The sequence below is a fragment of the Mytilus galloprovincialis genome, chromosome 8, assembly GCF_965363235.1.
Source record: "Mytilus galloprovincialis chromosome 8, xbMytGall1.hap1.1, whole genome shotgun sequence".
NCBI classification, from domain to species: Eukaryota; Metazoa; Mollusca; class Bivalvia; order Mytilida; family Mytilidae; genus Mytilus; species Mytilus galloprovincialis.
Window position 1 is genome coordinate 85787562 of NC_134845.1, and position 72089 is coordinate 85859650.

At 32.0% G+C, this 72089-nt stretch overlaps 1 protein-coding gene and 2 long non-coding RNA genes across 3 annotated transcripts; all 3 read left to right on the forward strand.

The window, feature by feature from the left end:
* Window positions 1–5163: 5163 nt before the first annotated feature.
* LOC143043621 (uncharacterized) lies at window positions 5164–10941 on the forward strand. The gene is made up of 5 exons (XM_076215843.1): window positions 5164–5271; window positions 7064–7204; window positions 8728–8856; window positions 10376–10504; window positions 10829–10941. The coding sequence occupies exons 1-5, from the start codon at window positions 5223–5225 to the stop codon at window positions 10843–10845; spliced, it is 465 nt and encodes a 154-aa protein (XP_076071958.1). The 5' UTR covers window positions 5164–5222; the 3' UTR covers window positions 10846–10941.
* A 19224-nt stretch (window positions 10942–30165) lies between these two features.
* On the forward strand, window positions 30166–33792 carry LOC143043622 (uncharacterized). Its single transcript, XR_012968508.1, has 3 exons — window positions 30166–30262; window positions 32056–32196; window positions 33670–33792. It is a non-coding gene; the product is annotated as an uncharacterized LOC143043622 (long non-coding RNA).
* Window positions 33793–56168: 22376 nt separating this feature from the next.
* On the forward strand, window positions 56169–59886 carry LOC143043623 (uncharacterized). The gene is made up of 3 exons (XR_012968509.1): window positions 56169–56306; window positions 58100–58240; window positions 59764–59886. It is a non-coding gene; the product is annotated as an uncharacterized LOC143043623 (long non-coding RNA).
* The last annotated feature ends 12203 nt before the right edge of the window (window positions 59887–72089 follow it).

Sequence of the window (72089 nt, forward strand, 5' to 3'; positions counted from 1 at the left end):
AGGTACTGACTGCACAAAAAATTACTTGTAACGATCAAACACATTTTTTTTAAAGTGACTGGGACAAGAAATCACGTTTTTATAAAAAAAACGCCCATAAATAGTGGAGTTTGAATTCTATACTCAACAGTTAAATAGTTAACACTAGATCTGCTTTTGGTTACCATGGGATACAAACCATTATGTACCTTATAATATCTGTTTTGCAGCAGTTTAAATGGACTTCTTTCGACCATATTCAAGAAGCAATTATATTTCTCTATATTTACAACTCATATCCCTTGATTTCATGAAAGGATCATTTGGTTATTGTAATAACAATGTATGGCATAGGAATTTGAGATGGAGAGACAAGGTTATTTAATAATGAAAGACTGCTGAATTTGGTGGTTCCTAAAAAATTTGTATTCCTGGATTTTTCTTGATATCTCAAAATTCAAATTGCATTTTGGTCTAGAAACGTAAAAGTAAATGCATGTGATATGCTCACCGTGTACAAAAACTACAATTCAGGCTACGGTATCGATGTTCAGATCTCGGAAGCGACTAGGGAGAGAAAGATCAATGTTACAAATTAAAAAGAGGGGATCATACGAACTCTAAAAGGAGTTAGACATGTTACGTCGACAGAGTAACTGTTATCTGTGTTTAATGCATCGCAGCAATGCCAATTAACGCTCTTAAAAAATATCACCATTGGAAAAAGAAAACAATCGGTAAGATTACAGATCCCACGTATATTCTAACATCTTAAAAATCGAATACTTCGAAAACATTCGATAGTGAGATAAATCAGAAAGATATGATTTTAATGTTATATCTAGCATTGCCATAAAAGCGGAAGGTTTGTCATGCAACAAAACCCACCTTTTGTTTTTATTTAAATGCCCTGTTCCAAGTCAGGAAAATGGCCATCGTTATATTATAGTTCGTTTATTTGTGTGTTACATTTAAATATTGTGTTAATGTTGTGACGTAGTGCTCCTCTTATATTTGATGTGTTTTCCTCAGTTTCAGTTTGTAATCGATTTATGAATTTCAAACAGCGGTATACTACTGTTGCCTTTATTTTTGTTGATCATTGATCAAGGAATTCTAGATAAAGACCGTAAAACCAATGTACTGTCGATTTCAGTTGTTCTTCCTCAAAATCCAGTTTTTTATGTCAGGTGCATACAAATGTAAATTAAGTCCGTATACTCCAAACATGTATAAGCGTAACGTATTAATTAAGGTAGATAAACTATATAGAAAGCTGAAATATTCACGATTGTTATATATTCTACTACTCTTATGTACTAATAGTTTAATTTTGGATGTAACGCGTCTTCTGATTGGCTGACGTCGTTTTACTTATCATATCATAGACACAATTTTGTCATATGACCATGACGTCATCAACGTTTTTTCATGATTTACGCCGGTTTAAAATAGAATTTAGAATTAAATTATAAGAAATAATTATGCGTGTTGTTCAGTGTGCTTTACAACGAAGTTATTTCTTCATAGACAGAAAAAATATTACAGTCATTCCTTAAATATATGCCTTTTTGTCTTGTTTTTTTTCTTTTTTTTTCAGCCATGACGTGTTTGTTTCTTTTTTCGTTATGTGAATTATGTGTCTGTTTTACAACAGAAATATTCATTTCAATCGTCGACTTTACATAGCTTATTCGTTTGACAAGATTTCCTCCCAAACTGTCCTGATTTTAACATCTGTTGCTTTCTATATGTAAGTCCTCCTCACCATCCAAACAATTTAATCTAATATTTTCCTTAAAGTTGATACTATCATTATACCAGTGTATAAATCAGACATCTAAATATAAGACATCCATTTAGAGTGTGCAATTTGATACATACACAAAAAAAAAACCCAACAAAGTTCTATGAAAGAGCACACTCATTATTAAACTACTAAAGTTCTAATAATAAAATGTGTGTTTAATTATTCAAAAGTTAAACTACGAACTAGATGAAAGTTACTAGATGAAAGAGAACGGTGTTTTAAGTTATGACGACATTAGTTTACCGATATTCGAATATCATAAACCGATATGGAAAAGCACGGTTAGCCCGGACGTTATACTATTACCCTTCTAGAGCACCTGATATCACCCCTTGTTTTTGGTGGGGTTAGAGTTGTTTATTCTTAAGTGTTCTATGTTGTGTCATGTGTTCTATTATTTGTCTGTTTGTCTTCTTTAATTTTTGGCTAGACGTTGTAAGTTTATTTTCGATATATGAGTTTGACCTCCCTCTGGTATCTTTCGTCCCTCTTTTACTAACATAAGGTTTGTAGTGTTTCTGATGGATTGCAGGTCTATGGATAAACTCTTTTACTTGAAAGACACGAATGGAACTTTCTTTCATTTCTTTAAAATTGATCAAGTTTAACAAGTAATTGTTAAAAAAACTGAAACTGTTAGCTAAGTCATGATAGTTTGACCACAACTAGATGGTTTTGAGTGTTTTATTGTGGACCTTTCTTGATATTAATTCAAATGGTGTTTTTCTATTTTCGTAAAAATATTTGATGCCGGTTATTCTCAGTGGCGGAACAGGGTTTTTGATAGAGGGTTAATCGCATAATGATGTATCTATCCTACAGAGAGGATCAATTCGTAATAAATTTTAAACGATTTAATGTTAAAATATCTTATAAAACGTGCAAAAAACCAGATTGTCGTACAGCAAAAGACAATGACAATCTAAACCAAGGAGTAAACAAAGACTCACAAAACCAAAGGAAATTTACATCAAAACTTATAAATAATAAATAAGAAACTACACTAAAATCCCGGAGTTAAATCAGGTTCTCCGGAAGGGTAAGCATTTTCTGCACCGTATACGGCCCCCGTTGTGTTATCTCTTTGTTCAGTTTGGTAATGATGGAAAGTTATTATGACTGAGGAGGAATATCAGACATGATTTCTGACACACTTTTGTCATAATGGCCAATCAGCTCATGATAACGTAAAAGTTCTTGAGTGATGACCTTAATTTGATTGATTCATAGCCCTGTCTTAGCAACTTTTGAGAAAGCAATATTCCTCGTTCAACAAAATCAACGTACTTTAAGCTAGCTCATGAGTAACGTAAAATGACAAAGAAACGATAGAAAGGAGGTAACGGGTTGTTAAAAGTATTGAGAAATATATTTGTATCAATGTCTATGCATCCGAAATGCTTAGTAAATTCATCTTTATTCATAACGAACACTTAAAGACAAGTTATATTCGTTTTATTGTAACTTATATAGAATATCAATTTTCGAGTGAAAAATAATAAAATTGTATGTGACTGTCATACAAATGAGAGAGTTAGCCAGCTGTAAAACCATGATTTCTACATCATTTTCTACATAAGAATTTTCCTCGCAGTTCGGTATTTTTGTTGGTTTACTTTTTTATATTAATATTAGTAAAACTAATTACAGAACAAAGTTGTCCTGAATTTGATGGATGGGATGGCTGGAATGGTTGGAAGAAATGTCGGGACGGAAAACAATGTTTCAACGCAAATGGCTTATGTGATGGGGACCCTGTGTATTGTAAGGATGAAAGTGACGAGGACCCAGATTTTTGTAAAAGTATGTATCATTTAATCTATCATGATTTCCTTAATAAAGGATTTCTGCTCACAAGGAAGCTATTAAACCAGGAGTTCCAAAAAGTGAAGTTGAAATCATCGCTTTCTAAATTTTACGCCATCAATAGTTGGTTGACCGTTATGGAATAACCGTTTCACAGATGATATCGGATATGTTCTGTACTACCGAATTAGACTATTAACCGGATTTGTAATAACATAAGCAAATTGACGGGTGCCCCATGTTGAGCAGAATCACCTTACCCGTTTGAAGCACCTGAGATCCCCTAGATTTTGGTGGGGTTCGTGTTACTTAGTCTTTAGTTTTTTATGCTTTGTCTTCTGGACTATTATTTGTCTGTTTGTCTTTTTAGTTTTAGCAATGGCGCTGTCAGTTTATTTTCAATCGTTGAGTTTGACTGTCCTAATGGTATCTTTCGTCCCTCTTTTTTTAAATATAAATGCCATTAAGAATTCCACTTTCCTTTACTGCAAAGTGCATGAATATAAAAACAGATGAGAAATGATATCCAATGAAACAAATCTTCACAAGAGATCAAATGACACACACGTTAATATCTATAGGTCATCGTACGGCCTTCAACAATGAGAAATGACAATGTAAACCAATTTATTAATTTATTCAATATATTACTTTGATAACACACCAGCCATGCAGTGAAAGCTATATTAAAAGTCGTGATGGTAATGAATGCTTTCCTTAATATTTCTCTTATATTACTTTGATAACAGACCAGTCATGCGGTGAAGGCTATATTAAATGTCGTGATGGTAATGAATGCTTTCCTTAATCTGTCTCTTCTATTACTTTGATAACAGACCAGTCATGCAGTGAAGGCTATATCAAATGTCGTGATGGTGATACGTGCTTCACTTAATCTATCTCTTTTATTACTTTGATAACAGACCAGCCATGCGGTGAAGGCTGTATTAAATGTTGTGATGGTAATGGATGCTTTCCTCAATCTGTCTCTTCTATTACTTTGATAACAGACCAGTCATGCAGTGAAGGCTATATCAAATGTCGTGATGGTGATAAGTGCTTCATTTAATCTGTCTTTTTTATTACTTTGATAACAGACCAGTCATGCTGTGAAGGCTATATTAAATGTCGTGATGGTAATGAATGCTTTCCTGAATCTGTCTCTTCTATTACTTTGATAACAGACCAGTCATGCAGTGAAGGCTATATCAAATGTCGTGATGGTGATAAGTGCTTCACTTAATCTGTCTTTTTTATTACTTTGATAACAGACCAGTCATGCTGTAAAGGGTATATTAAATGTCGTGATGGTAATGAATGCTTTCCTGAATCTTTCTCTTCTATTACTTTGATAACAGACCAGTCATGCAGTGAAGGCTATATCAAATGTCGTGATGGTGATAAGTGCTTCACTTAATCTATCTCTTTTATTACTTTGATAACAGACCAGCCATGCGGTGAAGGCTATATCAAATGTCGTGATGGTAATGAATGCTTTCCTTAATCTGTCTCTTTTATTACTTTGATAACAGACCAGTCATGCGGTGAAGGCTATATCAAATGTCGCGATGGTAATGAATGCTTTCCTTTGTGGGGATTATGCGATGGTGGAAGTAGAAGGGGTACCATGTTCAACTGTAACGATTGGAGTGATGAAGATCCGGCATTCTGTAGGGGTATGTGTTTTCTGTCTTTTTTATTTTCTTAATTATCTGATTAAAGTAACAAATAACGGAAACATTAGAATACCGCTGTTCAAATGTCATAAATTGATTAAGAAAAAATTAATCCGGGTTACAAACTGAAAACGTTGGAAACACATCAACTATAAGAGAAAACAACGGAAAACAGTTACACTGATTTGCAACAAAATTAAACGCCATTACAACATGCATAGCAACGAAATATTTGATAAGAACTGTCATGTTCTGACTTGGTACAGGATGTTTAGAAAAAAATGGTTCGTTGAACCCTATATACTGCAATGTAACATTTACCGCTGAAATGGCATTATATGACAGCAATTCAGTACAACTAACTGTTAGAATACTCAGGAAAGAGAAATACATGAACAATTAATTCATTAGTACATTTCGACAAGTTGACTACAGAATAAAAACAAACACAAAAAATTATTTTCGACAGTTGAAAAAAAAGACAGTAGAATAAGATTACGAGCTATGCGTCACACGGATGTATCAACGCCCCAAAAAGTGACGTCACATGTACCTTTCTTTTACAAAAAAAATATAAATCGGAATTAAGTTTGTGAGTGTTGTTTGGTGTATGTTATAACAATTACGAGAAATCGATTGTTTCTTCTAAATCAAATCATGCAAACTGTTTAAAACAAATAAATCCTGTGCATATAGTAGCTTTATACTGAAATCATACAAATGAACTAGGTGATCAAATATCTTTAATTTTACATACGAATAGTAAATAAAAAATAGGATTAAAACGACAAACGATAAGATTGCATCATAACTAAATACATGAATGTTGGATGTAAACATACCGAGACACGTCTTTTTTTCAGCAGCCATTTTGATGAAATGTCTGAATAAAAGTTAATTTGTATACGACTCAGACGTTCCGACATTCTCGAAATCTAGGTTAAAGATAAAAATTAAACTCATCATAGATACCAGGATTAAAATTATATATATATGCCAGACGCGCGTTTCGTCTACAAAAGATTCATCAGTGACGCTCGAATCAAAAAATAAAAGCACATCCTTTTAAAGCGCTATTCGTCTTGTCGTGGTAATGAAAATATGACAACTTTTTTACTTTTTAAGTGATGCTAGCTGCCAGATTATTATTTTTTTAACACAAGAATTGTACAAATCTGTTATTTTCCTCGTTTTTGTATTCTTCAAGATTGGGAGGTACATACACAATGAAAGAACAAAGTATGGTAATGTAAATACAACTACCATTGACTACTACTGAATAAGAAAGATGCAATGGACGACAACAAAACTACAAACAAGCTTTCGATACACTTGGAATCAATTATTTGATTTATAATTTGATAAATATTTAGATATACATGAAAACATTTCGGAATACTTGTTATGTGAATTAGTTTTTTTTCCTATATTGTGAACAAATGCTTTTGATTAATCCCGCGTGGTCTTTTTTGTACGGCATGCGACATTATCAATTAATTAAACTAGACTTGAAAGTTTCTTTGCCTAATAAGCAAGTACACATAATTGACATAAAACTAGAACTGTGGTCTTCAAACGAATCTGGATCTCAAGGAAATTTTCAATCGGCGAAAAGCCTCGATCGACACCTTCGACATGAGCTAGTTATGGTTCAGAACTTTACCATACGGATTTGCTGAGGAGTACCAAATATATATATGGTTTATATATAAAAAATAAAGCGAGGTGCAAGTTAAGTTTAGTTGCAGTTAGGGTCTTCCTAAATTTTGTTTGCTGTATTTATCTTTTTTAGTACACGAGTGTGCCAACGACTATGTGAAATGTCGAGACGGTATCCAGTGTATTAATCGCAAGCATCTGTGTGACGGAACCAAGTGGTATTCTAAAATTGATTGTGCTGATAACAGTGATGAGGATCCTGAGTTTTGTAAATGTAAATAAATTTCTATATTACTTCATAAATTAAAATTCGCTTTCCGAAAGTAAAAAAGAGTAAACTGCAGACATATGAAGAGTATTAAAATCTTTGTTTATATTAGGCATTGTTCAAAGTACCAATGAATAAATTTCATTAAAGAAATAACGCGTTGTATTTTAAATTACTATAAAAGCATATACATGTCTGATTATGAAATAATTCATGGAAGCCATACACTTGTTGTAAATTTACACATTGCCAGGGCCGTCATATTCGTTAATTGTATCCCTCGCTAACAATGCTAACTCTCAGGATAAAATTCGAATATCACGGCCCAGGTCATGTGTTAATTTTCAACAATTGTATGCCTTCCATGAATTATTTCAATTTTTATAGGAAAAATACGGTCATTTAAAAACTGAAGCGAAGGTGGGAATACCTATGTGCTGCTGTTCTTTTTTACTCCCTGTTAGACAAAGCTTAAACTTTCTAATAAATCTAGCTGTAGCTTGCAGGAATTACTTCGTAAATAACCGCTAGAAAAAAATCAACTTTATTCTTTTAATTCTTAAACCGAACATTTGTTATTTTTAATCTTAATGTTTTTCTCGTAATTTATGATCAAATCCTAAGATGGCATTTCGTATCTAAGGAGCAGCCATGTTGACTTGCTGAAATTTGTAAACATGCGAATAATGCATTAGAATAAATAATAAAACAACACCTACTTCAAAGAATCATTTTAATGTAATAGTATACGAATTTCAATGGTAACAGAAAAATCTCCAGCTTCAGCATTTTCATATGTATGACGTCATAATTTGAAATGACTTAAATGCAACAAAAGCAATCTTTAACTTTAGCTGAATTTTATTCTATTTTGATTGGTAGATTTCTAATTTTTTTCTTTTATGCATTCAAATAAGAATTAAATTTTTGTAGTCTAATTTCAATTTATCGGTAAAGCGTTGGTAAATAGTCTCGGACACATGTGGATTTACATGGGAGGTATATTGTAACATCCATTATTATGTCTCTCTGAGTCTGCGCTCAGTATAGATAGATCGAGAATTTTGTCACGATGTTGTTTACAAAAGCGAAAGAAGCACGTCATATCAGATGTTTACATTTTAATAAAATTTTGATGAGGTTAATCAAAATATTAAAAATAATGATGCAACTTTAAGAAAAACTTAAATCAGCAACGTTGCACTTAGACTCAGTAGTTCAGGACAAATATTGTCATAAGTGAAATCAAGTAAATAAAAATTTTAAAAATGATAATGGATATAGGAAGATGTGGTGTGAGTGCCAATGAGACAACTCTCCATCCAAATAACAATTTATTAAAGTAAACCATTATAGGTCAATGTACGGCCTTCCACACGGAGCATTGGTTCACACCAAACAACTAGCTATGAAGGGCCCCAAAATTACAAGTAAAAAACCATTCCAACGAAAACTTTAAATTAGCAACGTCGCACTTGGCCTCAGTAATTCAGGAAACTGTTGCTACAAATACAAACGTTTCATTACAGTACATGCATGTGCTTCGGGGCACTCTAAATGTAGGGATGGTATTCATTGTTTCCCCGATGTGTCCCTTTGTGATGGACGGAGGCACTTTTGTCCAGATGGTAGCGATAAAAATGAAGATTTCTGCAAAGGTATGAGTTTTGTACATTAGTCTTACAAGTTTGATTTTAAAGCACAATTGCCGAAAACAAAACATAAAAGATTGGAGAGACAAAACAGATGTTTAAAATAGCAAAAACAAACATCTTTCGGAAATATTAAAGAGACCACAGAAACCTATGTTCAACATGAAAATAAACGAAAAAACAAATAATAAAAGTCGTCTATACTTCACTGTTAATGGCCTTTGTATGTTTCTTATGACAAAAATACATTGCATTCTGTACGAAAAGAAGGGAAGATAATCTTTAGCAATGCTCGATACCAGGTATTTAGAAGGGTAAAACATAATACAAACGTAAAAGAGTGGATATAACAAAAAAAAAAAGACAAAACGTTATGCCAAATACCAGCACGGAATTCAAGACAAAACGTTATGCCAAATACCAGCAGGGAATACAAGCTTTGCAAGAAGGAGAATAATTTCTGTTTTACAATATTACCAAGTCAGGAATATAACAGTTCTGTCCATTCGTTTTATGATGTGTTTTGTCATTTGATTTTGCCATGTGATTATGTGATTATGGACTTTCCGATTGGATTTTCCTTTGAGTTCAGTATTTTTGTGATCTTACTTTTTCATATTTTATAACAACTTATTTATTAAACAAATATACGTATGTCATGCTAACTAACTAACAATTCACAAAGTTATAATGAATAGTTGCATTTTATTGTTCGATCTAACGACAACGATTGTATTCTTTTATGCCGATCATTTGCACTCATTTATTTAGTAAAGGATCTAACTCAAGATTACAATTTTTTGTCGATACACATCGATCATGTTGTTGTTTCATTTAGTAAAAACTCTCTTACACAAGTTACAGCACTATGATTGTACTTATCGTTATTTCATTTAGTTAAACCTCTCTTTCACAGGTTACAGCACTATGATTGTACTTATCGTTATTTCATTTATTTAAACCCCTCTTACACAGGTTACACCACTATGATTGTACTTATCTTATTTCATTTAGGTTAACCCTATTACACAGGTTACAGCACTATGATTCTACTTATCGTTATTTCATTTAGTTAAACCCTCTTACACATGTTACACCACTATGATTGTACTTATCGTTATTTCATTTAGTTAAACCCCTCTTTCACAGGTTACACCACTATGATTGTATTTATCGTTATTAAATATCGTTAAAACCCTCTTACACAGGTTACACCACTATGATTGTACTTATCGTTATTTCATTTAGTTAAACCCTCTTTCACAGGTTACACCACTATGATTGTACTTATCGTTATATCATTTAGTTAAAAACCCTCTTACACAGATTACAGCACTATGATTGTACTTATCGTTATATCATTTAGTTAAACCCTCTTACACAGGTTACACCACTATGATTGTATTTATCGTTATTAAATATCGTTAAAATAATCGATTTTCCTACACATCATTTCCATACTATGTTTAATTTTAAAAAAGAAATCTAATCATTTTCTTTAATCAGAATAGTTCTTTCATTGTAGAGAGAAATTGTGCATCTGGCTTCACTAAATGTAGAGATGGTATCCATTGTTTTCCTTTCTCATCTTTGTGTGATGGAAAGGAAGTTTATTGTGCGGATGGCAGTGATGAGGATGATGAATTTTGCAAAGGTAAATAGAAAGTATATGTAAATATCACCACAACAATGTTAAATCTGCAAATTTTCTATTTTTTTTTTTTGTTCTTCCCTCGCTAGGATTCAACAGTAAAATCACCAAAAAAACTGAGCTCCAAGGAAAATACAAAAAAGGAAAGTCCCTTATCAAATGTCAAAATCAAAAGCTGAAACACATCAAACGAATGGATAACAACTGTCATATTCCTGGTATTGATTTAACATTACACGATCTGATCCGGGGATAAAATTAAACGTTTTTGAGGTGACATGAAACAAATTACAATTTTGTTAATCTCTATTATATCATTTATTTCAGCTGCTTGGTTCAAATAGTAAGAACGACACGAGGACGGCTGTAAAGTAAAAGCCTAAGGAAGGATATTTTCGTCAAATAAAGATATACACATGTGAATTATGATTGCAATTTAATCGTTGTTGTGGTTCTATGTTTTCCACATAGTGGTTTGATGTCAAAATCAAAAGCTCAAACAAATTAAACGAATGGTCATAAATTTCCATCATATTGAAAACGATACTAATCATCTTATATCTATGTAACAAGTGAAAATGTCACAAATGGGGATACAGCAATTCAAATTGTGTTTATGTAGCATAGGAACACAAAGAGCGCATTCTTAGATGTCCGTTCAATATTAGGAGACCATCATCATTTCCTTTGACTTTTTCGTTCTATAGTTACAATTACCTTACAATCAACAGCATGTTCACAAAAAGTAAACATCCAACAACTTTACCAGTAATTTTCCTGAAAAAAAGATTGAATAAAAACATAAAGCAATGCAGCATACATTTCGGGGATAATTGATATTATTTTCAAAAAGAGTAGGATTAATATGCCTTTATTTGCACCAAAAGATAGTGCAAATTGATAGGTCACCGTATATATATATATATTCTTATATTTTTCGGGGATATTATAAACTTATTCATGGAAATTTGGATAATTTAGCACTGTATATATTTAATTGTGGGGTGAATTTGTTGTTGATTTCATGTGTATATGCAAACCATGATATGACTTAAGATGTTAACAATTAAAGTTTAGACACACAATTTTGTCTTTGAAGTTGCTGTGTTACTGTTAATTGTTGTCCCATTATGTATACATACTTTATGAAGGTTTTTATTGGTGGTTTATTATAATCTGTAAAAGAGGGACGAAAGATACCAAAGGGACAGTCGAACTCATAAATCTAAAACAAACTGACAACGCCATGACTAAAAATGAAAAAGTCAAACAAACCACACACAAGACACAACATAGAAAACTAAAGAATAAACAACACGAACCCCACCAAAAAACTAGGGGTGATGTAATTGTCTCCTGGTATGTAAAGATATTCGCGCGACACATGGCGCTAACGGGAGTTGTAAGTATGTAAAGATATTCCCGCCCTACGTGACACATAGCTTGGTATTTACTGTTTTCGATACTGCTAGTCACTGAGAGCATAATGAGTAACGTGGTCAGTGTTTGATAATAACGTCATTTATTGCATACACTTTGTTTTAAGAAAACGAAAATATCACTTTTATACCCATAATTCTGTGTTCGGCAGACCCTTGAGAAATTAATGATATAAATCATCTTAGATACTTTACATAAATAGGCAAAATTTATCATAATTAACTTTGGATATTATAAAAATAAAAAGATGTGGTATGATGGCCAACGAGACAACTCTCCACCAGAGACCAAATTACCATACTTCATCGTAGCTTATTTAATGATCAAAATTATGTACTTAATATTTAAATGATAATGGTATATCATACAACCAGGATAAATACCGTGATATTTAATTTTAAGTAATGTCATATCTCCTATTATTTTCTGAAGTTTCAGCTGAAGGTATGTTAAAATTTTACAAATATAACAAATAAGTGTTTGAGATATAAATAAACAAACTCTGTCTTTCCTGTTCATTAAGATTACAGTTATCATCTCAACCAATTCAAATTTAAATTTTTTTTTGTGTATATTTAAAAGGGCTTAATGCTATAGATTAGAACTAAAACATTTTCTGTTGCAATTCGTTTTTAAGGTTAAATACTGGACTACAATGTTAGAATTTTTAGCTCGAGGTACATTTTAATACAATGTACTCTAATTTTCATGTGTGAAATTCCGACTATAACGTTTATTGTTATAATTTTTAGGTTCGTGACCAAGATAGGTGTGAAAACATACTGTTATAAATCTGTCCCAGCTAGTTCATTTATCTTTTGTATAATAGTTCGTCTTTTGTGTATGGTGACAAATTTTAGCTCAAATATTTTCATACTTCAAGCTGTTTTCTCAAGGTTGATCTATTTTGTTTAAAAATTTACATGTATTATTTTCTAAAGGGTCAGCTGAAGGTATGTTAACATTTTACAAATATAAGAAAAATACACAAATAAACTTTTGAGCTACAAAATATGTTTTTCCTGTTGATGAAGATTACAGTCATCATCTTAACCAAGTCTTATTTTAAATCTGTGTTTTTAACTATTTTTATATTTTCTTTATAAACATATGAGTTTTTAACATTAATAAGATTCTGTTGTATCGACATGAAAACTATAAAGACAAATAAAACATCTTTCGGGCAATGTCTACTTTCTTGGTGGTTTGAGGTTTATATTAAGTTTACAAAAGATTTTTTTCGACAGAAAAACGGTTAGTTATTTTCATTGATTATCATCAAAAAGATCACAAAAATAAAGTATAATAATCTGAATTATTCATGTTTATACCGTGTTGAAGGCCGTACTTTAACCTATAATAGTTTACTTTTTAAATTGTTATTTGGATGGAGAGTTGTCTCATTGGCACTCACACCACATCTTCCTTTATCTATTATGTAATTTAATGCGAAAAAACAAAATGTCAGTACAGACTCAAAAACGTAACCTTTATCAAGACGTAATCAAATACATGGATATAGATTTGGCTTCATTACCACATTATAAACTTTTGTCGACAAATACAACTGCAATATTCGCTCAATTTTCATTTCATAATCCTTGTTAAATATAGATCCTGTGTCCAAGTATAATTGCTTTCAAGGAAATAAAAAGGCTCAGATCTTCTTTCTGTTTTAAATAGAATTAAGAATTGAAACGCGAAATGTGTGAATAGACAACAATCCGACAAAAGAGTCAAGGTAACGATTGGTTTTTTGATTCAGTCTGAAATTCACAAACTCGTAGGCGGCTTTAACGAAGCAAAAAGGTGTCCTTATTTTGTTGGATTAATGTTCACCATTAAGATATGAAGGTTTGAAATTTCGTTGAGTAAAATTTATAAACAACTAAAAGTTAGAGTTGTGGATTACAATCTTTAACTCAAAATGCAAATGAAATATATGTAACAATACTACGATGCACCAAAAGCTCACATAAAAACACATTGCATAACACTACAAACCATTAAAGTCGGAAATGGCCTATATCTGTGCTCGACTGCACAGATTTTTACTCGACCAGTCTGAATTGGTCTGACTTTTACTTGACATTACTCGACCCAAGTTTGAACCATACTTGACTGTACTGAATCGTACTTGACCCTTATCTTTGCCGTTGAAAATAGTCTGAACTATTACTCGACCAGTCTGAAACAGTCTTCTTATCGGGGCCTTTTATAGCTCACTGTGCGGTATGGGCTTTGCTCATTGTTGAAGGCCGTACGGTGACCTATAATTGTTAATGTCTGTGTTATTTTGGTCTTTTGTGGATAGTTGTCTCATTGGTAATCATACCACATCTTCTTTTTTATATTAACTCATTCTCAACATGTACTCTACCTATTTTTCCAGTCTAAACCATACTTAACCAAAGGTCTGAACAATACTCGACCAGTCTGAACCATACTAGACCAAAAAACCTCTACTTTTTTAACTGTTGAAATAAATTTCTTTTTAACTGATATATATAACAACAGCCAACAAAATTTATAAAAAAAATTAACCTTATAAAAGAAATATATCTCTGATTATATTTAGGATAAAACAAATTATATTATATATAGCTTATATCAAAAAGGCATAAAATTAAATAAATAAATGAAATTGTTTTTCTAATTAGTGGTGAAATATAAAGTATAACCTCTGCTTGGGGTCAAATTCATAAACAAGATCACACCTGGCCAGAGGTTTTAAATTCTAAATAACATTGATTCAAAATTGCAACATCCTGTTTAAATTAAATAACAAGGCCTGTCGAATATACATGTATGTACTAGATAAGTAATACACGAATTTAAGAAAATAGGGCTTTCTTTTAAAACACACCTGTACTGAGGTAATAAGAACATATTAAAGTGCTTTATGATTGATTGATTGTTGGTTCCTTTAAGTGTAATACCACCATTGATTTTCCCCTATTAGTCTTTGTTAAATTCGCACTTTTAAAAAAATTGTACAGTATTTACCTTTATTTCAACCAAAGAAATACTTTGCATGAATAAAGTTTAATCCTTTCCAGTGCTACAGTGAAAATTTCACACCACATTCCATTGCATATAAGAAAGAAACCAGCACCGGAAGTAAACAACCCAAATTTTTACACTGTTATTTACTGGTTACCTGCTTTGGTAACTATGTAACCTTAACTTTCCAAAATATTTTATAAGACCATCAAATAAAAAAAGAATGATGCTTTCAGACACCCAACATACATGTTTATGACTCAGAAAAATTAAGGTGCATTGAAATGCAGGGTTAATTTTCTACAACTTTCAAATTCAAGGGAATATTTTTTTTAGACCTACTTTCGTATACAACCGGATGTGACGTACCATGATTTGGTGGTATTACACCTTTACGCCGCATGAGCACAAAAAGGCTATATCACGGCAAAAGTGCTTTATGTATGCCATGTTAATTTGACAAAAAAATACTTAAATTAATTGAAATATTTTTTTACTGTTACTTTGGAATACATTTCCTTTTTTAAAAAGGTTATCAAGGATTGCTATGAAAATTCTATTATCATGATTAAATTAAATTCTTGGTTTAATAAGACAAAACAATTAAGCTCTCATTTTTTTTAAAACTCATTAAGTTGTTTTATATACTATTTTATATATATCTTAATAAAAAACATTCACTGCCTTATTACCTGAACTCAACTGACACCATAAATCTATACTAGGCTTAAGTTAATGGTGAAAATAGTCCAGCTACCATAAACTACTTCCGAAATATTCATAAAATTTTGCATAATATTGAAAAATTTAGTCACAACTCATTTTTTTAAGATTATTTGATCAGCTTGTTTTATTTATATTTTAAAAGTTGATATACATTATTATGTAAGTGTTGATTAATATTGAGTTGAAGTTATGTTATGGCTGATTATTGTGCAATTCTAATTTCAATACTGTATTGAATACATTTTTAATTTCAAGTTGTTGTTCAAATTTCATTTTTATTAAAAGAATTCCTAAATTGATAAAATTCAGTTGATAGATACAAAGAATATGTCTAGATTGGTTAAGACTTGGTCGAGTATGGTTCAGACTAGGTCGAGTATGGTTCAGACTAGGTCGAGTACGGTTCAGACTAGGTCGAGTACGGTTCACACTCGTATAAAATGGTTAAGTACTGGTCAAGTGCACATTCAGACTGTTAAGTATGGTTCAGACAGTCGAGTATTATCAAGTAAATCTCAGACGAATTCAGACTGGTCGAGTAAAAATCAGTACAGTCGAGTACAGATATAGGCCATTTCAGACTTTTAATGGTTTGTAGTGTAAGAAATTGCCTAAACCAATTCGGAAATATGATAGTTGTTATTCGTTTCATGTGTTTGAGCGTTTGAACTTCCACCCGATTACGGATTTTGAAAATTTCCATGGAATTTGCTATTTGGTTATCATGTTTTTACTTTGAACTTACTTTTTTACTTACCGACATTTCATGATCTTCTAGGTTGCAAACATGACGCTGAAATTCGTATACTACGCTTTTCTTGTATTTGTGAACTGCAGCATTTTGAAAAGCAGAGTGGACGCTGCAGGTTTGTATATGTTATAACAATGTAAACTTTGTTGACAGTTAATCAGTTTTAAATGCGGCCAAATTGATTTTATTGATGTATAGGAATAAAATTCATGCACGCCAAAATAGAAATTAAGTATAGATAAAACATGGGCGAAGATACAAGAGAAACAGCCAAAGTAATATATCGATAATAACTGACTACGCCATGACTAAAAATAAAAAAAAGACAAACAGACAAAGAATACTAGCAGTACAAAAGAAACAGAATAGAAAACAAAAGACTGCGCAACACCAATCCCACCAAAAACTTGGGGTGATCTCAGGTGCTCTGAAAGGGTAAGCGATCCAGCTCCGTATGTGGCACCCGTCGTGTTGCTCATGTTACTGCATGAATATACGCTCAGAATTGTAATTCTTTAATCGAAAAAACCCATCTCGTTTCTAAAGTATTGTAGACTTTTAAGTTAACAGATGATGAAAAAAAAGTAGTCCGATTAACAGTAATTGTTTAATACTTCGACGTATCTTTTTGTACTTTGTGCGAATAATACTTTTATTATATAAAGTTGTACCAATTTCTGTTCAAAGGACGTTTAATCCCAAAACTGTATAATAAATTATGAAGACTTATATTTAAGGCAGTGAGATTTTCTTTTCTGCCTATCAAACCAGCAGTTTACATGTAAAGAACTGAAAATATTAAACAAGTAAAACGGTCAGTTAAAAAAGAGAAAATGAGTAATTGTCACACTGACATATCACAATGATAATGTAACATACATATCATTTTTAAACAGGCTTTCGCAAATTCTTAGTATATGTTTTTTTGAATAGACAAACGTTGTCCGGATAATTATATCCGTTGTAGAGACGGGATTCGATGCTTTCCTCTTACATCATTATGTGATGGTACGACAGCGATATGTAAAGATAGTAGTGACAAGGATCCCGAGTTTTGCAGAGGTAGGTATAAAGAAAATGGGGCAATAAAGGTCAATTAAACTCTTCATCTATATGAAATCATTATTTAAAGTCATACGAAACAAGTGAGTGGGGAAAAATAATGTTTATCCAATTCTTGAACCAATGCATGTATGTATCATAAACTTAGAACTCTGTGCACGATTTTTTCATTTTTTACGCAAATATATCGTATAATCGTCAATTTTTTTTCTCTCTGTCTGTTATGATTTAACAAATATGGCTGCTCGTTAAATGCCGTGTATTAAAGCCGAAGTTTACCGATTGTCACCTTATAGTAAATAAATAACAAAAAGCATGGGTATTGAGCACGTGTTTAACATGTACAATCTGATAATTGTTTATTTTAATGACAGATCCATGCGTATTTCGATCGCCGGATTTTTACGAGGAGGGTTACGCTGAGGTCACTAGGCATACGGAAAATATGTCGGCGAGTTGCTTCCTGGAAGCAAGCAATTAAAAACAAATAAACTTCTTCAAAATGTGGACAAATTAAAGAATTTTCCGAAAAAAATATATGTACAAAAGTTGTATAATGAAAACTATCCATTTAGTTATAGAAAACATGTGCATGATTTTGTTTAATTTGAGGTGTCTTATGACTTTAATGTCTACCTAAATCAAGTGGATAGTATTTTTTTCGTATATATTATCGGTTCTGCTAATCATGCTAAGGATTCTAGTACTGGATGATGCAATAGTCATTAACGATTCTTTGATCATAATAGATAAGACAGCCAGAATCGACGAGTGTTATTAGATTTTTCAAAATGATCATATTGAAGGGAAAACATAAACATCAAGTTTGTATATATTTTTTACTTATAAGTCATTTCCAGTTTAGAAAAAGCTCACTGTAATAATAAAATATTACACTATAAATTATAAATACAGAATAAAATCTGACAACAAATACCATAATTAGTATTTTGTGAATACGTTCTGAAAAAAATCAGCTTTTTGTGGTTTGGAAAATGTGAGAGAGGCTTAATGAAAAGTATGACAAAACAAAAACGTAAGTATTTGAAAACATCTAGCAAATGGAGTACGGATTACGATTATACGACGAATATTTCTACAGTTATACCGCTTGGGTTCCTGTAATGCCATGTAATCAAATTTTACGATGCTGTTGTCAGTAAGGTACAAAGATTCGGTGGTATTACATATTGACTTTGATTCTACAATGCAGCACAGACTTGTCCTTCCACTCATGCTAAATGTAGAGATAGAATTTAATGTTTCCCATATGGTATCATTAAATATTTACTTTAATTAAACACTAGACTCTACAGCACAGACTTTTCTTCCACTCATGCTAAATGTAGAGATAGAATTTAATGTTTCCCATATGGTATCATTACATATTTACTTTAATTAAACACTAAACTCTACAGCATAGACTTTTCCTTCCACTCATGCTAAATGTAGAGATAGAATTTAATGTTTCCCATATGGTATCATTACATATTTACTTTAATTAAACACTGCAATCTACAGCACAGACTTGTCCTTCCACTCATGCTAAATGTAGAGATAGAATTTAATGTTTCTCAAATGATATCATTACATATTTACCTTAATTAAACACTACATCCTACAGCACAGACTTGTCCTACCACTCATGCTAAATGTAGAGATAGAATTCAATGTTTCCCATATGGTATCATTACATATTTACTTTAATTAAACACTACACACTACAGCACAGACTTGTCCTTCCACTCATGCTAAATGTACAGATAGAATTCCATGTTTCCCATATGGTATCATTATATATTTACTTTAATTTAACACTAGACTCTACAGCACAGACTTGTCCTTCCACTCATGCTAAATGTAGAGTTAGAATTCAATGTTTCCCATATGGTATCATTACATATTTACTTAAATATAACACTAGACTCTACAGCACAGACTTGTCCTTCTATTCATGCTAAATGTAGAGATAGAATTCAATGTTTCCCATATGATATCATTACATATTTCATTTCATTAAACACTACAATCTACAGCACAGACTTGTCGTCCTTCCACTCATGCTAAATGTAGAGTTAGAATTCAATGTTTCCCATATGGTATCATTAAATATTTACTTTAATTAAACACTAGACTCTACAGCACAGACTTTTCCTTCCACTCATGCTAAATGTTGAGATAGAATTCAATGTTTCCCATATGATATCATTACATATTTACTTTAATTAAACACTAGACTCTACAGCACAGACCTGTCCTTCCATTCATGCTTAATGTAGAGATAGAATTCAATGTTTCCCATATGGTATCATTACATATTTACTTTAATCTAACACTATAATCTACAGCACAGACTTGTCCTTCCACTCATGCTAAATGTAGAGATGGAATCCAATGTTTCCCATTACGAGATCTGTGTGATGGCAAGACGACTTACTGCCGTGATCAAAGTGACGAAGATCCCGACTTTTGTAGAGGTAGAGGCTAAACTTTTATATATCATCATATGATTTGTTTGCATGTAAGATGGGAAATATTACGAATAAGATCGATATTCAAATGTTGCCATTTGAATCTTGATTACTGATATTAAAAGTTATCAATATTTCGTGAATGTTTACTGATGAATAGAATATCAATTTTATATGGCTATTAACTCTTTACCGTTCCTATGACCCGAATTCGGGTCATAAGCACTTTTTTGCGTAAAATTTGGATTCAAACCTTAAATTATTTGCCATTTGACTATCAACAGATTTCAAAAAGGGCTTAAATGAAACCTGTGAGTTTCCGCTACACGTATAAATTGCTGTTGTGTGTTTTGGGGTTGATCTTTGTGGTTGAATAAAGCAATTAAGATATTATCGTTTGAAAAAAAAAAACAGCTAAAATTTAATAGAAAAAACTTTAGAATTGTGCTAATCTCAAATTATGAAAATATTGTGTTTGGTTGCTATAAACCGCAAACATCGGTCCGTTGTGGATCTTTTTCTTTCAGGTTTGTGTTGAGCTTTATAAAATGAAGGTTCATTGAGTTATTTTTTTTTTTGGATTAATTTCTACAAAAAACTAATACAAACAGTGAACATTGTCCATATGTCAGTAATATTCAGCAACTATTTCTTAGAACTTCTGCCCCTACCAGTAAAAACGTGCATATTGTGGTTCTAGAGGCCAAATAGTATAAATAAATTGCATTTCTTACTACTTGTGTTACTTGTGTTACTTGTGTTTGAATTAAAATCATAATTACCCCCCCTTTTTTCCTCTCTCCCCTCCCCCCTGGTTTACAGACCATCCCACAGTGTGTGTTCTTTTAAAGACATAAATATAAATATTACAAATAACATTGAAAATAAGTATGAATTTAATCAATTTTAACCGTATGGTTCCGTAGTTGAGGGGATGCATCTGAGGATAGTAATCAAGCGATCCGGGTTCGAATCCCGCAAGGATGAATGTGCGGTTTAAAAAAAAAAACCAATACCAATATTAAATAACTTGACTTGACTTTAATTTATTTCAAATTGAAAATGCTTTTTTCCTTGTAAAAAAGTTAATTGTCTGTCTTTTGTTTATAGTCATTTACAGAATAATAGAGACATACATGTTAATATAATCTATTACAAATCGATAACTATGGGATTATGAAGCGGCAAGACTTTTGTTTTTCTGTCTTTTAAATGATTATAGGGATTAGAGTGTGGATGCACTTCAGTTGCACAGTTTAGCTACGTTTTTTACCCAGAAAGCTCGAAAATAGCCTTTTTGACCCAAATCACCCAAATAGCATGTTTGGCTATAAAAATTGCTGTTTCTCACATAAATAGACCATGCAGGGTTCTTTTTTTAGAGATGTTATTTCTAACATTGTATTTGGATGCTCTATTGATACTATTTCCATAAATAAGCTTCAAAAAAGTACATTTTATATCGAAATTTTACAATTTTCTGAGTTTTTTGTTGTTGTCACGTGACATTGGACTGATTATCACGTGATCAAAGATTATATATTTTTTACAAACCTGTCATTAATATTACTGAAAAACTATTTTCTATAAAAAGTCTTAGTTGATAAGCCTACTAACAGTAATAAGAAAGTTATGATTGATTGAAATTTGATCGTTCCTCAGCGGCAAAAATAGTGCAATTTTTGCCGAATGGTAAAGAGTTAATGTAGGTGTCAGAAAGTTGATTCCTATGTAGAATATTTGCTTTTAAAAATGAATAGCACTCTTTATATAATTATAATGTTCTATTTGTTTTATGAATTGTTGTCTGTATTTGACCTCGTGTATAAGTTGATAAATTATTATGTTATCCTTTTTTTACCTGCGGCCATTCAGTTTGGAGAATTCAAGTATCTAGATAGCTGTGGATTCATTTATTTTTGTGGGTTCCAATTTTCGTGGAAAGAGATAAACCTGCATATTCGTGGATATTAAATTCGTGGTTTTTGACAAAGTTAACATGCATTTTTTTAAGAAAATTTGCATTGTGTTGAACATTTAAATTCGTGTTGTCCCTGTACCCACGAAATCCACGAAAATTGGTATCCGACGAATATTACTGAATCAACAGTATAAGAAGATGAGGTGTGAATACCAAAAAGACCACTCTCCATTCAGGTTACAACCTAAGAATAACCCCTTATAGATCAAAATATCGTCTTCAATACGGAGCCTAAGCTCACATTGAACAGCAAGCTATAAAATCAATTGAGTATCTGTTTTTGTTATAGATCAAAATTGTGAGCCTGGTTACATTAAGTGTAGGGATGGTGTTCACTGTTTCATGTCTCAATGGCTCTGTGATCGTGCAGGATCATATGATTGTCCGGACCACAGTGATGAAGACCCAGAGTTCTGTGAACGTAAGTAAATTATAGTTACAAGTTACACTTCCATTGGAATTTGTTTTTAGCCATTGCGTTGTCAGTTTATTTTCTATCTCTGAGTTTGACTGTCCCTCTGGTATCTTTTGTCTCTCTCTTAGAACTTCCATTCAATCTTTCAATAGAATATATATCAAACGAACGCATTGATATTGATATTGAAGTTATTCGGTATTTTAATATTCTAGATAAGAACAAAAAAGTATGCTGTAGAGCTACAAGCTTTCATTATGGTGATTTCACTATCAGAAGTACATGCTCAAAACAGTATAAGGATTTCAAAAAAGTATCTACGGTCGCCGTTTGGAATCATGATTGAATTTAGTGGTCGTGCGACCTCGTGCAATTCTATATATAATAATCCTTATGTTTGTCTGTAAAGCCGATAAACGATAGCTTACGTATATATTCAAATTCAAAATATACATTCAAGACAAACATATGAATGTAAATGTTTACCCTTGAGGAATTCACATGAAATACTGCTTTCCGAGTCAGCAGACATAATTTAGGAGTAGTAAGAGTATAGATTGATCGGGTAGAAATCATAATTATATGTCTTAGTATTTCATTGTAAACAAAGCAAAGTACAGCTATTTGTAAGATCCAGGCAGTGGGTGATTCATGTATGTCTCAGAACTGCTTTATTCCTTTATATAATAGGCAGCTAAGAATGAAATAAAGTTTGCAAGCTATTTTTTATTTTTATTTTTTTGAACGGTTGGTATGGAAACATGCAGCCATTTTTTTCAGGAATTTATGATGAAATTAGACATGAAAATTGGAAAACGTAAACTTTTTGGTTGCAGCAATTTTATGATAATGACAATTTCAAAATTTTTTTTTAAAAAAAAATCAACATATCATTTAGCATTTTTTGAAGTTTATATTTTGATGTTGAGGTTGTGAAATATTTTTTTTATTAAGGCTAAAATGGTATTTAAAAAAGTGCAAAAATCTGTATTTTGACATTTTCTGAAAATTGCTTAAATATCATATTTTAAATGAAGAAAAAATTTACATTGGGCAGACAAGTTAATTATCAACTATAATTGCATCTTAAGTTCATATATTGAATTGTTAAAAACAGAAAAAAAAGTCTAGGTATTTTTGTATTTTTTTTGTTACCATAGCAACCGAAAAGGTTAAAATTAATAAAAATGACAAAAACAATATTTGTTCATTATCAAGATTTTTGCTATTTTTTTAATATTAATGTAATTTAACAGTCAATATCATTTTTTTGAAAATGATAAAAAAATATAATAGCTTTAATTTGAATGCCTGAAGGACAATAGCAACATAAAGAAAAGCCCTAGTAACCGATCTGAAATTGCTGAATTAATTCAGAATCAGCATCAAATACATGGTTTTTCTAGGTATTGGATGCATATAAGGGCGTTTTTCAATAAACGCGTGATTTTGACACCTAAAAAAAGGAAGGAAAATCAACTTGTCTAAAATTTTAATTCAAGAATTATTTTGAATACCTCTATTATGGACCTGTTTGTAAACTAAAAGTGCAAATTTAGATACTCTTCAAAATGATATTATATTCATAATGTGTGTACTGAAACCATTTGTCCACTACGAACTGCTTCTAAAAACATATCTTATTGCAATTTTAAATGTCTCCTATAGACATTCCAGATTGTTTACTTTATATACTAGAAAGATCTCATTTTTTTCTAAATTGGAGAACCATTTGTTATCGATAAAGATCAGACAGTACTTCACGTATGAAGGTTCAACTTATGTTACGTAGTGGACGTTTTGATGCGTTTCGTAGTTGACAAAAAGTTGCGTAGTTAACATCAACCCTATTCTATGTTAATAAAAGCATACTAAAAATTACATGAAACTAATCCTTGTTATTTGTTTTGCACGAATATAATTGAAAAAAAAGAGTAAAAAAGATTACATGGTAGTGGTAGTGTCCACTACGAAACGTTTTTCTCCCACACTTGTTTCGTAGGTGACCGTTTCGTAAGGGACACATTGACATGTTTTATTTCTTCCCCACAATCCCTGTATTACAGTAGTATCAAGACTGATTTTATTCACCAAAGCATGTATTAAGCTGTACACTGATATTTTTTTCATAATTTTAAAACCAGACACAGGAGTAGATTTGACCCGTTTCGTAGTGGACATTGACAAAAATACGGTATCACTCTGGTCCATTTCATGTGTTCATTTTTCTTACCAACAATTTAACTGCCGTTATAAAAGGATCACTTCTTTTGTAAGACCCTAATGTTTATATCTCTTGCAAACAAAATAACATTGATTTTATTAAACTGTTTATTAGCAAATTTTAATGACTTCGTTTCGTAGTGGACATTTTTTTTGTCAGGGACACACCATTTGAAATTAAAAATCCCATGTTCAAAACTGTTCATTAAAATATGTTGGCTCTAAACATACTTTTGAATTATTAAAGAACTTATATTAAGTAATAATAACACTTATTTCTACATTTTTAACGATATTTTAGAGTATATGTTGAAGAGGCGGTCTAGGGACATCCCATTTTGGTTGTTTTGGACCGTTCAGGAATCAATACCTTATAAATCTCTCTAAAATTGCTTAAAAATGTTAAATTTAATTCAAGGTACTGACTGCACAAAAAATTACTTGTAAAGATCAAACACATTTTTTTTAAAGTGACTGGGACAAGAAAACACGTTTTTATCAAAAAAACGCCCATAAATAGTGGAGTTTGAATTCTATACTCAACAGTTAAATAGTTAACACTAGATCTGCTTTTGGTTTCCATGAGATACAAACCATTATGTACCTTATAATATCTGTTTTGCAGCACTTTAAATGGACTTCTTTCGACCATATTCAAGAAGCAATTATATTTCTCTATATTTACAACTCATATCCCTTGATTTCATGAAAAGATCATTTGGTTATTGTAATAACAATGTATGGCATAGGAATTTTAGATGGAGAGACAAGGTTATTTAATAATGAAAGACTGCTGAATTTGGTGGTTCCTAAAAAATTTGTATTCCTGGATTTTTCTCAATATCTCAAAATTCAAATTGCATTTTGGTCTAGAAACGTAAAAGTAAATGCATGTGATATGCTCACCGTGTACAAAAACTACAATTCAGGCTACGGTATCGATGTTCAGATCTCGGAAGCGACTAGGGAGAGAAAGATCAATGTTACAAATTAAAAAGAGGGGATCATACGAACTCTAAAAGGAGTTAGACATGTTACGTCGACAGAGTAACTGTTATCTGTGTTTAATGCATCGCAGCAATGCCAATTAACGCTCTTAAAAAATATCACCATTGGAAAAAGAAAACAATCGGTAAGATTACAGATCCCACGTATATTCTAACATCTTAAAAATCGAATACTTCGAAAACATTCGATAGTGAGATAAATCAGAAAGATATGATTTTAATGTTATATCTAGCATTGCCATAAAAGCGGAAGGTTTGTCATGCAACAAAACCCACCTTTTGTTTTTATTTAAATGCCCTGTTCCAAGTCAGGAAAATGGCCATCATTATATTATAGTTCGTTTATTTGTGTGTTACATTTAAATATTGTGTTAATGATGTGACGTAGTGCTCCTCTTATATTTGATGTGTTTTCCTCAGTTTCAGTTTGTAATCGATTTATGAATTTCAAACAGCGGTATACTACTGTTGCCTTTATTTTTGTTGATCATTGATCAAGGAATTCTAGATAAAGACCGTAAAACCAATGTACTGTCGATTTCAGTTGTTCTTCCTCAAAATCCAGTTTTTTATGTCAGGTGCATACAAATGTAAATTAAGTCCGTATACTCCAAACATGTATAAGCGTAACGTATTAATTAAGGTAGATAAACTATATAGAAAGCTGAAATATTCACGATTGTTATATATTCTACTACTCTTATGTACTAATAGTTTAATTTTGGATGTAACGCGTCTTCTGATTGGCTGACGTCGTTTTGCTTATCATATCATAGACACAATTTTGTCATATGACCATGACGTCATCAACGTTTTTTCATGATTTACGCCGGTTTAAAATAGAATTTAGAATTAAATTATAAGAAATAATTATGCGTGTTGTTCAGTGTGCACCACATTTGATAAGTTATTTCTTCATAGACAGAAAAAATATTACAGTCATTCCTTAAATATATGCCTTTTTGTCTTGTTTTTTTTCTTTTTTTTTTCAGCCATGACGTGTTTGTTTCTTTTTTCGATATGTGAATTATGTGTCTGTTTTACAACAGAAATATTCATTTCAATCGTCGACTTTACATAGCTTATTCGTTTGACAAGATTTCCTCCCAAACTGTCCTGATTTTAACATCTGTTGCTTTCTATATGTAAGTCCTCCTCACCATCCAAACAATTTAATCTAATATTTTCCTTAAAGTTGATACTATCATTATACCAGTGTATAAATCAGACATCTAAATATAAGACATCCATTTAGAGTGTGCAATTTGATACATACACAAAAAAACCCAACAAAGTTCTATGAAAGAGCACACTCATTATTAAACTACTAAAGTTCTAATAATAAAATGTGTGTTTAATTATTCAAAAGTTAAACTACGAACTAGATGAAAGTTACTAGATGAAAGAGAACGGTGTTTTAAGTTATGACGACATTAGTTTACCGATATTCGAATATCATAAACCGATATGGAAAAGCACGGTTAGCCCGGACGTTATACTATTACCCTTCTAGAGCACCTGATATCACCCCTTGTTTTTGGTGGGGTTAGAGTTGCTTATTCTTAAGTGTTCTATGTTGTGTCATGTGTTCTATTATTTGTCTGTTTGTCTTCTTTAATTTTTGGCTAGGCGTTGTAAGTTTATTTTCGATATATGAGTTTGACCTCCCTCTGGTATCTTTCGTCCCTCTTTTACTAACATAAGGTTTGTAGTGTTTCTGATGGATTGCAGGTCTATGGATAAAACTCTTTTACTTGAAAGACACGAATGGAACTTTCTTTCATTTCTTTAAAATTGATCAAGTTTAACAAGTAATTGTTAAAAAAACTGAAACTGTTAGCTAAGTCATGATAGTTTGACCACAACTAGATGGTTTTGAGTGTTTTATTGTGGACCTTTCTTGATTTTAATTCAAATGGTGTTTTTCTATTTTCGTAAAAATATTTGATGCCGGTTATTCTCAGTGGCGGAACTGGGTTTTTGATAGAGGGTTAATGCCATAATGATGTATCTATCCTACAGAGAGGATCAATTCGTAATAAATTTTAAACGATTTAATGTTAAAATATCTTATAAAACGTGCAAAAAAACAGATTGTCGTACAGCAAAAGACAATGACAATCAAAACCAAGGAGTAAACAAAGACTCACAAAACCAAAGGAAATTTACATCAAAACTTATAAATAATAAATAAGAAACTCCACTAAAATCCCGGAGTTAAATCAGGTTCTCCGGAAGGGTAAGCATTTTCTGCACCGTATACGGCACCCGTCGTGTTATCTCTTTGTTCAGTTTGGTAATGATGGAAAGTTATTATGACTGAGGAGGAATATCAGACATGATTTCTGACACACTTTTGTCATAATGGCCAATCAGCTAATGATAACGTAAAAGTTCTTGAGTGATGACCTTAATTTGATTGATTCATAGCCCTGTCTTAGCAACTTTTGAGAAAGCAATATTCCTCGTTCAACAAAATCAACGTACTTTAAGCTAGCTCATGAGTAACGTAAAATGACAAAGAAACGATAGAAAGGAGGTAACGGGTTGTTAAAAGTATTGAGAAATATATTTGTATCAATGTCTATGCATCCGAAATGCTTAGTAAATTCATCTTTATTCATAACGAACACTTAAAGACAAGTTATATTCGTTTTATTGTAACTTATATAGAATATCAATTTTCGAGTGAAAAATAATAAAATTGTATGTGACTGTCATACAAATGAGAGAGTTAGCCAGCTGTAAAACCATGATTTCTCCATCATTTTCTACATAAGAATTTTCCTCGCAGTTCGGTATTTTTGTTGGTTTACTTTTTTATATTAATATAAGTAAAACTAATTACAGAACAAAGTTGTCCTGAATTTGATGGGTGGGATGGCTGGAATGGTTGGAAGAAATGTCGGGACGGAAAACAATGTTTCAACGCAAATGGCTTATGTGATGGGGACCCTGTGTATTGTAAGGATGAAAGTGACGAGGACCCAGATTTTTGTAAAAGTATGTATCATTTAATCTATCATGATTTCCTTAATAAAGGATTTCTGCTCACAAGGAAGCTATTAAACCAGGAGTTCTAAAAAGTGAAGTTGAAATCATCGCTTTCTAAATTTTACGCCATCAATAGTTGGTTGACCGTTATGGAATAACCGTTTCACAGATGATATCGGATATGTTCTGTACTACCGAATTAGACTATTAACCGGATTTGTAATAACATAAGCAAATTGACGGGTGCCCCATGTTGAGCAGAATCACCTTACCCGTTTGAAGCACCTGAGATCCCCTAGATTTTGGTGGGGTTCGTGTTACTTAGTCTTTAGTTTTTTATGCTGTGTCTTCTGGACTATTATTTGTCTGTTTGTCTTTTTAGTTTTAGCAATGGCGCTGTCAGTTTATTTTCAATCGTTGAGTTTGACTGTCCTAATGGTATCTTTCGTCCCTCTTCTTTTAAATATAAATGCCATTAAGAATTCCACTTTCCTTTACTGCAAAGTGCATGAATATAAAAACAGATGAGAAATGATATCCAATGAAACAAATCTTCACAAGAGATCAAATGACACACACGTTAATATCTATAGGTCATCGTACGGCCTTCAACAATGAGAAATGACAATGTAAACCAATTTATTAATTTATTCAATATATTACTTTGATAACACACCAGCCATGCAGTGAAAGCTATATTAAAAGTCGTGATGGTAATGAATGCTTTCCTTAATATTTCTCTTATATTACTTTGATAACAGACTAGTCATGCGGTGAAGGCTATATTAAATGTCGTGATGGTAATGAATGCTTTCCTTAATCTGTCTCTTCTATTACTTTGATAACAGACCAGTCATGCAGTGAAGGTTATATCAAATGTCGTGATGGTGATACGTGCTTCACTTAATCTATCTCTTTTATTACTTTGATAACAGACCAGCCATGCGGTGAAGGCTGTATTAAATGTTGTGATTGTAATGGATGCTTTCCTCAATCTGTCTCTTCTATTACTTTGATAACAGACCAGTCATGCAGTGAAGGCTATATCAAATGTCGTGATGGTGATAAGTGCTTCATTTAATCTGTCTTTTTTATTACTTTGATAACAGACCAGTCATGCTGTGAAGGCTATATTAAATGTCGTGATGGTAATGAATGCTTTCCTGAATCTGTCTCTTCTATTACTTTGATAACAGACCAGTCATGCAGTGAAGGCTATATCAAATGTCGTGATGGTGATAAGTGCTTCACTTAATCTGTCTTTTTTATTACTTTGATAACAGACCAGTCATGCTGTAAAGGGTATATTAAATGTCGTGATGGTAATGAATGCTTTCCTGAATCTGTCTCTTCTATTACTTTGATAACAGACCAGTCATGCAGTGAAGGCTATATCAAATGTCGTGATGGTGATAAGTGCTTCACTTAATCTATCTCTTTTATTACTTTGATAACAGACCAGCCATGCGGTGAAGGCTATATCAAATGTCGTGATGGTAATGAATGCTTTCCTTAATCTGTCTCTTTTATTACTTTGATAACAGACCAGTCATGCGGTGAAGGCTATATCAAATGTCGCGATGGTAATGAATGCTTTCCTTTGTGGGGATTATGCGATGGTGGAAGTAGAAGGGGTACCATGTTTAACTGTAACGATTGGAGTGATGAAGATCCGGCATTCTGTAGGGGTATGTGTTTTCTGTCTTTTTTATTTTCTTAATTATCTGATTAAAGTAACAAATAACGGAAACATTAGAATACCGCTGTTAAAATGTCATAAATCGATTAAGAAAAAATTAATCCGGGTTACAAACTGAAAACGTTGGAAACACATCAACTATAAGAGAAAACAACGGAAAACAGTTACACTGATTTGCAACAAAATTAAACGCCATTACAACATGCATAGCAACGAAATATTTGATAAGAACTGTCATGTTCTGACTTGGTACAGGATGTTTAGAAAAAAATTGTTCGTTGAACCCTATATACTGCAATGTAACATTTACCGCTGAAATGGCATTATATGACAGCAATTCAGTACAACTAACTGTTAGAATACTCAGGAAAGAGAAATACATGAACAATTAATTCATTAGTACATTTCGACAAGTTGACTACAGAATAAAAACAAACACAAAAAATTATTTTCGACAGTTGAAAAAAAAGACAATAGAATAAAATTACGAGCTATGCGTCACACGGATGTATCAACGCCCCAAAAAGTGACGTCACATGTACCTTTCTTTTACAAAAAAAATATAAATCGGAATTAAGTTTGTGAGTGTTGTTTGGTGTATGTTATAACAATTACGAGAAATCGATTGTTTCTTCTAAATCAAATCATGCAAACTGTTTAAAACAAATAAATCCTGTGCATATAGTAGCTTTATACTGAAATCATACAAATGAACTAGGTGATCAAATATCTTTAATTTTACATACGAATAGTAAATAAAAAATAGGATTAAAACGACAAACGATAAGATTGCATCATAACTAAATACATGAATGTTGGATGTAAACATACCGAGACACGTCTTTTTTTCAGCAGCCATTTTGATGAAATGTCTGAATAAAAGTTAATTTGTATACGACTCAGACGTTCCGACATTCTCGAAATCTAGGTTAAAGATAAAAATTAAACTCATCATAGATACCAGGATTAAAATTATATATATATGCCAGACGCGCGTTTCGTCTACAAAAGATTCATCAGTGACGCTCGAATCAAAAAATAAAAGCACATCCTTTTAAAGCGCTATTCGTCTTGTCGTGGCAATGAAAATATGACAACTTTTTTACTTTTTAAGTGATGCTAGCTGCCAGATTATTATTTTTTTAACACAAGAATTGTACAAATCTGTTATTTTCCTCGTTTTTGTATTCTTCAAGATTGGGAGGTACATACACAATGAAAGAACAAAGTATGGTAATGTAAATACAACTACCATTGACTACTACTGAATAAGAAAGATGCAATGGACGACAACAAAACTACAAACAAGCTTTCGATACACTTGGAATCAATTATTTGATTTATAATTTGATAAATATTTAGATATACATGAAAACATTTCGGAATACTTGTTATGTGAATTAGTTTTTTTTTCCTATATTGTGAACAAATGCTTTTGATTAATCCCGCGTGGTCTTTTTTGTACGGCATGCGACATTATCAATTAATTAAACTAGACTTGAAAGTTTCTTTGCCTAATAAGCAAGTACACATAATTGACATAAAACTAGAACTGTGGTGTTCAAACGAATCTGGATCTCAAGGAAATTTTCAATTGGCGAAAAGCCTCGATCGACACCTTCGACATGAGCTAGTTATGGTTCAGAACTTTACCATACGGATTTGCTGAGGAGTACCAAATATATATATGGTTTATATATAAAAAATAAAATGAGGTGCAAGTTAAGTTTAGTTGCAGTTAGGGTCTTCCTAAATTTTGTTTGCTGTATTTATCTTTTTTAGTACACGAGTGTGCCAACGACTATGTGAAATGTCGAGACGGTATCCAGTGTATTAATCGCAAGCATCTGTGTGACGGAACCAAGTGGTATTCTAAAATTGATTGTGCTGATAACAGTGATGAGGATCCTGAGTTTTGTAAATGTAAATAAATTTCTATATTACTTCATAAATTAAAATTCGCTTTCCGAAAGTAAAAAAGAGTAAACTGCAGACATATGAAGAGTATTAAAATCTTTGTTTATATTAGGCATTGTTCAAAGTACCAATGAATAAATTTCATTAAAGAAATAACGCGTTGTATTTTAAATTACTATAAAAGCATATACATGTCTGATTATGAAATAATTCATGGAAGCCATACACTTGTTGTAAATTTACACATTGCCAGGGCCGTCATATTCGTTAATTGTATCCCTCGCTAACTATGCTAACTCTCAGGATAAAATTCGAATATCACGGCCCAGGTCATGTGTTAATTTTCAACAATTGTATGCCTTCCATGAATTATTTCAATTTTTATAGGAAAAATACGGTCATTTAAAAACTGAAGCGAAGGTGGGAATACCTATGTGCTGCTGTTCTTTTTTACTCCCTGTTAGACAAAGCTTAAACTTTCTAATAAATCTAGCTGTAGCTTGCAGGAATTACTTCGTAAATAACCGCTAGAAAAAAATCAACTTTATTCTTTTAATTCTTAAACCGAACATTTGTTATTTTTAATCTTAATGTTTTTCTCGTAATTTATGATCAAATCCTAAGATGGCATTTCGTATCTAAGGAGCAGCCATGTTGACTTACACCTACTTCAAAGAATCATTTTAATGTAATAGTATACGAATTTCAATGGTAACAGAAAAATCTCCAGCTTCAGCATTTTCATATGTATGACGTCATAATTTGAAATGACTTAAATGCAACAAAAGCAATCTTTAACTTCAGCTGAATTTTATTCTATTTTGATTGGTAGATTTCTAATTTTTTTCTTTTATGCATTCAAATAAGAATTAAATTTTTGTAGTCTAATTTCAATTTATCGGTAAAGCGTTGGTAAATAGTCTCGGACACATGTGGATTTACATGGGAGGTATATTGTAACATCCATTATTATGTCTCTCTGAGTCTGCGCTAAGTATAGATAGATCGAGAATTTTGTCACGATGTTGTTTACAAAAGCGAAAGAAGCACGTCATATCAGATGTTTACATTTTAATAAAATTTTGATGAGGTTAATCAAAATATTAAAAATAATGATGCAACTTTAAGAAAAACTTAAATCAGCAACGTTGCACTTAGACTCAGTAGTTCAGGACAAATATTAATATAATTGAAATCGAGTAAATGAAAATTTTAAAAATGATAATGGATATAGGAAGATGTGGTGTGAGTGCCAATGAGACAACTCTCCATCCAAATAACAATTTATTAAAGTAAACCATTATAGGTCAATGTACGGCCTTCCACACGGAGCATTGGTTCACACCAAACAACTAGCTATGAAGGGCCCCAAAATTACAAGTGGAAAACCATTCCAACGAAAACTTTAAATTAGCAACGTCGCACTTGGCCTCAGTAATTCAGGAAACTGTTGCTACAAATACAAACGTTTCATTACAGTACATGCATGTGCTTCGGGGCACTCTAAATGTAGGGATGGTATTCATTGTTTCCCCGATGTGTCCCTTTGTGATGGACGGAGGCACTTTTGTCCAGATGGTAGCGATAAAAATGAAGATTTCTGCAAAGGTATGAGTTTTGTACATTAGTCTTACAAGTTTGATTTTAAAGCACAACAATTGCCGAAAACAAAACATAAAAGATTGGAGAGACAAAACAGATGTTTAAAATAGCAAAAACAAACATCTTTCGGAAATATTAAAGAGACCACAGAAACCTATGTTCAACATGAAAATAAACGAAAAAACAAATAATAAAAGTCGTCTATACTTCACTGTTAATGGCCTTTGTATGTTTCTTATGACAAAAATACATTGCATTCTGTAAGAAAAGAAGGGAAGATAATCTTTAGCAATGCTCGATACCAGGTATTTAGAAGGGTAAAACATAATACAAACGTAAAAGATTGGATATAACAAAAAAAAAGACAAAACGTTATGGCAAATACCAGCACGGAATTCAAAACAAAACGTTAAGCCAAATACTAGCACGGTATACAAGACAAAACGTTATGCCAAATACCAGTAGGGAATTCAAGACAAAACGTTATGCCAAATACCAGCACGGAATACAAGACAAAACGTTATGCCAAATACCAGCACGGAATTCAAGCTTTGCAAGAAGGAGAATAATTGCTGTTTTACAATATTACCAAGTCAGGAATATGACAGTTCTGTCCATTCGTTTTATGATGTGTTTTGTTATTTGATTTTGCCATGTGATTATGTGATTATGGACTTTCCGATTGGATTTTCCTTTGAGTTCAATATTTTTGTGATCTTACTTTTTCATATTTTATAAAAACTTATTTATTAACCCAATATACGTATGTCATGCTAACTAACTAACAATTTAGAAAGTAATAATGAATAGTTGCATTTTATTGTTCGAACTAACGACAACGATTGTATTCTTTTATGCCGATCATTTGCACTCATTCAATTAGTAAAGGATCTAACTCAAGATTACGATTCTTTGTCGATACACATCGATCATGTTGTTATTTCATTTAGTTAAAACCCTATTACACAGGCTACAGCACTATGATTGTACTTATCATTATTTCATTTAGTTAAACCCCTCTTTCACAGGTTACAGCACTATGATTGTTCTTATTGTTATTTCATTTAGTTAAAACCCTCTTACACAGGTTACACCACTATGAATGTACTTATCGTTATATCATTTAGTTAAACCCCTCTTTCACAGGTTACACCACTATGATTGTATTTATCGTTATTAAATATCATTAAAACCCTCATACACAGGTTACACCACTATGATTGTATTTATCGTTATTAAATATCGTTAAAATAATCAATTTTCCTACACATCATTTCCATACTATGTTTTTTTTTAAAGAAAGCTTATCATTTTCTTTAATCAGAATAGTTTTTTCATTGTAGAGAGAAGTTGTGCATCTGGCTTCACTAAATGTAGAGATGGTATCCATTGTTTTCCTTACGCATCTTTGTGTGATGGACAGGAAGTTTATTGTGCGGATGGCAGTGATGAGGATGATGAATTTTGCAAAGGTAAATAAAAAGTAAATGTAAATATCACCACAACAATGTTAAATCTGCAAATTTTCTTTTTTGTTCTTCCCTCGCCAGGATTCAACAGTAAAATCACCAAAAAAACTGAGCTCCGAGGAAAATACAAAAAAGGAAAGTCCCTTTTCAAATGTCAAAATCAAAAGCTGAAACACATCAAACGAATGGATAACAACTGTCATATTCCTGGTACTGATTTAACATTACACGATCTGATCAGGGGATAAAATTAAACGTTTTTGAGGTGACATGAAACAAATTACAATTTTGTTAATCTCTATTATATCATTTATTTCAGCTGCTTGGTTCAAATAGTAAGAACGACACGAGGACTGTTGTAAAGTAAAAGCCTAAGGAATGATCTTTTCGTCAAATAAAGATATACACATGTGAATTGTGATTGCAATTTAATCGTTGTTGTGGTTCTATGTTTTCCACATTGTGGTTTGATGTCACAATCAAAAGCTCAAACAAATTAAACGAATGGTCATAGTCCTGAATTGGTACAGTATTTTTTTATGAAGAAAATGGTAGATTGAGCATAATTGTATAGCAAGCTAAACTTCTCACTTGAATGACAGTCACATAAATTTCCATCATATTGAAAACGATACTAATAATCTTAAACCTATATAACAAGTAAAAATGTCACAAATGGGGATACAGCAATTCAAATTGTGTTTATGTAGCATAGGAACACAAAGAGCGCATTCTTAGATGTCCGTTCAATATTAGGAGACCATCATCATTTCCTTTGACTTTTTCGTTCTATAGTTACAATTACCTTAAAATCAACAGCATGTTCACAAAAAGTAAACATCCAACAACTTTACCAGTAATTTTCCTGAAAAAAGATTGATGAAAAACATAAAGCAATGCAGCATACATTTCGGGGATAATTGATATTATTTTCAAAAAGAGTAGGATTAATATGCCTTTATTTGCACCAATAGATAGTGCAAATTGATAGGTCACCGTATATATATATATTTTTATATTTTTCGGGGATATTATAAACTTATCCATGGAAATTTGAATAATTTAGCGCTGTAGATCTATATTTATTTGTGGGGTGAATTTGTTGTTGATTTCATGTGTATATGCAAACCATGATATGACTTAAGATGTTAACAAAGTTTAGACACACAATTTTGTCTTTGAAGTTGTGTAAATTTAGTGCTGTGTTACTGTTAATTGTTGTCCCATTATGTATACATACTTTTTCAAGGTTTTTATTGGTGGTTTATTATAATCTGTGAAAGAAGGACGAAAGATACAAAAGGGACAGTCAAACTCATAAATATAAAACAAACTGACAACGCCATGGCTAAAAATGAAAAAGTCAAACAAACAACACACAAGACACAACATAGAAAACTAAAGAATAAACAACACGAACCCCACCAAAAAACTAGGGGTGATGTAATTGTCTCCTGGTATGTAAAGATATTCGCGTGACACATGGCGCTAACGGGAGTTGTTAGTATGTAAAGATATTCCCGCCCTAGGCGACACATGGCGCTAACGGAAATTGTAAGAATGTAAAGATATTCCCACCCTAGGCGACACGAGTACGTTGGGTCGTATGAGTATACGCGTATGGTCCAGTACGAGCTAAATATACACATTGATCACAATATTTTTTTTTAAGTTTTACAAATTGTTATTATTACAATATAATGGACAAACGAACAATTGAAATTAAATAGATTTTTAATTGTATATATGAATCCTATATATTTTGGGACACTCGCCCAAGATGACGCTTGCTTCCACAAGTAACGTAATATTTTTTACATTTAAAATTGTTAAATATTCGAAAACAGTTGTTCTCTCACATTATGTTTACTTCCGATATCTTCAATTTCAGTGATTTTGTTCAATTAATGTTGAGCGTCACTGATGAGTCTTATGTAGACGAAACGCGCGTCTGACATACTAAATTATAATCCTGGTACCTTTGATAACTATTAGCTATTACTGATCGACATGCTTTATACAAGAGATACACAGATTTATTAGCGTGAGTTTGTTAAATAATTAAAATATAAAGTTTTTATTTCAATTACAATTGCACTTTTTTTTATATCAATTTGAAAGTTATGTTATGTTGATCTGTTATATGCATTTGTATTTAATAAACTTCACCAACTTCTTATTATTAGTCAGACCGTACGCGTACGGTCCGACCGTATGAGTATTTTGAAAAAGTACGCATACAGTCCAAATTTCTCATACGGTCTGTAACATAAACACTACAAATAGTCACGTCAACGATAAAAAATGACAATTAATATAATTTAGTCGAATTGCCTCAATGTTTCGATCGACCATCATTAGGGTCAAGACTTGGTCAACTAAAAAATGCAAACTGAAACAGATGAATAACATTTCCCGGAAAATAAAGATATTAAATACTGTTATGATCTGTAGTGGACAAAAACATATCAAACTATCAATCGATTACTATTTACTGAACAATTTCCCTGTTTTGTTCTACTAAACTAACCTTTCAGGGATATCCTGTCAAATTTTTTTTAAATGGTATTGATATAACAGCATAAAGTGTCATAAATACTTGCATTCCCATACTTAAGATGTTTTATGATCGAAAGGGACCAACAAAGACAAGTAAAGTGCAGATAAGTTAAATTTAGGTTGAGGGAGTTGGTATCCTCAGTTACTTTTAAATTCTATAAAGTTTTATTTTCGTTTCCGAAAGTAATGAGACGATCATGCATGTGAGACGTTTAGTTAGCAATCAAGCTCGGTTTAATCAACCATTTTCTACATAAATGCCTAGTTAAGAACATGACAGTTATTATTCCTTCGTTTGATGTGTTTGAGCTTTTGATTTTGACATTTAATTATGGACTTTCCGTTTTTAATTTTCTAATTTTCCTCTGAGTTCAGTATTTTGGTTATTTTACTGTTTTCGATACTGCTAGTCACTGAGAGCATAATGAGTAACGTGGTCAGTGTTTGATAATAACGTCATTTATTGCATACACTTTGTTTTAAGAAAACGAAAATATCACTTTTATACCCATAATTCATTGTTCGGCAGACCCAATCGAGACCCTTGAGAAATTAATGATATAAATTATCTTAGATACTTTACATAAATAGGCAAAATTTATCATAATTAACTTTGGATATTATAAAAATAAAAAGATGTGGTATGATGGCCAACGAGACAACTCTCCACCAGAGACCAAATTACCATACTTCATCGTAGCTTATTTAATGATCAAAATTATGTACTTAATATTTAAATGATAATGGTATATCATACAACCAGGCTAAATACCGTGATATTTAATTTTAAGTAATGTCATATCTCCTATTATTTTCTGAAGTTTCATCTGAAGGTATGTTAAAATTTTACAAATATAACAAATAAGTGTTTGAGCTACAAATAAACAAACTCTGTCTTTCCTGTTCATTAAGATTACAGTTATCATCTCAACCAATTCTAATTTAAATCTTTTTTTGTGTATATTAAGGGCTTAATGCTATAGATTAGAACTAAAACATTTTCTGTTGCAATTCGTTTAAGGTTAAATACTGGACTACAATGTTAGAATTTTTAGCTCAAGGTACATTTTAATACAATGTACTCTAATTTTCATGTGTGAAATTCCGTCTAAAACGTTTATTGTAATAATTTTTAGGTTCGTGACAAAGATAGGTGTGAAAACATACTGTTATAAATCTGTCCCAGCTAGTTCATTTATCTTTTGTATAATAGTTTGTCTTTTGTGTATGGTGACAAATTTTAGCGCAAATATTTTCATACTTCAAGCTGTTTTCTCAAGGTTGATTTATTTTGTTTAAAAATGTACATGTATTATTTTCTAAAGTGTCAGCTGAAGGTATGTTAACATTTTACAAATATAAGAAAAATACACAAATAAACTTTTGAGCTACTAAATATGTTTTTCCTGTTGATGAAGATTACAGTCATCATCTTAACCAAGTCTTATTTTAAATCTGTGTTTTTAACTATTTTTATATTTTCTTTATAAACATATGAGTTTTTAACATTAATAAGATTCTGTTGTATCGACATGAAAACTATAAAGACAAATAAAACATCTTTCGGGCAATGTCTACTTTCTTGGTGGTTTGAGGTTTATATTAAGTTTACAAAAGATTTTTTTCGACAGAAAAACGGTTAGTTATTTTCATTGATTATCATCAAAAAGATCACAAAAATAAAGTATAATAATCTGAATTATTCATGTTTATACCGTGTTGAAGGCCGTACTTTAACCTATAATGGTTTACTTTTTAAATTGTTATTTGGATGGAGAGTTGTCTCATTGGCACTCACACCACATCTTCCTTTATCTATTATGTAATTTAATGCGAAAAAACAAAATGTCAGTACAGACTCAAAAACGTAACATTTATCAAGACGTAATCAAATACATGGATATAGATTTGGCTTCATTACCACATTATAAACTTTTGTCGACAAATACAACTGCAATATTCGCTCAATTTTCATTTCATAATCCTTGTTAAATATAGATCCTGTGTCCAAGTATAATTGCTTTCAAGGAAATAAAAATGCTCAGATCTTCTTTCTGTTTTAAATAGAATTAAGAATTGAAACGCGAAATGTGTGAATAGACAACAATCCGACAAAAGAGTCAAGGTAACGATTGGGTTTTTGATTCAGTCTGAAATTCACAAACTCGTAGGCGGCTTTAACGAAGCAAAAAGGTGTCCTTATTTTGTTGGATTAATGTTCACCATTAAGATATGAAGGTTTGAAATTTCGTTGAGTAAAATTTATAAACAACTAAAAGTTAGAGTTGTGGATTACAATCTTTAACTCAAAATGCAAATGAAATATATGTAACAATACTACGATGCACCAAAAGCTCACATAAAAACACATTGCATAACACTACAAACCATTAAAGTCTGAAATGGCCTATATCTGTACTCGACTGCACAGATTTTTACTCGACCAGTCTGAATTGGTCTGACTTTTACTTGACATTACTCGACCCAAGTTTGAACCATACTTGACTGTACTGAATCGTACTTGACCCTGATCTTTGCCGTTGAAAATAGTCTGAACTATTACTCGACCAGTCTGAAACAGTCTTCTTATCGGGGCCTTTTATAGCTCACTGTGCGGTATGGGCTTTGCTCATTGTTGAAGGCCGTACGGTGACCTATAATTGTTAATGTCTGTGTTATTTTGGTCTTTTGTGGATAGTTGTCTCATTGGTAATCATACCACATCTTCTTTTTTATATTAACTCATTCTCAACATGTACCTATTTTTCCAGTCTAAACCATACTTAACCAAAGGTCTGAAAAATACTCGACCAGTCTCAACCATACTAGACCAAAAAACCTCTACTTTTTTAACTGTTAAAATAAATTTCTTTTTAACTGATATATATAACAACAGCCAACAAAATTTATAAAAAAAATTAACCTTATAAAAGAAATATATCTCTGATTATATTTAGGATAAAAAAAATTATATTATATATAGCTAATATCAAAAAGGGATAAAATTAAATAAATAAATGAAATTGTTTTTCTAATTAGTGGTGAAATATAAAGTATAACCTCTGCTTGGGGTCAAATTCATAAACAAGATCACACCTGGCCAGAGGTTTTAAATTCTAAATAACATTGATTCAAAATTGCAACATCCTGTTTAAATTAAATAACAAGGCCTGTCGAATATACATGTATGTACTAGATAAGTAATACACGAATTTAAGAAAATAGGGCTTTCTTTTAAAACACACCTGTACTGAGGTAATAAGAACATATTAAAGTGCTTTATGACTGATTGATTGTTGGTTGCTTTAGGTGTAATACCACCATTGATTTTCCCCTATTAGTCTTTGTTAAATTGGCACTTTTAAAAAAATTGTACAGTATTTACCTTTATTTCAACCAAAGAAATACTTTGCATGAATAAAGTTTAATCCTTTCCAGTGCTACAGTGAAAATTTCACACCACATTCCATTGCATATAAGAAAGTAACCAGCACCGGAAGTAAACAACCCAAATTTTTACACTGTTATTTACTGGTTACCTGCTTTGGTAACTATGTAACCTTAACTTTCCAAAATATTTTATAAGACCATCAAATAAAAAAAGAATGATGCTTTCAGACACCCAACATACATGTTTATGACTCAGAAAAATTAAGGTGCATTGAAATGCAGGGTTAATTTTCTACAACTGTCAAATTCAAGGGAATATTTTGTTTTAGACCTACTTTCGTATACAACCGGATGTGACGTACCATGATTTGGTGGTATTACACCTTTACGCCGCATGAGCACAAAAAGACTTTATCACGGCAAAAGTGCTTTATGTATGCCATGTTAATTTGACAAAAAAATACTTAAATTAATTGAAATATGTTTTTACTGTTACTTTGGAATACATTTCCTTTTTTAAAAAGGTTATCAAGGATTGCTATGGAAATTCTATTATCATGATTAAATTAAATTCTTGGTTTAATAAGACAAAACAATTAAGCTCTCATTTTTTTTAAATTCATTAAGTTGTTTTATATACTATTTTATATATATCTTAATAAAAAACATTCACTGCCTTATTACCTGAACTCAACTGACACCATAAATCTATACTAGGCTTAAGTGAATGGTGAAAATAGTCCAGCTACCATAAACTACTTCCGAAATATTCATAAAATTTTGCATAATATTGAAAATTTAGTCACAACTCATTTTTTTAAGATTATTTGATCAGCTTGTTTTATTTATATTTTAAAAGTTGATATACATTATTATGTAAGTGTTGATTAATATTGAGTTGAACGTATGTTATGGCTGATTATTGTGAAATTCTAATTTCAATACTGTATTGAATACATTTTTAATTTCAAGTTGTTGTTCAAATTTCATTTTTATTAAAAGAATTCCTAAATTGATAAAATTCAGTTGATAGATACAAAGAATATGTCTAGATTGGTTAAGACTTGGTCGAGGATGGTTCAGACTAGGTCGAGTATGGTTCAGACTAGGTCGAGTACGGTTCAGACTAGGTCGAGTACGGTTCACACTCGTATAAAATGGTTAAGTACTGGTCAAGTACACATTCAGACTGTTAAGTATGGTTCAGACAGTCGAGTATTATCAAGTAAATCTCAGACGAATTCAGACTGGTCGAGTAAAAATCAGTACAGTCGAGTACAGATATAGGCCATTTCAGACTTTTAATGGTTTGTAGTGTAAGAAATTGCCTAAACCAATTCGGAAATATAATAGTTGTTATTCGTTTCATGTGTTTGAGCGTTTGAACTTCCAAACGATTACGGATTTTGAAAATTTCCATGGAATTCGCTATTTGTTTATCATGTTTTTACTTTGAACAAGTGTACCGACATTTCATGATCTTCTAGGTTGCAAACATGACGCTGAAATTCGTATACTACGCTTTTCTTGTATTTGTGAACTGCAGCATTTTGAAAAGCAGAGTGGACGCTGCAGGTTTGTATATGTTATAACAATGTAAACTTTGTTGACAGTTAATCAGTTTTTAAATGCGGCCAAATTTTTTTTATTGATGTATAGGAATAAAATTCATGAACGCCAAAATAGAAATTAAGTATAGATAAAACATGGGCGAAGATACAAGAGAAACAGCCAAAGTAATATATGGATAATAACTGACTACGCCATGACTAAAAATAAAAAAAGACAAACAGACAAATAATACTAGCAGTACAAAAGAAACAGAATAGAAAACAAAAGACTGCGCAACACCAATCCCACCAAAAACTTGGGGTGATCTCAGGTGCTCTGAAAGGGTAAGCGATCCAGCTCCGTATGTGGCACCCGTCGTGTTGCTCATGTTACTGCATGAATATACGCTCAGAATTGTAATTCTTTAATCGAAAAAACCCATCTCGTTTCTAAAGTATTGTAGACTTTTAAGTTAACAGATGATGAAAAAAAGTAGTCCGATTAACAGAAATTGTTTAATACTTCGACTTATCTTTTTGTACTTTGTGCGAATAATACTTTTATTATATAAAGTTGGACCAATTTCTGTTCAAAGGACGTTTAATCCCAAAACTGTATAATAAATTATGAAGACTTATATTTAAGGCAGTGAGATTTTCTTTTCTGCCTATCAAACCAGCAGTTTACATGTAAAGAACTGAAAATATTAAACAAGTAAAACGGTCAGTTAAAAAAAGAGAAAATGAGTAATCGTCACACTGACATATCACAATGATAATGTAACATACATATCATTTTTAAACAGGCTTTCGCAAATTCTTAGTATATGTTTTTTTGAATAGACAAACGTTGTCCGGATAATTATATCCGTTGTAGAGACGGGATTCGATGCTTTCCTCTTACATCATTATGTGATGGTACGACAGCGATATGTAAAGATAGTAGTGACAAGGATCCCGAGTTTTGCAGAGGTAGGTATAAAGAAAATGGGGCAATAAAGGTCAATTAAACTCTTCATCTCTATGAAATCATTATTTAAAGTCATATGAAACAAGTGAGTGGGGAAAAATAATGTTTATCCAATTCTTGAATCAATGCATGTATGTATCATAAACTTAGAACTCTGTGCACGATTTTTTCATTTTTTACGCAAATATATCGTATAATCGTCAATTTTTTTTCTCTCTGTCTGTTATGATTTAACAAATATGGCTGCTCGTTAAATGCCGTGTATTAAAGCCGAAGTTTACCGATTGTCACCTTATAGTAAATAAATAACAAAAAACATGGGTATTGAGCACGTGTTTAACATGTACAATCTGATAATTGTTTATTTTAATGACAGATCCATGCGTATTTCGATCGTCGGATTTTTACGAGGAGGGTTACGCTCAGGTCACTATGTATACGGAAAATATGTCGGTGAGTTGCTTCCTGGAAGCAAGCAATTAAAAACAAATAAACTTCTTCAAAATGTGGACAAATTAAAGAATTTTCCGAAAAAAATATATGTACAAAAGTTGTATAATGAAAACTATCCATTTAGTTATAGAAAACATGTGCATGATTTTGTTTAATTTGAGGTGTCTTATGACTTTAATGTCTACCTAAATCAAGTGGATAGTATTTTTTTCGTATATATTATCGGTTCTGCTAATCATGCTAAGGATTCTAGTACTGGATGATGCAATAGTCATTAACGATTCTTTGATCATAATAGATAAGACAGCCAGAATTGACGAGTGTTATTAGATTTTTCAAAATGATCATATTGAAGGGAAAACATAAACATCAAGTTTGTATATATTTTTTACTTACAAGTCATTCCAGTTTAGAAAAATCTCACTGTAATAATAAAATATTACACTATAAATTATAAATACAGAATAAAATCTGACAACAAATACCATAATTAGTATTTTGTGAGTACGTTCTGACAAAAATCAGCTTTTTGTGGTTTGGAAAATGTGAGAGAGGCTTAATGAAAAGTATGACAAAACAAAAACGTAAGTACTTGAAAACATCTAGCAAATGGAGTACGGATTACGATTATACGACGAATATTTCTTCAGTTATACCGCTTGGGTTCCTGTAATGCCATGTAATCAAATTTTACGATGCTGTTGTCAGTAAGGTACAAAGATTCGGTGGTATTACATATTGACTTTGATTCTACAATGCAGCACAGACTTGTCCTTCCACTCATGCTAAATGTAGAGATAGAATTTAATGTTTCCCATATGGTATCATAAAATATTTACTTTAATTAAACACTAGACTCTACAGCACAGACTTTTCTTCCACTCATGCTAAATGTAGAGATAGAATTTAATGTTTCCCATATGGTATCATTACATATTTACTTTAATTAAACACTGGACTCTACAGCACAGACTTTTCCTTCCGCTCATGCTAAATGTAGAGATAGAATTTAATGTTTCCCATATGGTATCATTACATATTTACTTTAATTAAACACTGCAATCTACAGCACAGACTTGTCCTTCCACTCATGCTAAATGTAGAGATAGAATTTAATGTTTCTCAAATGATATCATTACATATTTACCTTAATTAAACACTACATCCTACAGCACAGACTTGTCCTTCCACTCATGCTAAATGTAGAGATAGAATTCAATGTTTCCCATATGGTATCATTACATATTTACTTTAATTAAACACTACACACTACAGCACAGACTTGTCCTTCCACTCATGCTAAATGTACAGATAGAATTCAATGTTTCCCATATGGTATCATTATATATTCACTTTAATTTAACACTAGACTCTACAGCACAGACTTGTCCTTCTATTCATGCTAAATGTAGAGTTAGAATTCAATGTTTCCCATATGGTATCATTACATATTTACTTAAATATAACACTAGACTCTACAGCACAGACTTGTCCTTCTATTCATGCTAAATGTAGAGATAGAATTCAATGTTTCCCATATGATATCATTACATATTTAATTTCATTAAACACTACAATCTACAGCACAGACTTGTCGTCCTTCCACTCATGCTAAATGTAGAGTTAGAATTCAATGTTTCCCATATGGTATCATTAAATATTTACTTTAATTAAACACTAGACTCTACAGCACAGACTTTTCCTTCCACTCATGCTAAATGTTGAGATAGAATTCAATGTTTCCCATATGATATCATTACATATTTACTTTAATTAAACACTAGACTCTACAGCACAGACCTGTCCTTCCATTCATGCTAAATGTACAGATAGAATTCAATGTTTCCCATATGGTATCATTACATATTTACTTTAATCTAACACTATAATCTACAGCACAGACTTGTCCTTCCACTCATGCTAAATGTAGAGATGGAATCCAATGTTTCCCATTACGAGATCTGTGTGATGGCAAGACGACTTACTGCCGTGATCAAAGTGACGAAGATCCCGACTTTTGTAGAGGTAAGGGCTAAACTTTTATATATCATCATATGATTTGTTTGCATGTAAGATGGGAAATATTACCAATAAGATCGATATTCAAATGTTGCCATTTGAATCTTGATTACTGATATTAAAAGTTATCAATATTTCGTGAATGTTTACTGATGAATAGAATATAAATTTTATATGGCTATTAACTCTTTACCGTTCCTATGACCCGAATTCGGGTCATAAGCTCTTTTTTGCGTAAAATTTGGATTCAAACCTTAAATTATTTGCCATTTGACTATCAACAGATTTCACCAAGGGCTTAAAGGAAACCTGTGAGTTTCCGCTACACGTATAAATTGCTGTTGTGTGTTTTGGGGTTGATCTTTGTGGTTGAATAAAACAATTAAGATATTATCGTTTGAAAAAAAAACAGCTAAAATTTAATAGAAAAAACTTTAGAATTGTGCTAATCTCGAATTATGAAAATATTGTGTTTGGCTGCTATAAACCGCAAACATCGGTCCGTTGTGGATCTTTTTCTTTCAGGTTTGTGTTGAGCTTTATGAAATGAAGGTTCATTGAGTTATTTTTTTTTGGATTAATTTCTACAAAAAACGAATACAAACAGTGAACATTGTCAATATGTCAGTAATTTTCAGCAACTATTTCTTAGAACTTCTGCCCATACCAGTAAAAACGTGCATATTGTGGTTCCAGAGGCCAAATAGTATAAATAAATTGCATTTCTTACTACTTGTGTTACTTGTGTTACTTGTGTTTGAATTAAAATCATAATTACCCCCTTTTTTCCTCTCTCCCCTCCCCCTGGTTTACAGACCATCCCACAGTGTGTGTTCTTTTAAAGACATAAATATAAATTTTACAAATAACATTGAAAATAATATGAATTTAATCAATTTTAACCGTATGGTTCCGTAGTTGAGGGGATGCATCTGAGGATAGTAATCAAGCGTTCCGGGTTCGAATCCCGCAAGGATGAATGTGTGGTTTAAAAAAAACCAATACCAATATTAAATAACTTGACTTGACTTTAATTTATTTCAAATTGAAAATGCTTTTTTCCTTGTAAAAAAGTTAATTGTCTGTCTTTTGTTTATAGTCATTTACAGAATAATAGAGACATACATGTTAAGATAATCTATTACAAATCGATAACTATGGGATTATGAAGCGGCAAGACTTTTGTTTTTCTGTCTTTTAAATGATTATAGGGATTAGAGTGTGGATGCACTTCAGTTGCACAGTTTAGCTACGTTTTTTACCCAGAAAGCTCGAAAATAGCCTTTTTGACCCAAATCACCCAAATAGCATGTTTAGCTATAAAAATTGCTGTTTCTCACATAAATAGACCATGCAGGGTTCTTTTTTAGAGATGTTATTTCTAACATTGTATTTGGTTGCTCTATTGATACTATTTCCATAAATAAACTTCAAAAAAGTACATTTTATATCGAAATTTTACAATTTTCTGAGTTTTTTGTTGTTGTCACGTGACATTGGACTGATTATCACGTGATCAAAGATTATATATTTTTTACAAACCTGTCATTAATATTACTGAAAAACTATTTTCTATAAAAAGTCTTAGTTGATAAGCCTACTAACAGTAATAAGAAAGTTATGATTGATTGAAATTTGATCGTTCCTCAGCGGCAAAAATAGTGCAATTTTTGCCGAATGGTAAAGAGTTAATGTAGGTGTCAGAAAGTTGATTCCTATGTAGAATATTTGCTTTTAAAAATGAATAGCACTCTTTATATAATTATAATGTTCTATTTGTTTTGTGAATTGTTGTCTGTATTTGACCTCGTGTATAAGTTGATAAATTATTATGTTATCCTTTTTTTACCTGCGGCCATTCAGTTTGGAGAATTCAAGTATCTAGATAGCTGTGGATTCATTTATTTTTGTGGGTTCCAATTTTCGTGGAAAGAGATAAACCTGCATATTCGTGGATATTAAATTCGTGGTTTTTGACAAAGTTAACATGCATTTTTTTAAGAAAATTTGCATTGCGTTGAACATTTAAATTCGTGTTGTCCCTGTACCCACGAAATCCACGAAAATTGGTATCCGACGAATATTACTGAATCAACAGTATAGGAAAATGAGGTGTGAATACCAAAAAGACCACTCTCCATTCAGGTTACAACCTAAGAATAACCCCTTATAGATCAAAATACCGTCTTCAATACGGAGCCTAAGCTCACATTGAACAGCAAGCTATAAAATCAATTGAGTATCTGTTTTTGTTATAGATCAAAATTGTGAGCCTGGTTACACTAAGTGTAGGGATGGTGTTCACTGTTTCATGTCTCAATGGCTCTGTGATCGTGCAGGATCATATGATTGTCCGGACCACAGTGATGAAGACCCAGAGTTCTGTGAACGTAAGTAAATTATAGTTACAAGTTACACTTCCATTGGAATTTGTTTTTAGCCATTGCGTTGTCAGTTTATTTTCTATCTCTGAGTTTGACTTTCCCTCTGGTATCTTTTGTCTCTCTCTTAGAACTTCCATTCAAACTTTCAATAGAATATATATCAAACGAACGCATTGATATTGATATTGAAGTTATTTGGTATTTTATATTCTAGAAAAGAACAAAAAAGTATGCTGTAGAGCTACAAGCTTTCATTATGATGATTTCACTATCAGAAGTACATGCTCAAAACAGTATAAGGATTTCAAAAAAGGATCTACGGTCGCCGTTTGGAATCATGATTGAATTTGGTGGTCGTGCGACCTCGTGCAATTCTATATATAGTAATCTTATGTTTGTCTGTAAAGCCGATAAACGATAGCTTACGTATATATTCAAATTCAAAATATACATTCAAGACAAACATATGAATGTAAATGTTTACCCTTGAGGAATTCACATGAAATACTGCTTTCCGAGTCAGCAGACATAATTTAGGAGTAGTAAGAGTATAGATTGATCGGGTAGAAATCATAATTATATGTCTTAGTATTTCATTGTAAACAAAGCAAAGTACAGCTATTTGTAAGATCCAGGCAGGGGGTGATTCATGTATGTCTCAGAACTGCTTTATTCCTTTATATGATAGGCAGCTAAGAATGAAATAAAGTTTGCAAGCTATTTTTTATTTTAATTTTCTTGAACGGTTGGTATGGAAACATGCAGCCATTTTTTTCAGGAATTTATGATGAAATTAGACATGAAAATTGGAAAATGTATACTTTTTGGTTGCAGCAATTTTATGATAATGACAATTTCAAAATTTTTTTTTTTTAAAAATCAACATATCATTTAGCATTTTTTGAAGTTTATATTTTGATGTGGAATATTTTTTTTATTAAGGCTAAAATGGTATTTAAAAAAGTGCAAAAATCTGTATTTTGACATTTTCTGAAAATTGCTTAAATATCATATTTTAAATCAAGAAAAAATTTACATTGGGCAGACAAGTTAATTATCAACTATAATTGCATCTTAAGTTCATATATTGAATTGTTAAAAACAGAAAAAAAAGTCTAGGTATTTTTGTATTTTTTTTTGTTACCATAGCAACCGAAAAGGTTAAAATTAATAAAAATGACAAAAACAATACTTGTTCATTATCAAGATTTTTGCTATTTTTTTAATATTAATGTAATTTAACAGTCAATATCATTTTTTTTAAATGGCTGAAGGACAATAGCAACATAAAGAAAAGCCCTAGCAATCGATCTGAAATTGCTGAATTAATTCAGAATCAGCATCAAATACATGGTTTTTCTAGGTATTGGATGCATATAAGGGCGTTTTTCAATAAACGCGTGACTTTGACACCTAAAAAAAGGAAGGAAAATCAACTTGTCTAAAATTTTAATTCAAGAATTATTTTGAATACCTCTATTATGGACCTGTTTGTAAACTAAAAGTGCAAATTTAGATACTCTTCAAAATGATATTATATTCATAATGTGTGTACTGAAACCATTTGTCCACTACGAACTGCTTCTAAAAACATATCTTATTGCAATTTTAAATGTCTCCTATAGACATTCCAGATTGTTTACTTTATATACTAGAAAGATCTCATTTTTTTTCTGAATTGGAGAACCATTTGTTATCGATAAAGATCAGACAGTACTTCACGTATGAAGGTTCAACTTATGTTACGTAGTGGACGTTTTGATGCGTTTCGTAGTTGACAAAACCGTTTCGTAGCGGACAAAAAGTTTCGTAGTTAACATCAACCCTATTCTATGTTAATAAAAGCATACTAAAAATTACATGAAACTAATCCTTGTTATTTGTTTTGCACGAATATAATTGAAAAAAAAAAGAGTAAAAAAGACTACATGGTAGTGGTAGTGTCCACTACGAAACGTTTTTCTCCCACACTTGTTTCGTAGGTGACCGTTTCGTAAGGGACACATTGACATGTTTTATTTCTTCCCACAATCCCTGTATTACAGTAGTATCAAGACTGATTTTATTCACCAAAGCATGTATTAAGCTGTACACTGATATTTTTTTCATAATTTTAAAACCAGACACAGGAGTAGATTTGACCCGTTTCGTAGTGAACATTGACAAAAATACGGTATCACTCTGGTCCATTTCATGTGTTCATTTTTCTTACCAACAATTTAACTGCCGTTATAAAAGCATCACTTCTTTTGTAAGACCCTTATGTTTATATCTCTTGCAAACAAAATAACATTGATTTTATTAAACTGTTTATTAGCAAATTTTAATGACTTCGTTTCGTAGTGGACATTTTTTTTGTCAGGGACACACCATTTGAAATTAAAAATCCCATGTTCAAAGCTGTTCATTAAAATATGTTGGCTCTAAACATACTTTTGAATTATTAAAGAACTTATATTAAGTAATAATAACACTTATTTCTACATTTTTAACGATATTTTAGAGTATAGATGTTGAAGAGGCGGTCTAGGGACATCCCATTTTGGTTGTTTTGGACCGTTCAGGAATCAATACCTTATAAATCTCTCTAAAATTGCTTAAAAATGTTAAATCTAATTCAAGGTACTGACTGCACAAAAAATTACTTGTAACGATCAAACACATTTTTTTTAAAGTGACTGGGACAAGAAATCACGTTTTTATCAAAAAAACGCCCATAAATAGTGGAGTTTGAATTCTATACTCAACAGTTAAATAGTTAACACTAGATCTGCTTTTGGTTACCATGGGATACAAACCATTATGTACCTTATAATATCTGTTTTGCAGCAGTTTAAATGGACTTCTTTCGACCATATGCAAGAAGCAATTATATTTCTCTATATTTACAACTCATATCCCTTGATTTCATGAAAGGATCATTTGGTTATTGTAATAATAATGTATGGCATAGGAATTTGAGATGGAGAGACAAGGTTATTTAATAATGAAAGACTGCTGAATTTGGTGGTTCCTAAAAATTTGTATTCCTGGATTTTTCTCGATATCTCAAAATTCAAATTGCATTTTGGTCTAGAAACGTAAAAGTAAATGCATGTGATATGCTCACCGTGTACAAAAACTACAATTCAGGCTACGGTATCGATGTTCAGATCTCGGAAGCGACTAGGGAGAGAAAGATCAATGTTACAAATTAAAAAGAGGGGATCATACGAACTCTAAAAGGAGTTAGACATGTTACGTCGACAGAGTAACTGTTATCTGTGTTTAATGCATCGCAGCAATGCCAATTAACGCTCTTAAAAAATATCACCATTGGAAAAAGAAAACAATCGGTAAGATTACAGATCCCACGTATATTCTAACATCTTAAAAATCGAATACTTCGAAAACATTCGATAGTGAGATAAATCAGAAAGATATGATTTTAATGTTATATCAAGCATTGCCATAAAAGCGGAAGGTTTGTCATGCAACAAAACCCACCTTTTGTTTTTATTTAAATGCCCTGTTCCAAGTCAGGAAAATGGCCATTATTATATTATAGTTCGTTTATTTGTGTGTTACATTTAAATATTGTGTTAATGTTGTGACGTAGTGCTAATCTTATATTTGATGTGTTTTCCTCAGTTTCAGTTTGTAATCGATTTATGAATTTCAAACAGCGGTATACTACTGTTGCCTTTATTTTTGTTGATCATTGATCAAGGAATTCTAGATAAAGACCGTAAAACCAATGTACTGTCGATTTCAGTTGTTCTTCCTCAAAATCCAGTTTTTTATGTCAGGTGCATACAAATGTAAATTAAGTCCGTATACTCCAAACATGTATAAGCGTAACGTATTAATTAAGGTAGATAAACTATATAGAAAGCTGAAATATTCACGATTGTTATATATTCTACTTCTCTTATGTACTAATAGTTTAATTTTGGATGTAACGCGTCTTCTGATTGGCTGACGTCGTTTTGCTTATCATATCATAGACACAATTTTGTCATATGACCATGACGTCATCAACGTTTTTTCATGATTTACGCCGGTTTAAAATAGAATTTAGAATTAAATTATAAGGAATAATTATGCGTGTTGTTCAGTGTGCACCACATTTGATAAGTTATTTCTTCATAGACAGAAAAAATATTACAGTCATTCCTTAAATATATGCCTTTTTGTCTTGTTTTTTTTTCTTTTTTTTTCAGCCATGACGTGTTTGTTTCTTTTTTCGATATGTGAATTATGTGTCTGTTGTACAACAGAAATATTCATTTCAATCGTCGACTTTACATAGCTTATTCGTTTGACAAGATTTCCTCCCAAACTGTCCTGATTTTAACATCTGTTGCTTTCTATATGTAAGTCCTCCTCACCATCCAAACAATTTAAACTTATATTTTCCTTAAAGTTGATACTATCATTATACCAGTGTATAAATCAGACATCTAAATATAAGACATCCATTTAGAGTGTGCAATTTGATACATACACAAAAAAAACCCAACAAAGTTCTATGAAAGAGCACACTCATTATTAAACTACTAAAGTTCTAATAATAAAATGTGTGTTTAATTATTCAAAAGTTAAACTACGAACTAGATGAAAGTTACTAGATGAAAGAGAACGGTGTTTTAAGTTATGACGACATTAGTTTACCGATATTCGAATATCATAAACCGATATGGAAAAGCACAGTTAGCCCTGGACGTTATACTATTACCCTTCTAGAGCACCTGATATCACCCCTTGTTTTTGGTGGGGTTAGAGTTGCTTATTCTTAAGTGTTCTATGTTGTGTCATGTGTTCTATTATTTGTCTGTTTGTCTTCTTTAATTTTTGGCTAGGCGTTGTAAGTTTATTTTCGATATATGAGTTTGACCTCCCTCTGGTATCTTTCGTCCCTCTTTCACTAACATAAGGTTTGTAGTGTTTCTGGTGGATTGCAGGTCTGTGGATAAAACTCTTTTACTTGAAAGACACGAATGGAACTTTCTTTCATTTCTTTAAAATTGATCAAGTTTAACAAGTAATTGTTAAAAAAACTGAAACTGGTAGCTAAGTCATGATAGTTTGACCACAACTAGATGGTTTTGAGTGTTTTATTGTGGACCTTTCTTGATTTTAATTCAAATGGTGTTTTTCTATTTTCGTAAAAATATTTGATGCCGGTTATTCTCAGTGGCGGAACTGGGTTTTTGATAGAGGGTTAATCGCATAATGATGTATCTATCCTACAGAGAGGATCAATTCGTAATAAATTTTAAACGATTTAATGTTAAAATATCTTATAAAACGTGCAAAAAACCAGATTGTCGTACAGCAAAAGACAATGACAATCAAAACCAAGGAGTAAACAAAGACTCACAAAACCAAAGGAAATTTACATCAACACTTATAAATAATAAATAAGAAACTCCACTAAAATCCCGGAGTTAAATCAGGTTCTCCGGAAGGGTAAGCATTTTCTGCACCGTATACGGCACCCGTCGTGTTATCTCTTTGTTCAGTTTGGTAATGATGGAAAGTTATTATGACTGAGGAGGAATATCAGACATGATTTCTGACACACTTTTGTCATAATGGCCAATCAGCTCATGATAACGTAAAAGTTCTTGAGTGATGACCTTAATTTGATTGATTCATAGCCCTGTCTTAGCAACTTTTGAGAAAGCAATATTCCTCGTTCAACAAAATCAACGTACTTTAAGCTAGCTCATGAGTAACGTAAAATGACAAAGAAACGATAGAAAGGAGGTAACGGGTTGTTAAAAGTATTAAGAAATATATTTGTATCAATGTCTATGCATCCGAAATGCTTAGTAAATTCATCTTTATTCATAACGAACACTTAAAGACAAGTTATATTCGTTTTATTGTAACTTATATAGAATATCAATTTTCGAGTGAAAAATAATAAAATTGTATGTGACTGTCATACAAATGAGAGAGTTAGCCAGCTGTAAAACCATGATTTCTCCATCATTTTCTACATAAGAATTTTCCTCGCAGTTCGGTATTTTTGTTGTTTTACTTTTTTATATTAATATTAGTAAAACTAATTACAGAACAAAGTTGTCCTGAATTTGATGGGTGGGATGGCTGGAATGGTTGGAAGAAATGTCGGGACGGAAAACAATGTTTCAACGCAAATGGCTTATGTGATGGGGACCCTGTGTATTGTAAGGATGAAAGTGACGAGGACCCAGATTTTTGTAAAAGTATGTATCATTTAATCTATCATGATTTCCTTAATAAAGGATTTCTGCTCACAAGGAAGCTATTAAACCAGGAGTTCCAAAAAGTGAAGTTGAAATCATCGCTTTCTAAATTTTACGCCATCAATAGTTGGTTGACCGTTATGGAATAACCGTTTCACAGATGATATCGGATATGTTCTGTACTACCGAATTAGACTATTAACCGGATTTGTAATAACATAAGCAAATTGACGGGTGCCCCATGTTGAGCAGAATCACCTTACCCGTTTGAAGCACCTGAGATCCCCTAGATTTTGGTGGGGTTCGTGTTACTTAGTCTTTAGTTTTTTATGCTGTGTCTTCTGGACTATTATTTGTCTGTTTGTCTTTTTAGTTTTAGCAATGGCGCTGTCAGTTTATTTTCAATCGTTGAGTTTGACTGTCCTAATGGTATCTTTCGTCCCTCTTTTTTTAAATATAAATGCCATTAAGAATTCCACTTTCCTTTACTGCAAAGTGCATGAATATAAAAACAGATGTGAAATGATATCCAATGAAACAAATCTTCACAAGAGATCAAATGACACACACGTTAATATCTATAGGTCATCGTACGGCCTTCAACAATGAGAAATGACAATGTAAACCAATTTATTAATTTATTCAATATATTACTTTGATAACACACCAGCCATGCAGTGAAAGCTATATTAAAAGTCGTGATGGTAATGAATGCTTTCCTTAATATTTCTCTTATATTACTTTGATAACAGACCAGTCATGCGGTGAAGGCTATATTAAATGTCGTGATGGTAATGAATGCTTTCCTTAATCTGTCTCTTCTATTACTTTGATAACAGACCAGTCATGCAGTGAAGGCTATATCAAATGTCGTGATGGTGATACGTGCTTCACTTAATCTATCTCTTTTATTACTTTGATAACAGACCAGCCATGCGGTGAAGGCTGTATTAAATGTTGTGATGGTAATGGATGCTTTCCTCAATCTGTCTCTTCTATTACTTTGATAACAGACCAGTCATGCAGTGAAGGCTATATCAAATGTCGTGATGGTGATAAGTGCTTCATTTAATCTGTCTTTTTTATTACTTTGATAACAGACCAGTCATGCTGTGAAGGCTATATTAAATGTCGTGATGGTAATGAATGCTTTCCTGAATCTGTCTCTTCTATTACTTTGATAACAGACCAGTCATGCAGTGAAGGCTATATCAAATGTCGTGATGGTGATAAGTGCTTCACTTAATCTGTCTTTTTTATTACTTTGATAACAGACCAGTCATGCTGTAAAGGGTATATTAAATGTCGTGATGGTAATGAATGCTTTCCTGAATCTTTCTCTTCTATTACTTTGATAACAGACCAGTCATGCGGTGAAGGCTATATCAAATGTCGTGATGGTAATGAATGCTTTCCTTTGTGGGGATTATGCGATGGTGGAAGTAGAAGGGGTACCATGTTTAACTGTAACGATTGGAGTGATGAAGATCCGGCATTCTGTAGGGGTAAGTGTTTTCTGTCTTTTTTATTTTCTTAATTATCTGATTAAAGTAACAAATAACGGAAACATTAGAATACCGCTGTTCAAATGTCATAAATCGATTAAGAAAAAATTAATCCGGGTTACAAACTGAAAACGTTGGAAACACATCAACTATAAGAGAAAACAACGGAAAACAGTTACACTGATTTGCAACAAAATTAAACGCCATTACAACATGCATAGCAACGAAATATTTGATAAGAACTGTCATGTTCTGACTTGGTACAGGATGTTTAGAAAAAAATGGTTCGTTGAACCCTATATACTGCAATGTAACATTTACCGCTGAAATGGCATTATATGACAGCAATTCAGTACAACTAACTGTTAGAATACTCAGGAAAGAGAAATACATGAACAATTAATTCATTAGTACATTTCGACAAGTTGACTACAGAATAAAAACAAACACAAAAAATTATTTTCGACAGTTGAAAAAAAAGACAGTAGAATAAAATTACGAGCTATGCGTCACACGGATGTATCAACGCCCCAAAAAGTGACGTCACATGTACCTTTCTTTTACAAAAAAAAATATAAATCGGAATTAAGTTTGTGAGTGTTGTTTGGTGTATGTTATAACAATTACGAGAAATCGATTGTTTCTTCTAAATCAAATCATGCAAACTGTTTAAAACAAATAAATCCTGTGCATATAGTAGCTTTATACTGAAATCATACAAATGAACTAGGTGATCAAATATCTTTAATTTTACATACGAATAGTAAATAAAAAATAGGATTAAAACGACAAACGATAAGATTGCATCATAACTAAATACATGAATGTTGGATGTAAACATACCGAGACACGTCTTTTTTTCAGCAGCCATTTTGATGAAATGTCTGAATAAAAGTTAATTTGTATACGACTCAGACGTTCCGACATTCTCGAAATCTAGGTTAAAGATAAAAATTAAACTCATCATAGATACCAGGATTAAAATTATATATATATGCCAGACGTGCGTTTCGTCTACAAAAGATTCATCAGTGACGCTCGAATCAAAAGATAAAAGCACATCCTTTTAAAGCGCTATTCGTCTTGTCGTGGCAATGAAAATATGACAACTTTTTTACTTTTTAAGTGATGCTAGCTGCCAGATTATTATTTTTTTAACACAAGAATTGTACAAATCTGTTATTTTCCTCGTTTTTGTATTCTTCAAGATTGGGAGGTACATACACAATGAAAGAACAAAGTATGGTAATGTAAATACAACTACCATTGACTACTACTGAATAAGAAAGATGCAATGGACGACAACAAAACTACAAACAAGCTTTCGATACACTTGGAATCAATTATTTGATTTATAATTTGATAAATATTTAGATATACATGAAAACATTTCGGAATACTTGTTATGTGAATTAGTTTTTTTTCCTATATTGTGAACAAATGCTTTTGATTAATCCCGCGTGGTCTTTTTTGTACGGCATGCGACATTATCAATTAATTAAACTAGACTTGAAAGTTTCTTTGCCTAATAAGCAAGTACACATAATTGACATAAAACTAGAACTGTGGTCTTCAAACGAATCTGGATCTCAAGGAAATTTTCAATCGGCGAAAAGCCTCGATCGACACCTTCGACATGAGCTAGTTATGGTTCAGAACTTTACCATACGGATTTGCTGAGGAGTACCAAATATATATATGGTTTATATATAAAAAATAAAGCGAGGTGCAAGTTAAGTTTAGTTGCAGTTAGGGTCTTCCTAAATTTTGTTTGCTGTATTTATCTTTTTTAGTACACGAGTGTGCCAACGACTATGTGAAATGTCGAGACGGTATCCAGTGTATTAATCGCAAGCATCTGTGTGACGGAACCAAGTGGTATTCTAAAATTGATTGTGCTGATAACAGTGATGAGGATCCTGAGTTTTGTAAATGTAAATAAATTTCTATATTACTTCATAAATTAAAATTCGCTTTCCGAAAGTAAAAAAGAGTAAACTGCAGACATATGAAGAGTATTAAAATCTTTGTTTATATTAGGCATTGTTCAAAGTACCAATGAATAAATTTCATTAAAGAAATAACGCGTTGTATTTTAAATTACTATAAAAGCATATACATGTCTGATTATGAAATAATTCATGGAAGCCATACACTTGTTGTAAATTTACACATTGCCAGGGCCGTCATATTCGTTAATTGTATCCCTCGCTAACAATGCTAACTCTCAGGATAAAATTCGAATATCACGGCCCAGGTCATGTGTTAATTTTCAACAATTGTATGCCTTCCATGAATTATTTCAATTTTTATAGGAAAAATACGGTCATTTAAAAACTGAAGCGAAGGTGGGAATACCTATGTGCTGCTGTTCTTTTTTACTCCCTGTTAGACAAAGCTTAAACTTTCTAATAAATCTAGCTGTAGCTTGCAGGAATTACTTCGTAAATAACCGCTAGAAAAAAATCAACTTTATTCTTTTAATTCTTAAACCGAACATTTGTTATTTTTAATCTTAATGTTTTTCTCGTAATTTATGATCAAATCCTAAGATGGCATTTCGTATCTAAGGAGCAGCCATGTTGACTTGCTGAAATTTGTAAACATGCGAATAATGCATTAGAATAAATAATAAAACAACACCTACTTCAAAGAATCATTTTAATGTAATAGTATACGAATTTCAATGGTAACAGAAAAATCTCCAGCTTCAGCATTTTCATATGTATGACGTCATAATTTGAAATGACTTAAATGCAACAAAAGCAATCTTTAACTTTAGCTGAATTTTATTCTATTTTGATTGGTAGATTTCTAATTTTTTTCTTTTATGCATTCAAATAAGAATTAAATTTTTGTAGTCTAATTTCAATTTATCGGTAAAGCGTTGGTAAATAGTCTCGGACACATGTGGATTTACATGGGAGGTATATTGTAACATCCATTATTATGTCTCTCTGAGTCTGCGCTCAGTATAGATAGATCGAGAATTTTGTCACGATGTTGTTTACAAAAGCGAAAGAAGCACGTCATATCAGATGTTTACATTTTAATAAAATTTTGATGAGGTTAATCAAAATATTAAAAATAATGATGCAACTTTAAGAAAAACTTAAATCAGCAACGTTGCACTTAGACTCAGTAGTTCAGGACAAATATTGTCATAAGTGAAATCAAGTAAATAAAAATTTTAAAAATGATAATGGATATAGGAAGATGTGGTGTGAGTGCCAATGAGACAACTCTCCATCCAAATAACAATTTATTAAAGTAAACCATTATAGGTCAATGTACGGCCTTCCACACGGAGCATTGGTTCACACCAAACAACTAGCTATGAAGGGCCCCAAAATTACAAGTAAAAAACCATTCCAACGAAAACTTTAAATTAGCAACGTCGCACTTGGCCTCAGTAATTCAGGAAACTGTTGCTACAAATACAAACGTTTCATTACAGTACATGCATGTGCTTCGGGGCACTCTAAATGTAGGGATGGTATTCATTGTTTCCCCGATGTGTCCCTTTGTGATGGACGGAGGCACTTTTGTCCAGATGGTAGCGATAAAAATGAAGATTTCTGCAAAGGTATGAGTTTTGTACATTAGTCTTACAAGTTTGATTTTAAAGCACAACAATTGCCGAAAACAAAACATAAAAGATTGGAGAGACAAAACAGATGTTTAAAATAGCAAAACCAAACATCTTTCGGAAATATTAAAGAGACCACAGAAACCTATGTTCAACATGAAAATAAACGAAAAAACAAATAATAAAAGTCGTCTATACTTCACTGTTAATGGCCTTTGTATGTTTCTTATGACAAAAATACATTGCATTCTGTAAGAAAAGAAGGGAAGATAATCTTTAGCAATGCTCGATACCAGGTATTTAGAAGGGTAAAACATAATACAAACGTAAAAGATTGGATATAACAAAAACAAGACAAAACGTTATGGCAAATACCAGCAGGGAATTCAAGACAAAACGTTATGCCAAATACCAGCACGGAATACAAGACAAAACGTTATGCCAAATACCAGCACGGAATTCAAGCTTTGCAAGAAGGAGAATAATTGCTGTTTTACAATATTACCAAGTCAGGAATATGACAGTTCTGTCCATTCGTTTTATGATGTGTTTTGTCATTTGATTTTGCCATGTGATTATGTGATTATGGACTTTCCGATTGGATTTTCCTTTGAGTTCAATATTTTTGTGATCTTACTTTTTCATATTTTATAAAAACTTATTTATTAACCCAATATACGTATGTCATGCTAACTAACTAACAATTTAGAAAGTAATAATGAATAGTTGCATTTTATTGTTCGAACTAACGACAACGATTGTATTCTTTTATGCCGATCATTTGCACTCATTCAATTAGTAAAGGATCTTACTCAAGATTACGATTCTTTGTCGATACACATCGATCATGTTGTTATTTCATTTAGTTAAAACCCTATTACACAGGCTACAGCACTATGATTGTACTTATCATTATTTCATTTAGTTAAACCCCTCTTTCACAGGTTACAGCACTATGATTGTACTTATTGTTATTTCATTTAGTTAAAACCCTCTTACACAGGTTACACCACTATGAATGTACTTATCGTTATATCATTTAGTTAAACCCCTCTTTCACAGGTTACACCACTATGATTGTATTTATCGTTATTGAATATCATTAAAACCCTCATACACAGGTTACACCACTATGATTGTATTTATCGTTATTAAATATCGTTAAAATAATCAATTTTCCTACACATCATTTCCATACTATGTTTTTTTTTTAAAGAAAGCTTATCATTTTCTTTAATCAGAATAGTTCTTTCATTGTAGAGAGAAGTTGTGCATCTGGCTTCACTAAATGTAGAGATGGTATCCATTGTTTTCCTTACGCATCTTTGTGTGATGGACAGGAAGTTTATTGTGCGGATGGCAGTGATGAGGATGATGAATTTTGCAAAGGTAAATAAAAAGTAAATGTAAATATCACCACAACAATGTTAAATCTGCAAATTTTCTTTTTTGTTCTTCCCTCGCCAGGATTCAACAGTAAAATCACAAAAAAAACTGAGCTCCGAGGAAAATACAAAAAAGGAAAGTCCCTTTTCAAATGTCAAAATCAAAAGCTGAAACACATCAAACGAATTGACAACAACTGTCATATTCCTGACACTGACTTAACATTATAAGATCTGATCAGGGGATAAAATTAAACGATTTTGAGGTGACATAAAACAAATTACAATTTTGTTAATCTCTATTATATCATTTATTTCAGCTGCTTGGTTCAAATAGTAAGAACGACACGAGGACGGTTGTAAAGTAAAAGCCTAAGAAAAGATCTTTTCGTCAAATAAAGATATACACATGTGAATTTTGATTGCAATTTAATCGTTGTTGTGGTTCTATGTTTTCCACATTGTGGTTTGATGTCAAAATCAAAAGCTCAAACAAATTAAACGAATTGTCATAGTCCTGAATTGGTACAGGATTTTTTTATGAAGAAAATGGTAGATTGAGCATAATTGTAAAGCAAGCTAAACTTCCCACGTTATTACCGGTGACCTTAACATTGTTAATAACATTTCTCTACGAAATGTGTTATCGAAAGGTCCGAAATATCGTGAGCCTAAATCCATCAATTGGAAATACAACTTTAAAATTTTGATGGATTCAGTTGAGGATTATGCCAGGCAATGGGTTAAGCGCGAGAAAGAAGACGTAGACACTCTGTCCGAATGGATTAAGGTAGTGAGGTCGTTGATACAAATCAGAATTAAGAAACTGAATGGGTCTATCAATGGCCATGCTACGTCAATCTTTAAAGACCCAAATGTCGCAAAACACCTATCCTACCTCCATGACAAATATGTTGTTGTCCCCGCAGATAAAGCCCCAAACAACATCGTTTTTGTATGTAAAACTCATTACATTAACTGCTTGATAAACGAATTAGGTATTGACAATTCACTTGGAAACTCAACATATACCCTCACGACTCTTACCAAAGAGGTTATCCTGGATAATTATAGGTCTGTTCTGAGTTCCTTTTGAATTTCAACCAAAGATGAAGAACTGGATCTGCCATCACTGTATTGGATACCTAAACTACATAAGTGTCCTTACAAACAACGGTATATTGCTGGGTCTTCCAAGTGCTCCACGAAACCTCTTTCTAAATTATTAACATCTATTTTATCAGCAATCAAAGACGGGATTCAAAGTTATTGTGAAACTGCCTATTTTAGAGGGGGCTTGAATCAGATGTGGATACTTAAAAATTCCAAAGATCTTTTAGAGTACATACAATCTAACTCTCTTTCATCTTGTAACAGTATTAAAACATTTGACTTTTCTACTCTGTACACTAGTATTCCACATTCCAAACTAAAAGACAAATTGAAAGATTTGGTATTGCTTTGCTTCGTAAAAAAGAATGGCCAACGTAGATACAAGTATCTTGTCTTAGGGAGGGATAAATCCTACTCTGTAAAGGATCACTCTGATTCTATCAAAAAATTCTCTTAAACTGAAATTATCAAGATGCTTGATTTCTTGATTGACAACATATTTGTTAAGTTCGGAGGACGTGTTTTTCAAAAGACTGTCGGCATTCCAATGGAAACAAACTGTGCCCCTGTACTTGCCGACTTGTGTCTTTATTATTATGAGGCTGACTTCATGCAGGAACTTCTTAGGAAGAAAGATAAGAAGTTAGCAATATCTTTTAACTTTACTTTTCGCTATATAGATGATGTTCTTTACTAAATAATTCAAAATTTGGTGACTATGTGGAACGCATCTATCCAATCGAGCTAGAGATAAAGGATACTACAGATACAGTTAAGTCGGCCTCATATCTTGACTTACATCTAGAAATTGACAATGAGTGTCGGTTGAAAACAAAACTTACAAGGAAGCTATTAAACCAAGAGTTCCAAATGGTGAAGTTGAAATCATCCCTTCGTAAATTTTACGGACGCCATCACGAGTTGGTTGACCGTTATGGAAAACCGTTTCACAAATGATATCGGATATGTTCCTTACGCCGTATCTATAATCCCCTTCCCTTTGATGAATGTAACCTACCGAATTAGACTATTTACCGGATTTGTTATCACATAAGCAACACGACGGGTGCCGCATGTGGAACAGGATCTGCTTACCCTTCTGGAGCACCTGAGATCACCCCTAGTTTTTTGGTGGGGTTCGTGTTGTTTATTCTTTAGATTTCTATGTTGTGTCGTGTGTGCTGTTGTTTGTTTGTCTTTTTCATTTTTAGCCATGGCGTTGTCAGTTAGTTTTGAATTTATGAGTTTGACTGTCCCTTTGGTATCTTTCGTCCCTCTCTTGAATGAAGTCGCATAAATTTCCATCATATTGAAAACGATACTAACCATCTTAAACCTATATAACAAGTAAAAATGTAACAAATGGGGATACAGCGATCAAAATTGTGTTTATGTAGCATAGGAACACAAAGAGCGCATTCTAAGATGTCCGTTTAATATTGGGAGACCATCATCATGTCCTTTGACTTTTTCGTTCTATAGTTACAATTTTCTAAAAATCAACAGCATGTTCACAAAAAGTAAACATCCAACAACTTTACCAGGAATTTTACTAAAAACAAAAAGCAATGCAGCATACATTTCGGGGATAATTGATTTTATTTTCAAAAAGAGTAGGATTAATATGCCTTTATTTGCACCAAAAGATAGTGCAAATTGATAAGTCACCATATATATATATTCTTATATTTTCGGGGATATTATATTATTATAACTTATTCAAGGAAATTTGGATAATTTAGCACTGTAGATCTATATTTATTTGTGGGTTGAATTTGTTATTGATTTCATGTGTATATTCAAACCATGATATGACTTAAGATGTTAATAAAGTTTATACACATAATTTTGTCTTTGAAGTTGTGTAAATTTAGTGCTGTGTTACTGTTAATTGTTGTCCCATTATGTATACATACTTTTTGAAGGTTTTTATTGGTGGTTTGTTATAATCTGTAAAAGAGGAACTAAAGATACCAAAGGGACAGTCAAACTCATAAATCTAAAACAAACTGACAACGCCATGGCTAAAAATGAAAAAAGTCAAACAAACAACAGCACACAAGACACAACATAGAAAACTAAAGAATAAACAAGACGAACCCCACCAAAAAACTAGGGGCGATGTAATTGTCTCCTGGTATAAAAATATATTTGCGCGACACATGGCGCTAACGGGAGTTGTAAGTATGTAAACATTTCCCCGCCCTAGGCGACACATTGCGCTAACGGGAGTTGTAAGTAAGTAAAGATATTCCCGCCCTAGGCGACACATGGCGCTAACGGGAGTTGTAAGTATGTAAAGATATTCCCGCCCTAGGCGACATATGGCGCTAACGGGAGTTGTAAGTATGTAAAGATATTCCCGCCCTAGGCGACACATGGCGCTAGCGTGAGTTGTAAGTATGTAAAGATATTCCTGCCCTAGGCGACACATGGCGCTAACGGGAGTTGTAAGTATGTAAAGATGCATATAATTTCCTGTTGGTATGGGAATGAAACAAATCCTTATAGATGCAATGTTTTCTTAGTTCTGATGTAACTCTCTTGATAGTTACACTCAAATATAATATCACAATTCACAAAGTCCCCAATGAATTTGAGCATTATGGATCCATACCTACTCTCTAATAATGAAATGTTAGTATATGTGATAAAAGGGGTATCTATGTGTAAACCAAAGCATAGTCCAAATACATCATACTGGCACAAAACAGAAGTCACTTTCAAATGATTGATATTTAATATAATAGAATAAATTCAATAACAAAACATTTGCCCCTTGAGAAATACTCAGCATAATTAAGAATTTAGGAGTTCTTGTAGAGCAAGTCAAATTGCAACCTGTGGTGTGAGGAAGAACCTGCCTGCCCTAGGCGTCTCATCTGCAGACGGGGTGTGCACGGTCTTCATAGAGGATAGCCCATGTGGTACTCTTACAAGTAGTAAGTAGCAGGGTCTATCAATCTGGCGCTGTATTTCATAAAATGTTCCCCGAAATGCTTGGGGAAACACTGCCCTGACGAGGTTTAAATATCCAAGTCTGGACATTGAGTTCCAAGCACGAGAAAAACGATCCCCGCGAAAAAGTGACCGGACAACTATAGTTATATATAGTATCTAAAAATAGAAATAGGGAAATTTACGATGACCCATAAACGTTACAGTAACACCACTTAATGATGTGAGCATTTCTCAGAAACAGTGCATTTAACAATATAATACTGTTTATAACTTGACTTCATATTTTCAAATAAATTGATACAGTTTGGTATCAGACCAAGCATAACATATTTACTAAGGATGATACCAAATTCTTATAATTGCCCATGAACAAAATATTATTAATAATTCTCCAAAAATGATTCGAAAGTTTTTCTATTTTCAATAATTTCAAAACAAAAGTCTAGTTAATTGTTAAAAATAGCCTTCTTATAACCTGTATTAGCTTTATATGTTTATGCATCATAAACAACTTAAAGATAACAAAATGAAAGCAAGGGTGTAAAAATATAATTTGTATAGCAAATACATGAAGATTATTTGCTGTGGCTTTCATAAATTTTCTATGACCACGTGTTGTGGACTTTGTCATGATCATCTTCGATGATTAATGTAGATATTAAACCCTACTTATCTTTGCAACAAATGCCCTTAAATCACTTAATTAAAGTTGAATATCATATAAATGTTCCAGACTATATGAGTATTTGGACCGTACGCGTAAGGTCCGGACCGTATACATATACTCGTGCGGTCCGACCATACGCGTACAGTCGGACCGTTTGAGTATACGCGTATGGTCCAGTACAGGATAACCATACATATTTATCACAAAGTAAAGTTGCTAAATATTCGAAAACAGTTGTTCTCTCACATTATGTTTACTTCCGATATTTTCAATTTCAGTGATTTTATTCAATTAATGTTAACTATTAGTGATCGACATGCTTTATACAAAAGATAAACAGATTTAACTAGCGTGAGTTTGTTAACATAGTTAAAATATAAAGTTTTTATTTCAATTTCAATTTCAATTGGACTTTTTTTATATCAATTTGAAAGTTACGTTATTTTCATCTGTTATATGCATTTATATTTAATTAACTTCACCAACTTCTTATTATTAGTCAGACCTTACGCGTACGGTCCGACCGTATGAGTATTTTGAAAAAGTACGCATACAGTCCAAATTTCTCATACGGTTTGGAACATAAACACTACAAATAGTCACATCAACGATCAAAAATGAAAATGAATATAATTTAGTCGAATTGCCTCAATGTTTCGATCGACCATCATTAGGGTCAAGACTTGGTCAACTAAAAAATTCAAACTGAAACAGGTGAATAACATTTCCAGAAAATAAAGATATTAAATACTGTTATGATCTGTAGTGGACAAAAACATGTCAAACTATCAATCGATTACTATTTACTGAACAATTTCCCTGTTTTGTTCAGCAAAACTAACCTTTCAGGGATATCCTGTCAGATGTTTTTTTTTTAAATTGTATTGATATAACAGCATAAAGTGTCATAAATACTTGCATTTGCATACCTGGGATGTTTTATGACCGAAAGGGACCAACAAAGAAAAGCCAAATCCAGATAAGTTAAATTTAGCTTGAGGGAGTTGGTAACCTCAATTACTTTTAAGTTTTATAAAGTTTTATTTTCGTTTCCGAAAGTAATGAGACGGTCATGCATGTGAGACGTTTAGTTAGCAATCAAGCTAGGTTTAATCAACCATTTTCTACATAAATGCCTAGTTAATGATATGACAGTTATTATCCCTTCGTTTGATGTGTTTGAGCTTTTAATTTTGACATTTGATTATAAACTTTCCGTTTCTAATTTTACTCTGAGTTCAGTATTTTGGTTACTTTACTGTTTTTGATACTGCTAGTCACTGATAGCTAGGTGGTCAGTGTTTGATAATGACGTCATTTCTTGCATACACTTCTTATATTCACCAATTGTGGATTATAAAATGTTTTAAGAAAACGAAAATATCACTTGATAAATGCAGCATTTTTCTGGATATACTTTTATCAGAGACCATCAATCAAGACACCATAAAATTGAAGACAAGATTTTATGAATACTTGAGGAGCTTAAGTCTTAAAGGACACGAAAACAGAATAATGAAGGTTTATCAGGTATTTGATCAGAGAGGACTTTGAAGTATAAAATATATACACCCGAAACTTCGCCTGATTTCCTTTATTAACAATATTCATGTTATTAAACCCAAACTTTTGCTAAGGGCAAGATGCACAACTGTGTGTTTGAGATTTTTTAATAACACCGAATTGTTTTCCTTAAAATTGTTACTGGTTGTATTCTTACAACAACGGATCAACAGTAATAATTTCCTATGACGATACCCAATCGGGTCTTATTATTTAATGTTGCTGTTTTTTCTTTGGTCTTTTAAATATCGAACCACATTAATTGCTATTCTTTTTTGTCAATTTTTCTCTAAACCTTATATTTTACTCCCATAATGCTGTGTTCGGTAGACTCAATCGAGACCCTCGTAATTCTGTGTTCGGTAGACCCAATCGAGACCCTCGTAATTCTGTAGTCGGTAGACCCAATCGAGACCCTCGTAATTCTGTGTTCGGTAGACTCAATCGAGACCCTCGTAATTCTGTAGTCGGTAGACCCAATCGAGAACCTCGTAATTTTACCCTTGAGAAAAGAATGATTTCGATTATCTAAAATATTTAGATAAATAGGTAAAAAAATAAGAAGATGTGGTATGATGGCCAACTCTCCACCAGACACCAAATTACCATACTTCATCGTAGCTTATTTAATGATCAAAATTATGTACTTAATATTTAAATGATAATGGTACATCATACAACCAGGATAAATACCGTGATATTTAATTTTAAGTAATGTCATATCTCCTATTATTTTCTGAAGTTTCATCTGAAGGTATGTTAGAATTTTACAAATATAACAAATAAGTGTTTGAGATATAAATAAACAAACTCTGTCTTTCCTGTTCATTAAGATTACAGTTATCACCTCAACCAATTCTAATTTAAATCTTTTTTTTTGTAACTATTTTTGTATTTTCTTTAAGGAATGACTGTAATATTTTTTCTGTCTATGAAGAAATAACAGAAAAAAAATGTGGTGCACACCGAATAACGCGCGTAGCGGGTTATTTAACAGTGTGCACCAATTTTTTTTATGTTATTTCGAATAGACAGAAAAAATATTACAGTCATTTCTTATAATTTAATTCTAAATTCCATTTTAAACCGTAGAAAACCATGAATAAACGTTGATGACGTCACGGTCACATGACTAAATTATGTCTATGGGCTCATAACAAAATAACGTCAGCCAATCAGAAGACGCGTTACATCTAAAATTAAATTATTCATAAATAAACTTCTATAGTATCGAATTTTAAACTATAACGACTAGTATAGCATTATTTGGGCAATGCCTACTATTTTGGTAGTGTGAGTTATATATAGATTTACAAAAGACTTTTTTTTCGACAGAAAAAAAAACCGGTTTGATATTTTCATTGATTATCATAAAAAAATCACAAAAATAAGGTATGATAATCGGTATGCGGTTTTGTATTCAACATAAATTTCAGAATAAATCATGTAATTAGATATAGGAAGATGTGGTACGAGTGCCAATGAGACAACTCTCCATCCAAATAGCAACTTATAAAAGTTAACCATTACATGTATTGATCAAGATACGGCCTTCAACACGGAGCTTTGACTCACATCGAACAACAAGCTATAAAGGGCCCCAAAATTACTAGTGTAAACTATTCAAACGGGGAAAACAACGGTCTTATCTCTATATATATATATTTATATATATAACAAGTCTAAAAGGGTACAACATCACCAAAAACACAATAAAACGAACAATATGTTAGATATTTTGGATAACAGATATCCTTCCTCGGTAACAGCACGATGACATATGAATGATGTAAATTCAAATTAAGACTCTATTAAAATCTTGAAATTTATACAATTTAAGCAGACGCTGGAACAATTTTAAAATTTCCAAACATGGCGCAAAGACTACAAAGATATGCCAAAATAAAAATAGTTATTTACGATGTGAACTGGCACAACTCTAAATTCCCAAAGGTGGTGATAGTTGACATGTTTAACAACCGCGTGGAAATACAGTCCCAATAAACAGTCCTGACCGATCTAAGCTGGTATAATATTTAAAATATGACAACGGTAGAAAAATTGTAACAGAGACTGCGTATTTAAGCAACCAAATATATAGTAATTTGATGTAGTAGGTGGTTTTCTATGATAACGAATAACACCAACGAGAGCTTAAGGTTCTGATTCTTTATTGTACCAGTATATAAATAACAAGTCTGAAATAGCAATACAACATATATAAATAACAAGCTATTTCATATAACATAAATATATATACTTTTACGAATATCACAGGTTATATAATACAGAATTATAATAAATAGTATAGTTATCTGTTATTAACTAAGTAGCAAGTTAAATGTATTGCAAGTAGTAAATGTTCAGTGTTTACATTCAATGAAATTGACATCGGGTGTTACGTGTACTTTTACAATAGCTTGACCTTTGTCTATACACTAAATCGGAAAGTAATATGTATTTTCGTGTAACTGTGTATTTGTATTTAATAGTGGTTTACCTTACAAACAGTAGATAATAAATGTTACATCTACATTTATTAATAATGACTTCATTAAAATATATAATACGTATAATAATTAACTAAATAATATCATACAACAATCATAAAGTTGCAAATTTAACTAGATATTATTGAAATGGGAGCCATCTCTGTGGGCCCCGCTGTGAATAATGTGCATTAAAAAATTGTATCTTTACCATAGGACATGGGTTTGTCAACTGAAATCAAAGTTTTTGACCTTGACCTTTGACCTATGAAGTTGTAAATAAATTATGACACACCCTTTGGTGTTGGTTTATAAACATGTCAAGTATAAACTTTGAAATGATAAAGGTTCTCAAGATATAGAGCGTACACGATCTTTACCATAGGACATGGGGTTGTCAACTGAAACCAAAGTTTTTGACCTTGACCTTTGACCTAGGAAGTTGCATATAAATTATGACACACCCTTTGGTGTTGGTTTATATACATGTCAAGTATAAACTTTGAAATGATAACGGTTCTCAAGATATAGAGCGGACACAATCTTTACCATAGGACATGGGGTTGTCAACTGAAACCAAAGTTTTTGACCTTGAACTTTGCCCTAGGCAGTCGTTCATAAATTATGACACACCCTCTGGTGTTGGTTCATATACATGTCAAGTATAAACTTTGAAATCATAACGGTTCTCAAGATATAGAGCGGACACGATCTTCACCACAGGACACAGGGTTGTCCACTGAAACCAAAGTTTTTTTACCTTGACCTTTGACCTAGGAAGTTGTACATACATCATGACACGCCCTCTGGTGGTGGTTAATAAACATGTAAAGTATAAAGTATGAAATCATAATGGTTCTCTAGATATGGAGCGGACACAAAGTGTTACGGACGGATGGACGGACGGACAGACTGATCACTATAGGGGACCGCCTTTGGCGGGACCCTAATAATCATAAAGAGTTATGATGTCAATATTATCGATTCGTTAAAAGCTCCAAACTAACGGGAGGTAAGTCATGTTTACAATACAATATAAACAATGCTAAACTATAAATAAATATACTCTTACCACTTGTGGAGTGAGTTGTACTGATACGGTTAACGGCACATCATATAAACATCACACAATCATGTATTCTACATAATTAAATTACATGGAGTCCTGAAACCAAAATACGAACATAAATACTCGGACTCTAATTATAAAAATATACAACGTAACAAATATTCTTTACTCATTCATATTTGTACTTGATAAAAACTATTTACTACAAAACTATTACTATATATAAATGGAAACACTTTTCCGTCTTTCACTTAATAAGCCGCCATTTATAAAATATAGACTATTCATGACAATAATCAAATAGTAATGTACGCAAATTAACAATACAATTCTACCGTGGCAAATAAACCGTAGATTATAAAATAATATACTTATAGCGTAATAAAATACTCTCTTGTACATCTCGTGTACTTGTGTTACATACATGCGATATGAGGAGAACGTTACAAAACAAAATAGAAACTTTACTAGAATCTCATTTACGTGAAAAATATAAATAATGTTAATAAAGAAGTAACTTACAGTATTCTATAATAATGTTGTCCAAAATATATAAGGTTTACAGGTAAACTATCTGGTCAAGATAAACAGACATAAATTCAATGGACTGTCATGACTATCGTCCCGTGGAAATGTACAGGTACAAAACAAAGGAAATTAAACTTAACCGCGAAATATAAACAGCCAATCAAATACAATGATTCAAGTAAATCCCTAATGAATATTCATAGAAAATAACGTGAATATTACTATACATAAAAGTAAGGTTTGCAAGTAATAATTCAAACTGAATATACAATATTCAAAATATGTAATTAAGCTTTATAATAACCAGTGTATGTAAAGTGCGGATCCTAAAATATCATTTTTACTGTATATGCCATAAATGTCTAATGTAGAATGATAAATAAACAGACGAACTTTTTTTTACTTTCGAAGAAAATGAA

What these genes read in the sequence shown, in the direction of transcription:
- LOC143043621 (XM_076215843.1), top strand. Translation starts at nt 5,223, where the DNA reads ATGTTCAACTGTAACGATTGGAGTGATGAAGATCCGGCATTCTGTAGG. An exon ending in GGATCCTGAGTTTTGTAAAT is followed by an intron (nt 7,205 to 8,727) that starts GTAAATAAATTT and finishes GTTTCATTACAG; the next exon opens with TACATGCATGTGCTTCGGGG. An exon ending in AAATGAAGATTTCTGCAAAG is followed by an intron (nt 8,857 to 10,375) that starts GTATGAGTTTTG and finishes CTTTCATTGTAG; the next exon opens with AGAGAAATTGTGCATCTGGC.